Consider the following 65,442-nt stretch of genomic DNA (forward strand, 5'->3'; position numbering starts at 1 on the left):
ATTTCCTTCTTGCTTGGCAGGATTTGTGAGACAAATGGTAGGCACAAGGTTGGTTGCACCAAAAAAGGCTCTAAAACTAGAGTCTGCATACTAGTAAGCTAAGGTCAGGCTCCTGTCATCAGATCTCCTGTCTGATGAGTGTGTACAAGCCTTCTGCTCTTACAGGGTGCAGAGGGCTTGTACACACTCTATGCTCAGCCTCAGTGGCCAACAGGGCAGGAGGGCTGCAAGCTGGGACACCACACCCAGCACCTGTGCAACTCGAGGGGTGTTCCTTCAGGCACCCAGTAGTGGGAATGTCGAGATATTCACCATAACAGAGATGCTGACATTATTCTTTGCATTTTTAACAAGCTACTAGTGAAACATTATGAGTGATACAGTGTGGAGGCCCGTGAGCCTACTGGAGAGAGGGGGATGGTGATGCCCTGGAGAGATGCAAGTTAGGCTCTGGGCATTCCTCACAGCTCAGGGTGAGGAAAGAAGCTTCCCCCATGGTGTTCTGCAACACTGTGTTAGTTTGTCCCAGTTGTGTCCTGCCCATTGGCCCATTGGCCTTCCCTACCCCTTATATGTTTACACTCTAGTGAGTTTTCCTTTCCCTGTCTTGCCATTGGTTTGTATAACCCTGCCCATCCACCCTGGCATTCCCTATTGGTCCCTTCCCTGTATACCGCCCCGTTGCCCTCAGACCATTGGATCCCTGATGCTCTTCTCCACCCCCTCTTTTCCTGTATTTATACCCTGGACCCTCCTTTGTCTTTGTCTTTGGGCCCAGGCCTCCTTCAGCCTCACCTGGAATAAAGCAGGTTGGAATTCCATGCCTGGACCCCCACGTGTCTTCACTGCCGAGCTGCTGTGGGCGTGTGCGTGCTGCTGCTCTCCTGGCTCCTACCTGTTGGTGCAAGACACTCTCGGGGAAGGTTGTGTCTAACACCACCACAGACCACAGCCATGCAGCTGCTTTCATACCAGCGCAGAATTATGGAGAGTTAATGAGGATCACTGTCATGTCAGACATTTCAAGAATCATCCACTTTTTCCCAAATATCAACATGGTGCTGTAGAGGGAACATATTCTGACACCTGCTTATGAAAGCCTATTGCTGTACAAAACAGATTTCCCTGGCTCTAGGTGCAGTTTATCGTGAGCTACTGCACTACAGAATCACAGAGCAAGCCAGATCAAGCTGTAAAAGCCAACATCCACTTAAATCTCGCTAAGTTCTATTTTGAAAAGCAATTTGTTTGAAGTTGACTTCATTTCATTTAAAGCCAACAGACTCTGAAATCACTAAGGTTATTTCAGATATATCACCTGATATATTTTGCATAGGCATTCATTGCCCCAAGTTGAGTCTGAATTTTTTTTCAAATTAAAAAAAACCCCAAACTACCACGTTTTTGAAAATTGTCAGAAGGTTATATAGCACAACTGACGTCACAAGTATATCTGTAATTTTCTCAGAGTTTGGAATATAGTAAATTAAAGAAAACAGTTTTTGAAGAAAAATGGAACAGAGACATTCTTATGGCTGAGAAAATTAATGAAAAATTAGCAGCATCTCTAAGTATAATGTACAAATATTTCTAACATAATAGCTGTACATTATGCCTACTAAACTATGGCTATAAACCTAAATATATTAAAAACAATAGAAAGATATAAATACTGGTGTTCAGCCTCTAAAGTCTCAAAGGAAAAAAGAAAAAGATGGAAATTAGGCAGATAAATCCAGCATTAGTAGGTGCAATACCAAAGTTGTTCTATTTGACTTCTTATGCTTTTTACACCAAATGTAGTACAGCTGTTAGTGTCACACTGTTAAACTATTCCTTCCCCCTCCTCCTGGCACTTAAATATCATATCTATACCCAGAAATTATTTCTATACCTAACAATATGAAATATATATATATATCATATACACTTACATAAATATATATATAACATGATACACTCACTGTGGTGTATTTTATAGCTATGTAGCTCTGTTAAGGCAGTTATTGATGTCACTATATGTCTAGGTGAGAAAAACAACCTGGACTCCCATTAATCATGTGAGATGCTGGAAGCATACTACTGTCATTGCACAGCACTAGTGAGATTCAAAACTGACTGAACCATCACTGACCTTATGAAAAAAATTTAAGAAAGCAAGTAATTTATTGCTCTTTTTACATGTCTCATTGTGATCAACAAAAGCAGATACCACACAGGCAACAATTCTACAATCTCCAGTTCACATCAAGAAGTACTGAAGATATTCTGGTGCAGTTCCATAGCCATTTAAACCACCCAACATCTGCTTTGGTGAACTTTGTGCAGTCATCTCAAACTATGCTTCAGTTGCTCATCGTAGGCTCAAATTATCATGGAACTCACTATTCACACCAGCAGTAGGAAAGAGATGTTAAAAACCAGTGTGCTTGAATTACAAAAATACACGTCTATGTACATATAGATATTGACATAGAATATAGATATATAGATATAAATGAGAATTACCATCATCATAAAGATGATTTTTCTGTTCTTGCATAACTGCATCATATACTGTTTCAGTCAGATGTTAAAAGTGCCCTGCTCAAACAAAAATTATCTAAATTCTTTCCGATTCCTGCTCTCAAAAAAAGAAAAGAGGAAATTTTTTTAAAAAAGAAAGGAGTTATGTATAGCAGTAAGGGTGTGAAAAGCTGGTATGTTTCCAGTGGATTTCAGGTAAACATGCCACAGCAGCAGCTTGAATTAAGCAGTGGTATCTATAGGAAGTATTTGACTTATTCTCTGTTTTTGTGCAAACATTAAGTAGTAAACAAAGACTGAAAATATGGTGACATTTTATAATAAATGTGTTGAATTAATTTCTTCAGGATTGTATCTGGGTAGCATTTAGTTAAAATGATGCTTAAATTGTGCTTTTCAAAACTGTTCAGGGTTGACATGGTTCTATTCCCAAGTAAAAATCAGTAGGAGTTTTACTGCTCACTTCTACAGAATATGAGCCAATGCTGAACATTCTGAAAATAGCTTTCCATCTGTATATCTATGTAAATGAATAGGCACTGTTAGTAGAAATAGGAATAGAAAAGATCAGGCTTTTAATTTTAAAAGTTGGAGTTAAATATAGTTACTCTACTAGAAAACAAAAACCCAAGAAAATCTCAGGCAAACTTTAATACTTTTTGCTGTCATTTGTGGCAGGAATGGATGGAAAACAGCTCCATTGCCTCAGGTGACACAGCTCCAGGTTTTCTAAGGTCATTAGACACCACCAACTCCTTAGTAATGGAATGTCACACTTCTAGTGTGCAGATGAGGACTGAGCCATCTCTGAGTTAGTCCCAGGCAGTCCACCACTGCTAAAAGAAATAAATTTATCAGCCAACACCATAAAAAACATAATGTTCTAAATTTAGTAGAAGTAGAAATCAACTTCCCATTTTCCCTAAGACAACCTTTTCTTCTCCCATTAAATGTGGTCCTTTCTTTGAAGGAACAACCCTTTGTGACAAGCAAACATCTGTTGGCTCTGAACCAACAGAACATTTACAGTAATCGATATTTAACACATGAATAATCCTACTGACTACAGGGAGGCTGCTGGTGTGCCTCAAACAGCCTTACTTTAGTACTTTGTATGCTCACAGCCTGACTACTGCAGAAGTTAGCAAAGTTCATGGCAAGATCTGGGAATACTGCTTTTTGGTATTTTAAGCCTGCTCAGTTTTGGTTCCTTCAGGTGTTTCTGACCTCACTGCACTTCCAGAAGCCTTTAATTACTGAAGGATCATCTTGCATTCTTGCTCCATTGTGCACTCCTGTGGACAAGAGATCTAGTGGGCCAGAAGACAAGCTGATATAAAAGGTCAGGAGCCTTATCAGCTGCAAATTTAGCTCTTGGATTCTTGAAGGCTCAGTTTTGAGAAGCAGTGCAGTGTGGGAAGAAGGACTTATGTGGCACTGCTCTTGGGAAGCAGGTAGAGATTTATTCGAACTTTCAAACTCATTAAAGTCTAGTATGTGTTAAGACTTTTTTTTTTTTAGTTAGAGGTTTGAAATCTTTGATGTATTTTGTTATATTATCCAATTTAGATTTAAGTACATCCTTTATTGACCAAAGTGCCAACCAAAGTGGCACCTCCAGTGTTACTTGATTTTTCTTCTTTTCTTTAAATTGGTTTTTTTTTTCAATCAGGAAGTCAAGAAAAGAAGAACTAGAACTAATGATATGAGAAGCTTATCTTCCTATGGCAGTCAGAACTTGATGACTGCACCTTCTGAGCATCTTGGGCTGTACTTATGTTCTCAGAAAATCAGTAAAGCTTATTCAAAAATCCAGGTCTTCAGAATGGAGCTAGTTTTGTAATGAGGATTTTTTTTTTGCTTTGTTTTTATGTTGTAAAAAAAAAGTAAAAAAAATAGAGAGCCAATAATGCTGTTAGCTTATTGCTAGCAATTCTATCTAATACCAAAGTACAGAAAGCCTCACATCTAGCACTTCATGTGGAATATTTCTCTCCTGTGATCAGTCTAAAGTTGACTTAAGTCAGATTGAAACTATCCTAGTTGAAACTCCAGAACAGACAACTTCTTCCAATGATAAGGAAATATGAGAGTGAGATATGAATATTGGTGCAGTTTTGAGGCTGACTTTCCACAGAATATTTTGTCAAGTTCAAGAACTTGTCCTTTAACCCAGTATATCTTAAAAGTTACCTCAGTGCTCCTCAAGGCTGGAGTAGAACTCTGTGGTCCTGCTTCATTCTCAGAGCATTCTGCTGCATGAGCATCCCTGTGTTTAGGCAGGAGACACAGATCTCAGGGGCTGCTCTGAATTTGTTAATGGAGATTTTTCAGAGAATGGTAAGACTTTATTCCAAGTGCAAGGAGAATTTCTTTTACCCTGACTTCATTACTGTATAGCAACCAGTAGCTCATTCACACACAAAAATCATTCCTAAAATCCCCACAGAGCTTGCACGGTTTGCAGCTTGCAGAAATAATGACATTTTGTATTTGTCATTTATCTAAAGGAAAATAGTATAAAAGAACAGCAGACGAGAAGAAAAAGGCATTTTTTACTAAAGGTTGGTTGTTTCCTCTCAGAAGTGTCACTGGAACAAGAAGTGGATGTGTTTCCTGACCCCTGATGACTAGGAAGTAGTGCTATGTAAAGCCTCTCCATCACAAATCAAATAGTTTATCGATGCCTGACATTTCTGGCCATATCGTCAAGGGCTTTTCTGTCTTTTTCTGGGCATTCTTTCCTAATGTCTCCTATAATGTGCAGTAAGTTATGAGCAGAGATTGGAACTACTGCATAACTAGATCTACAATACAATCTTTTATTGAGTCAGGATGAAATTGAATAGAAGCTCTGTGCTTTCAATCTCTTGCCAAAAACTACAATTTAAGTAAATTGTGTTAGGAATTAAGTCATCATGTCATATAATAATTGAAAGTGGCTGATTATGTTTTGTACTATAAAGAGCTGTGTATCATCATAGCGGGAGATTCAAGATCTTTTTCAGAAATATAAAAAAACCCCAACACAATCCTGTCTGAAATAGTGACTTCTAAACATAGCTTTTCAAGTAAGAAAATATTGGGGTATATCTTTATAGGCTCAAGTCCACATGAATCTCAATATTCAAAAAGAAAAGGAGTTTATGAACCTGATTAAACCTTTCCTTTTCCAGAACACCATATTTGAAGACCATCTTGTACCAAAATTTCCTAAAATAAAATTAAAAAAAAAATAAATCCCCAAACCCCACATAAGACAACATAAATACAACAAGCGAAATATCCACTACCAAAAATTACCCAAGCACATACAGAGAGTTAAAATCAAAGAAAGTTAATGTTGGCATGAACCAGTCAATATCACAGAAAGATATGACAGATTCATGCCAATAAATTGGTTGTGACAAATGAATTTTATGGGCCCTGGCAGCTCTGTTGACCCAGACATTGTCACAGGCATAACAAACTGAAGATATTATCTCTCACTGTTATTGAGATATCATGATTTAGCATGATTATATTTTTTTCTTTAGGACAGACTAAGTTCACAGTGAAGCAAATGCTGTGCTGAGCTAAATAACAGAAGTAAACAGAGAAACAGAATCAAGCTAAGAAGAGTGAATAGATTTCATAACTAATAAATCTTTTGAAATCAGTGCTTTGAACAGCTACTCACCTTCAGTCAGTTGGATCTAACTTTGGAAATAATATTTTGCTGGGACGATAAAAGTTGGACATATAAAAATAAATAAAAAACAAACACTGTTCAAAAAAAGAATGAGGTTTTGTTAATACAAGTGAAAATGGCAACATAAAGCACTGTGGAATAACTTTGTTTTTCCACTTTTGGCATTTGTAGCTGCTTCCAAAGATACGCTGCAACGTTTCTGGTTGTTGAGATACCACAGAGCAAATCATCACCAGTAATTTTGGTGTGGAAGACTGGAGAAAAATAGAAGATTGCCAAGTCAATCAAAAGAATATCATCTCAGGGTTTTGATTCAGGAAAGCATATAAGAAAGTGCATAACTCCATGCACTTGAGTAAACCCACTGAAAAGAACAGCATCTGCTCACAATCTGTGAGGAACCAATTTAATTTTGAAATAATAATGCTCAACATTGTTTAGTTTTATTTCTTGAACTGTCGGTTATGAATCTGGTATTTGATTTTGAATGGAAAAGTACCAGACGGGCTGCACATGCCTTGGCAGCAGCAGCACATGGCAGCACCTGCGTGGAGAAGGGCTCTGTTGCCAGGCAACCCCTGCGGGAAATAGAGAAGGGTTCCATCCCGGGGGGGATTGCACCGGCAGCCTATCAGCAGAGGGAGGATCTCCTCCTCCAATGGACTCTAAGCTATTCACCCTAGAGGCGGGCTAACTCCTGCCGCTGGGGGAAGACCCTCCAGATTATCCAATAATCTTCCTCTCTTCTTCTGGGGGGCAAATTAAACAGAGATAAATGAACCCCAGATATGAAACTGCCGAATAAATGTGCATGCAATGCATTATTACAGGTATATATTGTTGTCTCCAATTCAAACCCAGGGTGAAATTACAGAGAGAAGAAAAAATACTATTGTTGCTCGAAGGGAATTTCCAGTCAAGGACCAAGCTTTCAATGACTCATGACTTCCTTTCACCAGTATTTTGCTATTTCTCTTGGGACTGATTGTGCAAGGTATTGCTTGCTAATAAAATGTAGTTGTTTAATAGTCCCTTTTTGGTTTTGTTTAGCTGAGGCTAACCTTTCTTAGAAGAAAAAGGTACATTTCCACTCAATATTACAATCAAAGGTGAGGTGGTACATGTTTTTATACCTATACAGTAACTATTGTTTGTTAGGCAACAGAAACTTGTATTTTAGAGACTTCAGGCTTATGTTTCAGCTAGAGATAGATGCTTGTCCAAGCTTTCCAAAACAATCCCCAGCAATCTTTCATACCCACAAGCAGTATTTTAAAGAACAGATTGTTTATCTGTATGATGGATGTGTTCTGCCCTTTGATGAGCACAAATCAATACCATTGCTAATCAATGATGATCTCCAGGGTACAGGTACTGATTTCTTTCTGCAGAGGTTTTTGTTGGCTCCGTTGGCTTCTAGGGAACAGAGCAGCTACATGAGTTCTGCAAATCCATTTAGCTGGAAGATTCATTATAAAATAGCAATAGAAACAAAGAAATTTATTTCCTTCTTCTCTCCCAGCTCAATCAAAGAACAGCCAAAATACAGCAAACACTTTTGAGAAAATTAGATTATATCATTTCAGATCACTTTTCTCTATAAATCATCTTGAACCTCAATAGACATGGACATGAAAATCTTTCTGAATTTTCATGGAAAATAAAGCGCTGCAAAGAAATTTTGTGCCCAATTTCAGCAGATCTGTTTCAGTTTTGTACAGATCATTCATCCTTATACACACAACTTTGGCTAAGTGACCATGTATGATTCTATCTTAGAAGTTTAATAGAGTTCCTGTTGCCGGAGCTTGGGAGATGCATCACAGTAATTTGCCAGGATAGATGGACAGTGAGCTGAATCTGCTCAGAAACACTGATTCATTTTTGCACAAGCAAAACTCCAGCCTCTTCTTAACATTGAGATGTCCTGGTGCATCCCAGCTCTCTGCCATGCAGCGTGGACAGGCACAGCACTGGCATCCCTGTAAAATAACTACCAACTAGAGGATGCTTTGGTTTTAAACTTTCCTTGGAGATTTTAAACCTTCCTCTCTGCCTGAGCAAGGACTGGTAGACATGATCTGGCAGATGTCTGCCAGCTCAGGCTCCTCCAGTGTACAGGACAAGCACAACAGTGATACTGCACACAGCTTCCCAGTCTCCTCTTAAACACAGCAATGCCACTGGAATGCTTGCAGAGCTGAATCCAGATGCTTTGGCAAAATCCCTCTGCCAAATGGAGATAACCTCATTAGGCAACCTGCTGGAGGGGTTTCTGCACCGGTTTGAGTCGGAATTGGACTGAAGCCCTTTTAGTTTTCAAAAAGAATAAGGTTCATGTGCTCTGATATGGTAAGGGAGAAATGACCAATTAGTTCATCAGTTTTCCTTACAACGTTCTGGACATTCAGTTTGTAAAATCATAGCCTAAAAGTACACATCAATCAAGTTCAGTTCCTCTATAGACAAAGCTGAAGCAGTAGGACATACAGGACATACTGAATCAGGCGTGTTCTGGGGTTATACCTGAAATCAAACACTTACTAGTCTGTTGTAGTAGGGAGAATTACGAAAGATTATTCACTGTCAACAAAGACTGGAAGCAACCATTGTAAGAACAGTGCAAGTGGTTTGTAAGGGTTTATCAAGTAATGCTGCCTTATGTAAAAGTGTCCTCCAGCATCAACAGGAAACTGTGGGATGTCTTTCTGCCTGGCTTGAAGGACTAGTTTTGTAGTACTATCCTGTGCTGGTGCTTTTAAATTTAAATCACATGCAAAGCTGAGTGCTCTCTGATGATTAAGAGAATTTCCTTTTGAGTTCATAAGTTCATTTCATTCCAGAACAGGAAGCTGTTCTATTTACTTGTTTAATACAACAGCAGCATGATGAGCAGAACAGCTTTCTAGCTAAAAATGGAAAGGTTCAGAGAATAGCCCTTTTCCTGAATGGCTGTTATGGCTCATATACCAAACAGCCCTGCACAGAGATGCTGGAGATGGTTCAGACCTGCAAACTGTAAAACTGTGTTAACTCAGATGAGTCTCAAATTTTATTACTACAGATAAAACATACAATTTAATTAAACATGCACCTATAAAATGTTAGCTTCAGTTAACCCTCAGCTTTGTTTTAATACAACCTACCCAGGTAACTATTTCAAAAAACATCGTGTAAAGAATTAATAGCTTTTAAGTCTTAAAACACCTTGGAGCTATGTAGTTTTCTCAATTTATAAAAGCTCCAATCTGGAGCTTAGTCTCTGCTAATATTGTCACTTAACCCTTCATGTTCTATGCTCTTTGTCACTTGTCTATGCCATGTATGTTTAGACCCTCGATTAGATCTATTACCAGAGATGTTTTCTGTATAATAAATGGAAGTGAATTTCAACCTGTATGCCTCCAAACCCAAAAATCCAAACAAGGCTGGACTTTAAACAAGAGAGATACAATATTTAAAGAACACACATCAAGTGTTACAGTCAGAACATTAAGAGCAACGAAGCCAATGAAAGTAAATATTAGTCTGGTTTTTGCATAGGTTAATATTTGAAAATCAAAGGAATTGAGCCACAGGACATTATTTTCCTGTGTGTAACTAGATGCCTCAAGGATTCATCTTTTACCTTGGAACCCAGTGATTTTTTTTTAATTAATCAACAAAGTTGGAGTAGGGTGTTTTTCATCCTGATGCTGATATGACTTACCAGCTTCGTTGTCAAAATCTAAAGCATTGCTGTTTTGCCAACATATATTTGCATCCATTTAGCAAGGTCAAGAGACTTGATCTTCACCTAGGATAAAAAAAAAAAAGAAGAAAATGAAAATGCTACAGTTGTATTGACTTAAATTAAGTGACTTGTCCAAGATACTATTCCAAGTACCTGTACTATTACCCATCTACCAAACACTGAAAGTACTTTTCCTGAAAACAAGAAGCATAGACTTCCTTTCTCCAAGACATTGCTTTTTTTGGATAAGGTAGTCTGAGACTATCCTCTTTCCAGATCCTCATTCTTCAGCTTTTTCTCCTCAAAAAAACCAATATTTAAATTACAATAAATAATATTGGAAGGTGGGGGGTTTTTTCAAGTAAACAAGTTAGTCCAAATAAGTGGTTTATGGCTTTTTTGCCAATGGAATAATGCTGATTGACTCAAAGGATACCTCATCAAATATTTTTCTCATCAGCAGTCCCTCAGACTTCCAGTTAATGAACATGTTTAATTAAGTTTATCAGAATCAGACAATACAGTTTATATGATAAGAGAGATTACTGCATTAATGAAAACATTTTAATTGGCATTTGACAGATATTAAAGGAAACTCATTCCAAGGCTGTGTTTCTGTCCTGTGGAAGGACAAGTCATTAAATTATCTGACATCAATATGACAGCAAGAAAAATCTATATGTTTCCAACACAGGAACTCATCATTTCTTAACCATTACCTTGAAGGCACATCACAGTTTTTTTCCCAATCAAAATAAATGGCCAATTTTGAAAGTCATGTCCAGAACAATTTAAAAAAAATTAAAACCCTCCATTTTTTTTCACAAGCAAAAAAAAAAAAAAAACCCAAAACAACAAAAAAGAGGGTTTCCACTGAATTTTGGTTGGTGAAAAAATTTTTAGACAAAACCTGATTTCTTTCAGCATTTTATCAGTATTTAATTTCAAACTTGTGAAAACAGCTTTGATTGATTTACCTTCCCTCTGGTGTGCCTTACAAACCAATCATCCACATCCAAGCACAGGGACACAATCATAGTACTGGATAAAATCAGTGCTGCCATTTCACACCAGGCCCTCCTGATCCACCACTTTCCTAGGTGATGTGGGAATTAAAACTGGCTGGGATGAAGGGCAGATAGAGATTTTTCCACCCAAACAGAAAACAAATTGTTAGAATGATCCCAAAGGAGAAAAGAAATCCGTAAGAGAAGCAATTTTTTTCTCCCTCTGTGTTCCACATGGGGAAACAACATTTTCAGCCAGTTCAGTCCTGGCATGTGTATATTTAGAAATAAACTCAGTTCTTAGAGACCACCGTCCCTCAAGAGCTTCAGTTTTAGGCTCGAGAGGTAGTAAGACACATTACCTAGGGACAGGTAGAGCCTGCAATGATCACAACCACTTTAATGAAAGCAAATGTCTTATACTGCATTTAAATGGGCTGAAAGAATTTTTACTCCTAAATTTGGCTTAGGCTTTGGTTTGAATATCAACAATATTCTAAAGTTATTTAATTATAACACAACTTAGCAATTTTGGTTTTTATAACTGCAGTTTGAAAATGAAAGACACACTTATGCTTCATGTGTTTAGAGAAGGACTAACACTGAAGTCTTCTCTAAATCTTGCTTCTAGAAAAGGGCCAAACTTGTTTTGGGTTCATGGTGTACATGGCCTGTGTCCATCCTTATTTATGCAACACCTGACTGACATTTTTTGTTTTGCAAAGAACAGACTAAATCCTATTTCCTTTTGGATGGAACAGAATCAGCAAGAAAGGGACTGTATTTTCTGAAAGCTATAGCATAAAATTCACAAAGTATTCCATAAAAAAAAATTATTGTGATCTCAACAGCTCTGTATTTGCTGTAGAATTGTTTTTGCTTTTTCCTATTTTCATCTCCCTGCTTTCTCTTAGAAGAGTAACTGGGATGCTGCTTGAAGGCTACTATTTTTATCAAGATTTCCTAGAAGTCTGGCATTCACAGAAGCCCTAACAAGGTCATATTCAAAGAACCTTACCTCTCTCTGCTATCCCTTTTATATACATATTTGGCATTTCATAACATGGACAGATCATCAGCAAGGTATTTTAAAACTTATTCTGAGAAAATGTCCAAGAATGTAAGACCTTTCTAGCAACATCTCTCTTTTCTGTTTGGCTGTGCAAAACTAGTTTTATTTTCAGTTGGACAGTGGGAGCAGCAAAAAGTTGCATGCAGACATAAAGAAGATAAAATTTAAGAACTTGAAGTATTTTCTTTTTGGGAATGAAAGTCTTCCACGGTACATTTAATTTCATTCAAAATATGCCACTTGACTCTGTTGGAATCCCTAGACATCCAGGCTTGTTACCACTGACTCTGTATTACTCAGAAGCACAGGGTTAGATAATTCAGAGGGAAATTTGTTGTACTGGAGGGAAAGGCAACACTACTATTCCCTTGAGGTCTGTTGATTTAGATCCTTTTTCTATTTCTACCCTTCCCTCCTCCTACCCACCCTGAGCAAACTATTTTGATTTAGCCATAATGCACAGCTCATTTGGGGTAACAAAAGACCAAGATTTCACCAAATATATTCTTCTCTGGAAAGAATTTCACCAAATATATTCTTCTCAGCATCTCCTGAAGAGAGTGCCCAAGAGGGGCCTCCAAAAAATGTGACGGCTTAACAGCTGGCCTGAAGGCCTCACAGACACAAGCAACCCCAACCTTAACTTGATCAGCCTGTACCCATGAAAGAAAAGAAGTGACTTCTTTGGGGAGAAGGGCACTAAAGGGCGGAGGGACTGAGCTGCAGAGAACAGACCTTGCCAATCTTTGGTGAGCACATATGTAGGCAGCTGTTGGTCAGTGAACTGCTGGTAACAGGTTACTTGCCAACGGGGATCAAGCAGGTGATTTTTGATAACCACATAAATGGGAGTTGTGAAAAATAAGGTTTTGCTGTCGCCACATGAACCTTGGAGTGTTGTGTCGTGATGTTTGGGATTTTGAGCCTTTTTTAAATATTATGGTATTTGGGGGAAAAAAAATCCACTATAAGAAGGGTTAACATAATGATAAAATAATTCTTTTTGGTGTTGTTTTACGGAATTCTTCTTCTCTTCAGCCTTATGAGCACTGCTGGAAAAGCTGAATTATGATTTTGTTATTTTCCAGTTCCTCAGTGTTTTCCCTTTTCCCCAGAGTCCTATTATTTGCAATCAATATCCATGAGAGAAAACCCTCAGTAAAGCTTACACTGAGAACATGCAGGTTTGACACCTGCAAGGCTTTCCACAGATATCACTTCCTCCTGCTGAGCTCGGGACGGAGACATAGTCAGTGGAAAGATTAATGTTCCAAGAGATTTTTTTTTAAAAGGAATAAGGTAAGAGATTGGCACACATTTTGTATCTGTTTTGGTTTAATAGTTAAGGTAAACCAAACAAAGGCTTATGGCACCATATGCTAAAAATAAAGAAATTGGCATTAACAAAACAATACCATTTCTACTGGGAAAGCATATCCATTGCTATCACTGCATTTTATGCATGCAGATACAGACAGATCTCATCAGTGGCTGAAGCCATGCTGTGTCAAAGACTAAAGTATTTCTTTTGTTAGATTCCAGGGATGTAGCAAAGGCAAGTTTTTCTGGGAAGTTATTTTATAACATCTTATAATGAAGGTAAGAGGTTCCCTTTTCTGTGCTCCTACTAATAATGCTTTAGAAGGATTAAATCGTCTGTAACTCAAACACTGAGCTATGCTGTGAGTTTGATGGCAAACCTGGCTCCAAATGTGGTGGTTTTGTATCTCAGTATGACAGGGTCATATTTGTAACTCTAGCTTTAGGATTTCACAGCATTGTCGTTGTTCTGCCATTAAAGAGAAGCTGTGGGTTTCCAGATGTCTGACAGCCATTTGAAAGTCAATTTGCCATTGTTAATGCCTATTTCACTAGAGTTGCTCCTCACAGTATTAGCAAAAGGGACAGCAACAAATGTGAGGCACAGCATTCTCAGTGGCCCATGAAAGGGAAGCGAAGGGGAGCTTCACAGGTTGTTACCAGCATTGTTATGTTATAATGTTATCCTGCATTTCCACTTGGCAGGATGTGGACACAAACAGATGAATTCATTTGTATGCGGGGCAAAAATCACTGAGAGCTGGACTGGCTTAAGACTCCCTGGAAGAACATAAAAATAAATTGGTGCCCTTGATTTATCCCTAAAACTTATTTAGTTGTTTCACTTATTGTATTTCAACACTTCCACATTATTCTCCGTACTGGTGTTCAGCCACTCCCATCTACTACATTTTATCTTTTAGGGATGAATTGAAACAACATCTCTGCCTCTTCCCCTGCTAGTAAAATAAAACCACGAAGTAAGAAAAAATATTTAAAAGCAGTTATAACTGAGCTTTACCTATCATGTGCTTTCTGTTCTGCAAGAAGACACTGCCATTGCCAAGGCTGAGGTAAGACTGTATTCAGTTTCTTTTATGATAAGAATTCATGTTTGTAAAATTTACCACAAGATCCATTTTGCTTCTTGCCAAAGGAATACACTCTGTTATACAAGCTGGCTTTTATTTTAAGCTATATTTCTTGTTTACACAGTATGAAGTAAACTTAAAATGGAAGAGTATAACTGGATGTAATGATTCTGCTCAGCTTGGTAGAGAGGCCAAAAAAGGCCTACGGTAAGAAGCAAGGATTGACCAAGTCACTTCAGAAAGTCAAAGAGATGATTATGAACAACTTATTCTAGTTTTAAATTGTCCTTCAGTCTCTTTCCAGGCCATGTTTGGCTATTCAGTGTTTGATTTTCACACACAACCAAGTGCATTATCTATATTTTGTGCCTTTTAACATCACCCACACAGCCCATGTAGGACACCATGTAACACCAGCGCAGAAGAGAAGACAAGATAATTCTGCATCTCAAGAGAAGAATGTGGGAGACGAGAAATCCGGTTCACTCCTGCTCCCCAGAAAGCCCTCTGGGAAAGGTTCAGCTAACAGAGAGGTAAAAACCAGGTGATGTAAGCAGAGAACAGGTTGTATGGCTGGCACCTGCTCGCCCTGTGGGTGAGCCAGCGATTGGTTGAGGAGACGCACGGACATCGTGTGATCAGAGAGCTGATTGGGTAAAGGCACACACAAACAGCGACACTGCAGCGGCAGGCAGCCAATGAGTGCTTCTTTGGGTCACCTTTAGAACATAAAAAGGCCCAGTTTGTTGCAACAAACGCTCTTTTTCAGAGCAAGGAAAGAGGTCCCTGTGGTTTTGTTCCCCATTCCTACAAAGACTGTCTCAAAGCAGTTCCACATCTGCAACAGGAGCAAGGAAGCTCTTGCAGGAGCATCTGGAAACTGAGCAGTGAGATTTCTCCTGAGGAAATGAGGATCCAGTTGTACAAATGGTAGAGAGCTGTATGCTGGGGAAACAGAAAGTTCTGCACAACCTGTGACTCAGACTGGCACTACCCAAAATCTGCATCACTGTTCCGACATCCACAATGGATGGGAAGCCAGCAAAAAACTACCACAGATGCTGTCTGTAGTCAGAGATGACAAACTGAATCATGATTTTGAAGGGTTAAGATTTTAGCTGAGGGTTAGAACCAATTCATACTGAAGCTAGGTATACCAGATATAGGTTAATGATTATTAGATGCTAAAGCTAATTGTTATATTATTTCATAATATATAGTTACATATATAATATATATAATTATTATATATATAATTATTATATATATTGTTATATTATTTGTGGAAAGAAGTGGAGCAAGTGAACCATTATAGGAACATATTAAAACCAGTAGAACAATGCCCAACACCTGGACTCTGTGTTAATCCATCACGAAGCACAGGACCTTGGATCATGCTAGAGGGTCACAGAGACCTGACGAAGACCTTCCTGACTTCATCCTTGGGACCACTGACCCAATTCAAGACCACCAACCCAACTCAAGAGAAGAATGGCACAAACGTGAAGGACTAATAACTTCATTTTAATACAAAGTGGGGGTGGGAGGTGCTGGGGTTATGCATATGTATTATTTTGGGAAATAAATAGAAGACAAAGAACCTTGTGTGGTGAGGTGACACATTTTGGGGATGACATCCCCCCCCCGTGCCACCGGCTGGTGTAATAAACATAATTATTTTCTAACTTTAACTAGTTAGAGGGTCTTTGTCCACGATCCTCGGCTTTAGCGATTCAAAGTAAGATTAAAAAATTTAAATTTTGAATTAAACCTGTGGCTAGTTTGAAGAAAGATTCACATTTGTCTTCAATATTTTATAGAAGCGCTCATATCTCAAGAGGCCTTTGGGTTGTTTGAAGACTTTTCATTAATCTTTCTATAGCTTCTCCTGTTAAACATTAATAATCCCAGCTCTGGCTACATGTGAGCACAAGAATACCAACCTAGTCAACAAAAGATTTTCATGGGTAGGAGCTGCACTGACTGATTTTTTCTTACTGAAATTGGGATTTGGGGGCAAATGCTGGCTATTAGACTAAAAAAAAATGCTGGATGTGTTTAGGAAATATGGTGTTTCATTTAACCATGAAACAGCTAAGAAAGAGCCAGTGTTATTTTACAGTACTTTATCCCAGAATTCACAAAAATGCAATGTTTAAGACTGATGCCTTCTGCTATAAATGTGAAACCTTTTTCAGAAGAGGCCCAGTTATTTTAAAGAGACTGTACAAAGCAAAGACTGGCCATAAGAGCTCTCGGTTCCTTGGGCTCTCTGTTTAAAACAAGATTTACAGTATAAAGCAAAAATACAAAAATACCTATGTTTGGAGAACAACTTCAGGGAGGACAGGGAACAGCAGGATTACTTCTAATATTGTTCCTTCTTTATATGTCTCTTCAAAAATGTAGTAAATAAAATCTCTAGTAAAGATATCCTATATAATTTCTCTTTCTTAAGCAGCCAAAGGAACCATTTTGTGTCATCACTTCCCAGATTTTCAACATTCCTTGGTAAGTAAGTTGAGACAAGGAGAGATTCTTACCATGATCCTACTCTTTTGGGTTCCAAATAATTTATCACATAATCATTTTTGGCTGAAAAAAAAAAAAAAACAAACCAAAAACTAGATGTTGAAATGAAATAATTTTGAATATAGCATGGTAAATATAAATACACACTTTGATCACTAGCTGACACAATGGATTGTCTCTCTGAGTATAATTTGGATATTAGACTTATATATGCTCACTCACTCTCAGGCCTATAAGAAGTTAAGCTACTTAATATAATTAGCTTCCAAAATGGAATTTCCTGAATCAGACAAGACAGGAAAAAAATGAGGAAACAAAGTTTTCTTTACTACTGAATACTACAAATCCTGTGTGTCATTTTGGCTATGAGAATCTGAGTTTTGTCTTGTTTTAATTTATGGCACAAAACAGAAGTCACATAAACACTGTCTTTCTCTTCAGATGACAGTTCAAGTGACAGAGTTTGAGCAGCTCAGGTTTAGATCTGGTTTATCAGAAAATATTTCATACAGTACATCAGCTCTACCACAGGCATTGTACAGAGACTGAAGGCTGTCAGAGTCAAGGTTCCTGAGCTGCTCTAACCAGGTCCATGTCCTCTGGATCCACAGAGATAAATCTGAGACCTGGCTTTTAGACCTGGTTTAGTGTGAACCAGGATCTTGTTGTCTGCCTGCCTTTCCCCAGAGGGGTCAAGAGCCTGGCTGTCCCTGTGTCCTCAAGAAAGCAATCTTCTCTTCACAAAAAGACTGACAAATTATAGTGTAAGATTCAGCTTGATGAAATTTCAGAGAGTCCAGACACGAAATTTTTTAATGTTAAGAAAGCTAAAAGTCTTTCAGGACTGATAATCAGAAGAAAAAAAACCAAAACAAAACAAGAACATCATTAACTATAGCCACTTCCATTGGCAGCACTGCTATTAATTCATGTTGCCAAAACATGAAACTGCAGTCATTAAAAAGCTGCAAACACAGCTTCAGTGCAGGCAGGCAATGCCCCGTTCAGCTGAGTTTTTAGTGGTTTAACCTTCATGCAGCATAAACATACAACTGAACCATTAAGCGATGCCAGGTTAATAAGGATCTAAAAGAGAAGGAAGAAGTTGGCTTCTTTCCTAGTTTTACAGGGAAGATAGCCTTTGGCATGGAAAGGATGGGGCAGACCTACACTGGGAAGTAATTTAGCTGTGGGGACATCAGCTGAGCCACACAGGTCAGGGACAAGAAAGGACATTTTGTCTTCCTTTGAAGATAACAGATAAAACTAGCAGGAACACAAACTTTTGGAATCCCAGGAAAGAAAGATTTATGCAAATATAAGCCATGTTTTATTTAGAATTAAGCTTCTGTAGTTATTTACTCCTTGCTTAAACTGTATGAAGAATTATGCCAATTAAATAAAATCCACTGTAATGCAAAAGTTTCCTGTCACAGTATTTTCTCTGGGGGCTGCTTGTGGCAGGAGCATTTCAGGTACTTGCACACTTAAAAAAAAAATTATTTATTCTTTATTCCTGTCTCAGCAATCTTCAGTTGAGGGCAAATGGGAGGTCAAGGGTACATGGATGCATAATGATCACAAACTTCCAGGAAGGCATCACCTTTATTGCTTTTTCTGGGGAAGGCAGAAAACAACCCTTCATTTTTACCAAGCCAGATGTAATTATTGCAGTTCTATTTGTACAGTTTTATTGGAAATTCTTTTGAAAATCTCAGTAGGAAGGAGAAGAAAAGATGGCCTTTCACCAAAAGCTAGGAGAACCTGAAAAAAAACTGCATAAAAAGGAATGCACTGTTCAAGAGAAGTCTGCAAGCTGGCCTCCCACCTCTTTGAGCCTAATTTGGTAGTAGAGAAACAGAAAAATAGTGGTCCTTGAAAACTCAAAAGAGTTCAGATGATGACACCAGTTCTGTCTACCTTCTACAATTTCAGACTTCTTGGTAAGAACATCCTCCTTGGAAATGATCTCCCATGGAATTTGTGCCAACCTGCTTGGCCAAGTGACCTGCCTGTGGGTGGGACACATCTCAGCAGCATTACCTCCCTCCAACCTCTCCACCAACCAAAAACCAACCGTGCAAAACCAACACACAATCTTATGGAGAAATGCCATCCCTGCCAGGGAACTGAAGCTTGGCAAAGATTAGTTGTTGGAAATCACAGCTGTAGCAGAGTTATGAGCAAAGGCAAATCACATCCCAGGTGATTGCCCAATTCATTCAACTATCCTATTAACAATCATATATTTGGTGAGGAAAATGAGGGAAAAATATTGAGGGAAGGAGATAGTAATAGAAAGAAAGGGACCGTGGAAAAGAAAGATTTATCATCAATTTTACTGTGTAAAATTTTACTGATTTTACTGTGTAACCAGGCAATTGCTTTCCATTTTACCTGCTTGAAAGTCTCCCCTGATGCATAGCTAAATTGGCATTTGGGGCACATTTTCATAATTTATTACTGCTGCAGTAAATGGGAGTTATTTGGGAATGGGAAGTGCTACTTGATGAGGGAGAAACACCTGATACAGAGGACAGTGAGATAAAAACCTCTGGTTACTGGTTTGAAAACATGTCCTGTAAATAGGTTAAACACTGATCCCTGGGCAGCTGCTTCTGAACAGTGCGAGCATAGGTAGCTCCAGGCACTGCTAAACTCAAACTGAGGCTCTGGGACTCAGATTTCTGTTCTAGGGAAACAGCTCACAGTTTCAGGCACTTAGGTTTCAAAAACTCAGGCCAACTCAAATAGAACACACGCACAAAAAAAAAAAAACCAAAACAGAAAAGAGGAAAAGAACTGGCCATCCTGCAAAGTGAACTAGAGCCACAGTCCCTTGGGTATCTCATAAATGGGGTTATCAACAGACACCTTTGAAACTCAAAAAAAAAAAAAAAAAAAGCTGTGTTTAAATAGCTATATTAATTATACTTTTTATATATTTTTATATATATATATGATAATAACTAATTAGACTGTTCCTGCTCCCATTTTAACCAAGTTTTCTTTTGCAATAAACCCCAAAAATATAGACATTTAACTACCATATTCCAAGACAACACTATTATAATATAGAAAAAGCAGATTTAGAGAGCTAATAATAATGTATAACCTATGCTTTCTTGAGCAAAAAGAATAACTTCATAGTATATTGCTCACAATAAAGAGTAAGTTTCCAATTTTGTGCTGCAGTATTAATTACTGAGGTGAGAGTATTAAAGCAATCATGTGAGATTAAGATTCTTCTGAATCACAGAGAAGATAGAACACATCTCCTGAATAAACAAATTATTTTACAGGCAGTAAAATGAGCAGGAAATCTTCAGTGATGCCTGCCTCTAACAGTTCTCCATATGACTTCTTGTGTGCAGGCCCAGGGGAGAACAACTGATGGCAGAATGATTATTTCAACTTCCCATTTTATTATTCTGCAGCCTTTCCTGGAGCAAGGGGATATTAACTATTCCATCTCTCCTCTGTGCTGCAGAGTAATTAGGCTTTACATCACCATGTAATACAAACGTAATTAATAATTTTTTATTGCAAAAGCATATTTGATCTGAAATGCTGAGAAATGGCATGCTGAAGAGAAAGGAGTTAGTGTATTACTGCTGGGGGAATTATAAATTTCAAATAATTGATGTAAAATAAAATAGCCATCAAGAAAGCAATGCAATAACCATGGGTTCTCATAGATGAAAGACCAAGGTGAGAGCTCTGTCTCTTTCAGTGAGAATATTTACACCAATTTTGGTGGATTGTGCCATTTTCCTGTGCAGATCAGGAGAGAGCCCTCAACAGGGTAGCACAAGCCAGTGTTCCCAGAGCTGGGCCATTCCGCTCTTTGGCTAACACTGCCTGCTAGGAGCCAGTTCTTTAACACAGAAATATTTTGCCCATAATGGAAACAGTTTGTGAAGGCCCTAGGCTCTGGAGGAATTTGCTGCAGGCTGCCTCAAGAAAGTTGTTTTCTCTGGGGTGGAAAAAAAAAATTCACATCCGTAGTGCTGACAGTATTTCTGGTGGCAAAAAAATTCACGTCCATAGTGCTGACAGTCTTTCTGGTGGCAAAAAAATTCACGTCCATAGTGCTGACAGTCTTCATGTGCCTTCCCAAGCCCCTCCTGAAGCCACCAACAGCCCAGTAGTGACTCCCCCTTCATGCCTTTGAATGCCTCAACCTTGACTTAATACTCTAGTCTGCTGAGGAGAGCAAGGAATGGATCAGAAATCCTCAGAGGGGTCATGTTGCTGAGGCATGATCTATGGAGGATGGGTAACCAGGAGGATTACTGGTCTTGGAGCAATGGCCCAGCACCAGGGTAAGAGCAGGTGGGAGAAATGAAGGAGCTCTCTGAGGATGGGATGTGGGAGCAGAGACACCATCAGGAGTAGAAGCAGGCAGGCAGCCCCAGCTCTAATGCCAGAGAGAAGTGTTGATCCCAGAGCTATTGTGGATCAGGGCTAAGGAGATCATCACCACACTACCAGCCAACTCTCACACCAAAAACTTTTGTCCTTGTGGGTATAGTCTAGGAAAGCTTCATTAGCAGTTTGTTTCTAAGAATCCCTGCTATCCTAGAAACATTACAAGTAATCATATTTAAAAAAAAAAATTAAGAAGGTTCTGAAATATTAACTTTCTCTCCAAAATGCAGAGAGGGGATAAAACTTCATGTTTACGCGGCATTTACAGAAATATCTCTCCTTTTCATTGGCTGAAGAACGCTTTGTTTTGCCAGGCTCTGCAGAGATCCTGAAATGCACCATTATTCTTAGGTGACAAGAATAGGGTCAAGCATGAGAGAAACTCTTCATCCTCTGAATTTTAGAAGTGCTTTTTTTTCAAGTCATGGAGCTAACTGTTCCTCCTAGAAAGATTAGTAAAATAAACACACTGGGTTTTTATTCAGACCTGGGAGGTAGACTGTGCTGTACAGCATCTGTTCCTTGCCCTGCAAAAGGCACTCCTTCCATTTCCCTGTGGTGAGCAAGGCCTGCCTGTGTCCTCTAAAAACACAGAGCTTCTGCTAGGAACTTCTGTTTAGCCCTGGTGTTTCTCCAAAGTTTCATACAATAGAGAAAAAGCTGCTGCCTAGAGGTAACGACACAACATTTTGCTCTTTAGAAAATACCAGCTAATAAAAATGTAAGTACTCCTTGAAAAATGTTAAGAGAACATTCTTGTTATTAAGAAAAATAGATATAAACTGTATTATAATTATATTTAAATCCTTATATTATGCTTGCTGTGGTGCCTTAACTTGTGTTTGGGGACAAGATCTCATCTGTCATATCAAATCAAAGCCACTGGAGCCTGAGCTGGCTCTGGAAGAAGAGATCATAGAATCAGAGAATAGCCTGGGTTGGAATGGACCTTAAAGATCATCTAGTTCAAATAACCATGTGAATTTGAACTGCAAACAAGACACATACCTCTCCAGAGGAACGTAGGGATTCTACCTACTCTGGTACTTGCCTTTTGCCCTGGCACCACTGACCCTCACCAACCTCCTCACAGCACTGGGAATGGGGAACTTACACAAAAAAAAAAAAAAAAGCAGCAACAAATTGCTGTGACAGCAAATACAGTCCTTTGTTTCTGAAATTCTGTGAGAGCTCCTAGTTATTTTTTCAGTGTTTTCACTAGAAGAGCTAAACAATGTTTAAGGCAATGAATCATAGAATAACCTGGGTTGGAAGTGACGTTAAAGCTCATCTTGTTTCAATCCCCCTGCCATGGGCAGGGACACTTTCCACCAGACTAGGTTGCTCCTAATATCTGATCTAAACCTACTGTTTGTCAGTTTGAAGCCGTTCCCCCTTGCCTTGTCACCCCGGCCCTTGTAAATAATAATGTCTCTCCATCTTTCTTTTCAGCTCCCTTCAGGTACTGGAAGGCCACAATCAGGTCACCCCAAAGCCTTCTCTTCTCCAGGCTGAACAATCCAAATTCTCCCAGCCATTCTTCATACAAGAAATGTTCCATCCCTCTGATCTACCTGGTGGCCTCCTCTAGACTGGCTCCAACAGATTCACGTCCTTCCTATGCTAGGACCTCAAAGCTCTCCTTTGATTTATAACTGCTAGTGAATTAACACCCTATGATATGAAGCAATATGCTCCATATACTCCAGTGAAATATATATGAATATATGCTCCATAGTCCAGTGCAATATATGATGTTTGAATCAGCCTGGAGGTCTTACGCAGAAAACCAGGGACTGCAAAATTCAAGAGTTTTGCAGCAGGACCCATGTTTTGAGGCATGGATATGCATATGTTTCAACAGACACTGGAATGCATGAGGTACCTGCCAGATGTGTGTTATAGACAACTTAGGCAAATTAATTACACTGTCTCAAAAGTTTACCATCTAGAGATTGTAGAGCTGACCATTTTGATGTCCTAACAGTTCCCAAAGCTGGATGCAGATGCTCAGAGCCGTGTTCATTCCTTTCAGGCTCCACCTATGCTGTCACCTTACTCTGCAGGAGAGCAAGGACAGGCAGAGCTGCCGCTAAAGGTCGGCCTGCACTCCCCTTTCTTACCTGTGGGGCATTGAAGAAGCAAATGGCAGAGACTTAATTGCCTTTTTAAATTGCAAAGGTTGAAAACACCAGCTCATCAAATTGATATAAAATGAGTAGGTATATTTCTGAAGATTTTTTTTTATTCAGTAGATCCCACTTTGTTTAACCCAACTTCATCATGCTTGATTCTAGGCCAGAATTATTGTTTGGTTGCAGACATAACCAATCACAGTTGTCCTATTTCATTTATGAAAACTCTCACCAAGTATCATAACATATCTCTCACCATAACTCTTGTCTGAACTATCAAGATCAAAAAGACTCTTTATTACTCCTGGATAGACTCTTTATTATCCCTGGATAGAGAATTATAAATTTCAAATAATTGATGTAAAATAAAATATCAGTGAATCTTGAGCTCCAACTAGTGGGATGCTTTGTTTTCTCTCATTTCCCATAAAGCCAAGATCTAACCTCTCAATCAGCCTCTTTTATTTTCCTTATTTGTGTCAGAAGGAACCCCATCCCAGCTTCCACTTCTGAAGATCAGGCTTCAAAAGGAACTGTCTGCAGCAGCTAGAGAGAGAACAAACATAGGTTGGGCTCCTGATCTTTTTTAAATATTCATGACAGGTGTGGAAGGTATGGGAACATCAGGATGCACTCTTCTGGCTTCAAAGATAAGCATCAATAAACTTTCACGTGTATGTTGTGACTTTTCCCAGGATTCCCGATCAACGGGTCAATATTGCCTTTCTGAAAGATTCCAATCCTTGGGACTCTCAGCATTCCCCTCTCTGCACCACATCACCAGTCAGTTTGTCTGCAAGTTCACTCACAGAAGCTAACCAGAAATTAGGCTCAACTATGAACACCAGCAACCAAAGGGGAATGTGGATTTTAACTTTAGATTCTTCAGTGGCAGTCAGTATTGACTCTTGCCAACCTGTCTCACTGCCATGTCCCCCATTCATTTTGCCATCCTATGGATGCCACACACCAACCTAGCAGAACGGGAGCAACCACTGGTACAGTGGGGAAGACTCATGGCTGGGGAGAGGGAAACCATTCCAGTAGGGAAGGCTTCCTCAACTGCCCTAGTTTGATTGTATCACATAGCAAGACCTGCTGAAAACTTCGTTTCATTCTCACAGTCTCCCAGATACATCAGGAACCATTTATAACTCACTACAGCCTCTTGAAGATGAAGATGAATATACTGCAATAGCATAGCTGTGGCAGGTATCTTACACAAAGGTCCAGAGTCTGCATTTTCATCGAGCATCCCCTCTGATCCTGACCATAACAATGCTCCAAAATATCCTGAAATAGTGTTGTCCTCTTACCTCAAAAGCTCCATACCTTCTCGGTGATTTCTCATGTGCAGCTCCTCACAGCACTGACTCCTTCTTCTTCTTCACACCACAGCCAACAAACTCTAGCTCTCTCCTTACCCAGCTAACCCACTCTTTTGTAGCACTCTTCTTATTGGACACGGCTGTGGCCTATTAAGGGCAGGACTGTTCCTAATCTTTGGTGATTAGTACAGCTGCAACTCCTCAGGTGTGAGACTACCTTCTGCACCATCTTTATTTTCTCACATTCTATCCCTCCACAAAATAGCCTTTAAAAACCCCTTACAATACACTGAAAGGCCAAAAATGTCCTAAGAAACCTTCAAGAATCCCCTATATATCCTTAAAAGTTGTGGAAAAATCCTGAAAAAAAAATTTGCTAAGTCTCCAAGCCCTACCTGTTGCTCTCTAACCCTCAGATGTCTTCCCTACCTTTTTGCAGTGGATCTTGTCCTCTGAGAGTTCTGTCGTTGTCCTGGTGTGAGGATTGCTGTCTTGTCCCACCAGGAGGGTTCCTGTCTGGTCTCACTGTTAGGGTTGCTGTGTTGTGCTGCTCTTGGGGGAAAAGGCTGTTGTTAGGGTGGCTGGTTAGGGCTGGGCTAAGGGGTGGTGCAGCTGTACCATAACTTCCCTCCTAAGCTGTACCCTGTAGCCCTGATTTCCACTGGACTCTCCAGCCCTCAAGCCCTCTCCCTTTACCCCTCAGGCTCTGTCTGTCATCCCCAAGCCCCCACTATGCCCCTCAAGCCCCCTGTCAGCTGCCCCTCAGCTCCTGTGTGTCACCCTTAATCCCTCTCCTTTGCCCCTCAGCCCCCAGCTTCTCTGTCACCCTCCAGCTGCCCCTCCACCCTCAGCCTCTCTGTGTGTCACCCACTGTCCCCTTTCCCTGTTCCTCCCTCAGTTCCCAGCCTCTGCCACCCTCAAGCCCCCACAGTGCCCCTCAGCCTCTGTCATGCCCTGAAAGGACCCTAAAAAAACCCCTATCAGTTCCTCCCAAAAGCTCTAGCTTTCAAAGTGTCCTAAACCCCCCACAAAAACCTAAAAATAGCCTCAGAATACACTAAAAATATCCTACTTTTAAAAAGCCCCTAAAACACCCCTAAAAATCCCCAATGAACCTTTTAAAAAATCTCTAAATAGTCCTAAAAGAGCTCTAAGAATACCCCAAAAATCTTTAAAATGCCCTGATAAGACCCTAAAAGAAACCCTAAAAAATTCCCTCAAAAACCTTAGAAATACCCTTGTCCTAAAAAAGTCTTCCACATACCCTCAATTCTCCTCAAAAATCCCTAAAAACTTTTAAGTAGTCCTAAAAAAGCCCCAAGAATACCCAAAAGCACCCCTAACAATTCTAATTAGTAGTAAGACAGCCCTTAAAACACCCTAAAAAAATGTTTTAAAGCCCTGAAAAAACCCTATAGATATCTTAAACATTCCCAGAGACTTCCTAAAAAACTCCTGCCAAAAAAAAACCCTAAAATACCTTTTTAAAGCCCTGAAATAAACCCTAAAAAACTCCTAAAAACCTGCTCAGCCCCCAGACCCTACCTGTAACTCCCTAGCTGACAAAAATCATCCCTACCTTTTAATTGGAGTAACTGCCTGCAGCTGCTGGGAGGGTTCTGGGGCTGTCCCACATTAGGGTAAGTGTTTGCTCCTGCTGGGAGGGTTCTGGGGCTATCCCACCATTAGGGTTGCACCTGTACTCTAACCCCGCCTGGTATCCTGTGTCCTTTGTACCCCTAACCATCAGTGTCAGCTTTCCACCTGTCAAGCCACCCCGTCTTTGCCCCTCAGCCCACAATGTCTGTGTGTCACCCAAAGCCTGTGTTTGAGATCCCACGTGCTGCTGCAGGGAGTCACAGGTGGGTGGTGGGGGCAGTAATAGACGGGGCAGGGGCGGGATGGAGAGGGGTGAAGGGCGGAGTGATGAATGGGGCAGGGGCAGCCTGGTTTTCAGAACCCTAGCAGAGGGCCAGCCACTTAGCACCACAGGACCCTGAACACCAACGCTGGCCCTTTTCCCTGGGAAACAAAACTCACCATCCCAGGTTCCTGATGGCAGATTGCAGGAGGCACTTGGCACTTTCAAACCAGCCCGAGTTAGCACTGGTGCCAGCTTGGCTCTGGGAGGCATCCTGCGCAATGCAGAATTTCAGGAGGCAGCTGGCCACTCCGGGCCACAGGGGGCTGCCCCAACCCTCCACACAGCCTGGATCCAGAGGACCAGCCAGTGCCATGAGAAAATCCTGGAGAGTCTTTTACTGCGTCCAGGGGGGCTAGGAGGAATGTGGAGTTCTGCTCTCCCGCCCTTCTTGGCAGGGCTCCTGGGATAGCTGGTTGCTGTGACAGCACTCCTTTTTCCTCTGTGTCAGATTCAGCAGTGGTGAGAGAGAAAAGCAAAACACAATCTAAAGCAGAGGTAAATCCTCCATTTCCACTAACTAATTGGTCTAATATTGATCAAAATTTAGAAAAAAATTTGGATTCAAATGAACAATTCCTTGCCTTATCTGTATGATATGGTCGTAATGATGTAAATGCACGATATTAAACTCTTTCTCACCATGATACACTCAAGCAAAACAACTTTCCAGCTAATTCAGTTATGTCTGTGCCATTTGGAACCTCAGGTCCTGAGGTCTTTTGGGTGCAATTTTTAGACCCCAACCAACCAGAACTGATTTGCAGCCTGACTCACTGTGGTAAAATGATTTACATTACAGGCATGCCGGACACTGGTGTAGATGTCACAGTAATTTCTCACATGTTTTGGCCCAGTGATTGGGATTTGGTAGCTCCTGCAGGTTCCCTCACAGGGATTGGAGGTGCTACTGTGTGTTTGCAAAGTGCATCCATAATTAACATTACAGGTCCTGAAGAAGGACAGCAATGGTACGTCCCTTTGCTGTTCAGAAGCCTCTCATCGTCTGGGGGAGAGACATCCTGTCCAAATGGGGAGCAAAACTGGAAGTGGGCCTGTGATGGAAACCACATCAAAAACCTACCACTTTAAAGCTGAACTGCAAAACTGATCATCCTGTATGGATTGATCAATGGCCTTTAACAGAGAAAAAATTAAATATTCTAAAAAGATTGGCAAAGGAGGAATTACAGCAAGGTCACATCACATCCACGAACAGTCCCTGGAATTCATCATCAGTGTTCATCATCCACAGCCATAGCTGTCCAAAACCAGCTGCCTTTGCTGGCAGCAGGCCAACTCACCTCTGTGAAGGAACCAGCTCCATATGCAAGTTTGACCAAAAAGAAGACACTTTCTTCAGAACTGCTTGTCTTTGGCTTTCCTTTTGTTTCTGTTGGCTTTAGTCCCCTCTGAGTCATCATTGTGGTAGCAATGGCATCCAAAGCCTGCTCTCTTCTACTCTTCACTAATGACGTAAACACTAATGGTGCGTAGTATGGCAAGAAAAATAATTAATGTTTTCCATTTCCAGAGCTGTGTAAATATTGACTGCCTAATCTTCACAGACCAGACAGATGTTTCTGCTCTAGTTATTGCCTCTAGAACCTTAAGTGACATGGTCCTGGAGCTGGAGCTCCCCAGATCCTTCTCTCAGCTATTTTCCTTAATGCATGGCAGCTCTTTAACACACTTCCAGCTCATTGCTCCCTTCATACAGTGACAGTGAGCTGTCCTATGAAATTCATACAGAACAAGAAAAATCTTCACCATTATATTTTTCTGCGTTTCTTTTTCTCTTTTTGAAGTGATGGACCATCACATCTCTTTTTTTCAGTCCTCTGCTTGCTGTACACCAATGTCTCAACAGGGTGGGAACAGGATTTAGAATGGGTGTACCACAAGTCAGGCTTGGGCAAGGGCTCTGCTTTTTGGATTTCATACATTGCTGCAATGTAAAAGCTACAACCACTTTTCTGGGTGTAATCATAGAAGCCACTTGATATGAAGTCCTGGTCATTATTTTGTCAAGGTTTTTTGTCCAAACATTGATATCTTAGGGAAGCACAAGAAATAAATTAAACTTCCATTAATTCTTTGGTGCAATTTTTGCCTCAGGGTGTTATATGCTATTACCGTGTGCTGTTTAGTACCAGTTGTGTTTTATTCCATGGTGTCTAAAAAAAATTATATTTAGAGTTACTACAGCATTTGGAGAATTCCCATATGTCAGAGACTGAAATGTTTTAATTTATGGCTTAAACATCTTCATGAAGGACTTTTGTGTATTATAGCAAAACTTCCCCATTTTCCCCTACATGCTCTTGTAAATACAAGTGCCACTCCAGCCTTGTTGCAGTACCTTACAGGCACTGGAACACTTCAATTTTTTCAACTAGACTCAAATAATAGAACTTTACTATTGTCAAATGATTCCATTTGTTACACAGCAACTTTTTTGTTGTATTTTTTCAGTTTTATAAATCGCTTAGGCTCCATCCTGCTCTCTATTTCTATCAGTTTTACTTCTTTTCAATGCAATCATCACCTCTTTTAGGCCACTCTATGCTAATTTTGTCTGGTTTGCTGAAAGGGCAATACCTTTATGTTTTATGCCATTATAGCAAGGAAAAGAGATGTGTTGTCCTTTGAGATTAAAATCACTGTCTGGTATGTGGATCTGCACAGCATTAACTAACATACAAAAATGAACATTCCCACTGCTGTTTTAATTATAAACAAATAGCTCTCAATCACTACTACATTCTCAACTTCTCATTTCCATAATACTCCCTGGAATAAGTCACCTAAACCTTGCAGGTACTTTGGTCACTATGTCCTTTATGTAACTTCATCAGAGGAACCATGCAATCACAAAGCTGAAAAACAGAAAACTGTGATCAAAGACTTTTAGTCTTGGAAATTCCTTCTTATGCAAGAAATCTGTTCCCTAACTTGTTCTGACAAATGTCACGGGTGGAAAAATTCTTTCTCTAAGGGAAGATTTATGATCTATAGGATAGTTTGCTTTCTCTATATTTTCCAGAAGACTGAATTACTCAAATACAAACCACTCTTTGATTTGTGTGTCTTCATGTTCAGCACAAAGAAATGAAATACAGGAATGGGAAAGCGACAATACTCATTATCTATAGGTAACTTTTTGGCACCAAAATATTATTCAAAACTAGAAAGTGTTGATTTACTAGCATAGAATGATGCAGCAGAAACAGTGTTCTCTGCAGGAAAAGCTATGTTTGATCTGTTCTTCATGCTGGTCACCATGTTGGCAGGCACATCAACACCCCAGCATATGGTTTTGAGTAGGGACTGCCAAAACACCACACACAGGGGGTTGCTCTTCATGGGAGGATTTCAACTGGGATCTCTTGACAGGTCAGGGTAACAGCTGAAATGCCACAGGACATAACCAGAGCAGAAGTAATTGTAACGATAAACCAGCTCAGGACTTGTCACCTCTGAGCAGCAAAACAGAAATGAGAATGCAACTCTCCTTTCTCAGAGAAGACTCCAAGGAGTAACCAAACAGCAACCAAACACCTGAGACACAGCTCAGTTTTCCTCTGACTAGGTCACAAGTACCTTGGGGACTCAGTGTGGGCAATGGCCACAACACAGATCCTCTGAACATACACTGGCAGAGACTGAGGCCATTTGCACTTTTAAGAGGAGTTTCAAGGGGGTAAGTTTAGTCAGCCTGGAAAGGATAAATACAACTGCAAAATCTGAGCAAGAACAGTCAGTAATGTCATGTTTCAAGAATGCCTCTGAATAAATTTTATGCTCAGTTAAATGTTGCTTCAGTTCTTCCCTGAATCAGGACTAAATACCAAAACCACCAGACTTCAGGGATTGTGAGAGGCTGATTTCACTGGGATACCGTAACTCCTTTTTTGCAAGTTGCTTTTTTATTTGTTACTACATCAGTACACTTGAAAAGAAGAGAAAGGCTACACTGGAAAACATTTAAATGCTTTCTGATCTCTGTGAACCAGCAGTAACCTGCAGTTGATGCCACAGCTGTAGCATTCTCAAACTGCTCAGACACCCAACTCAAACCAAGAGCATTCAGCACTTTTAAATGTTTGAAGAGACCCACTCTTTGTGGTTTGCATATAAACCTGAGAAAAACAATAGGCTCAACACTGAAAGATGATGCTTTAGATAATTGAATACGCTATTTTGAAGTCAAATAGCTGCTGCAGAATTACAGTTACTTGCATAAGTACATGGAATATTTTAAATCATGAAGATCTGGACTGCATATAGTGGAGAATAATTAAGTTTGAACAGCATGCATGGCAAATGTAAAAATATTACTTGATGACCTACAGTTTTAAATTGCCCAAGACACATTCAAAAGTAATCAGATGCTCACAGTCTCCACCCTCATCTCTTTGCTAAGGCTGGATATCCTCATAAATGGTAAAAAAATTTTTAAACCCTGGCTTTATCCAATTGAACTGATGTCAAATCTAGGACATTTTAATATTTGTTCTGCATTTTTTCTACCATTTGTGATTTCTACTGGTTCATTATTTTTATACGAAAATCAAAACATCATTTGCTGGTATAAAAGGCATTTTAGCATATTTTCAATGTATAGAGGTTTTAAGTCCATGTAAAAATAGATCAGCTATAAATTAGTGTATTTCACATACAAAAATTCTCCTTATGTTAACAATTCAGTTCATAAACTAGACACAAACTGCTTAAAAAGAGGCACTTTAAAAAATCTGCACTTGGCCAAAAATACTACCCATAATTTTTTAATTACTAGAAAACTCTACCAGCACTTCTCCTTGTAACATGGTTATCAGACCAATATGCACAGTGATCATTGGGTATTATCAGCTGGAAGTAGAAACAGAAAACAGCTTCAATCTTTCTTGTTGCTTATTCCCCTCGTTTCAAGGAAGGGCACAGTGGTTACCTCAAGACAACAGTTGATGCTTTCCTCCAGAATAAGCCCCAGCACCCTCTTGTGCTTTTGAAACACTTTGTTGAACTGTTTGCATCACTTGCACATTCCTGTGTGGGAAAACCCCCACTCCCATGTGCTGCAGGTGAAGCTAAGAACTGGTGTTAAGCACTACTCATCAGACACTAACTTTTAGGAACTGTTTCTTTGGTCACATGTTGCTTAATCATGAAACATGATGGTCCAGAGTGGACAGTATTTTTATTCATCCTGAGCCTTGACAACCTTTCCAGTTTATTTCAACACCTGGCCACATGTGTTGATGCAAAACCCAATCCTATTTGTCCCTGAGCCAATAGCATTGTCCCAGCAGTGCTGGCTATTTCAAGAGGCAGTCAATATCCATGTGAAGCCATGTTAATTATTTCCCTGAGTATCCAGGGTATGGAGGGGGTGGGGGATATTGTATCACAGTCTGTGGGGCTGGAGTATAACGTGGAGGTAGGTCAGCTGGGTGCTCCATTTCATGTTCATAACTGTATGGTGGTGGAGCCACTGAAATGGGAGAAAAAAGAACACAGAGTTAAAAAAACTGTTTTTCCGATGCAGCCTTCAATTATTTTCTTGCTGATATCCAGACTTGCATGCAACTGATATAAAATCTTCTGGCAATTCATTCATTTTTTTCCAGGCTGCCATTATACAGTCAATTTATATCAATGTGAGTCATTGTTTATTGCCCTTTACTTCCCTCCTTAGCTGTGTGCCTACCAATAGGCTGTGCCAGTAACAGTGTTTGAGTGCCTGTATGGCAGATGATACCAGGCAAAGGTGGTAGAGCTGAACATTTTCAGGAGAGAAAGGCTGAGTTCATCAGATCCATTCCCTTCCACTTCCTTCAGCAGCAACAGGGATTTATGTCATGTCAAAATGAAGCAGTCAGGGCTCTTGATCTCCACAGACACCTCAAACACCCTCTGGATCTCCAGGTGCCACACCACGGCAAACACAGCAGCATCACACTTCCCAGGGCAAGACATCTTAGCATAGCTTGGGCCGAGGAAGAGCAAAGCTTTCACCTTGTTCACGCCAATGGGGACATCTAAGGAGAGCCAAGCATTCATAAACTGGATTAGGCATTTAGGAGGCAACAAAAATATTCAGAAGTACCTGAAAACTTTTCCTCAATTACTTCTAATAACGTTAAAGAAAAAGGATTCATTCACTGACAAAAAAAGACAGTGAATGCTGCAGAATGATAGGCAGAACTAAGGGCTCTGTGTCAGCATCCAAATAGAGTATTCTCTACAAATTTTAAGGTCCAGAGTCTGCTCATGTGTCCATTTATGTCACCACAGATGCTCTCTTATCCCTTCTGTAGATGTCTCAGGCAGACTGGCAACAAAACAGTACTAGCAAAGAGTGGAAACAGAAACCAAGGATGTTTGTGATGGGGGGAAGAGACTCAAATCCCACTGTGCCATGAAAAGCATGCTCTGCTCTCTTGAGCACTACACCGCTGCTGTGGCTGAGGCAGAAGCAAGAGCATCCTCACACTTGCTGTTCCTGTCCAAAGCAGGTAATGGCAGGGCAGTGTTGGCCACAAGCCACACAGCCAAACCAGGTCAGTCATTATTCCAGAAGTGTTCACGACAGCAGGGAACACAGAAAACATTTCCAAGCTTCCCCATCCTCCAAAACCTGCTGCTGAGAGGAAGAGCTGCTCAAACTGATGCTTGAACTAGAGGCCTTGAGGTGTAGAGTCAAACTGCCTGGAGATTGAGAGATAAGGGTGTGTCATTGCAGGAACAGACTTGGGGAGGAAAAGGTTACAGCCCTGGAGTTTTTTCATTTTGCTGCTGTTCTTACAGCTTTGCAGCAACTATTTATTTTTGAAGTAACTCTTCAGCAATTCATGGTTAATAATGCCATTTTCTTTCATACCCATCTCTGTACACAAAATAACATTGAAATTATAAGGGTGATTACAGATGCTTTCAGTCTAAATGGAACCTAATGCTGTGAGGGAGAAAACAGACATTAGAGCTGGTACAATAAAGGAATACATAAAAAGTATTGCATAGCTTATTGATAAGTATATATAATGCAACTCAGGTTCTCTGCAACCTTTGCAACAGGAGGGAATATAAAAGTAGGGATCTCTAGGAGTGGGATGACAAGACTTCATGCATGGAACACCTCTGCGTTTTATTACAATGAACTCCCAAAGTTATCCCAAGGCAATTGCTCCTGAATTTGTAATTAACAATGTCACTGAATTGCATAAAGACCACTATGCTACATCCAGGGTCTGCTTTTCTCTTCAACAATATGGCCATTTTCATATGGTAGATGTGGAATTGAGGCAAATGTGTCTTGCAGACCCCAGCTGGCTTGGTGCCACCTCCTTTGGTGCTCCTAGAGTGGTGCAAGTTGACAAGTGCGGTGCAGTGGGTGACTCTACACCAAGCTGGCTCATACACAGCCATAGGTACCAGCTCACACTTACTCTGGACACAACTGCACTGCCCCAGAGGCACAAGGGGTCCCTACTGTCCCCTGGGATGCTGCAGACCCTGTGCCTTCCTGCTGCTGCCTGCACCTCAAAAAAATTACATCAAAACAATTTTAACTCACAGAGAAGCTTGCACTGAGCAGGTCCAACACTCAGCTAACTTTGACTAAGGCACAAACAGGTACCTCAGCACCATGTCCCCACCTGGGACTGGGGGGGTGGAACTAGGTGATCTCTAAGGTCCACCCTAACCCAGTGCATTCTATGATTTTATAACCATTGTCCAAATTTGTATTCCAAATTCCAGTTCAGGCATGATGCCAGATGGATGCAGAGATCGAGCACTGCATCCTGGCCAGCAGTCCCTCCTGCTGGGACATGCAGTACAGAACATCCCGCAGAGATGCCCACGTGCTTTTGTAGAATTCACCTGGGATCCTGCAGCACCCAGCAATGCTTGTGAGCTCTGGGCAAAAAACAGCTCAGGGTGCATTAGACTCCACACCACCACTCAAAGCCTTTGCACTACGGTCCACAGACCTTATTGCCCAGGTTCTCCCCCTTCTGTGATATACCTGGCCTCCATTATATTGGCCAATGCAAGGAGCCAGCTGCACATGAACAAGAACAAATACAAACACCAGAACACTAAAGAAGAACAACTGATCTATAGCCAGAGAGCCTCCAGCACAGGGAAATGGTTTGTCCTGTAAAATGCAGCACTGCCCTGAGCAAGGGTTTGACACACTCCTGCAGGCACCATGAGCCACCCATCTGTGAAGTGTGTCACCTTGGCCAGATCTCCTTAGCCCTCTCAGCAGCTGAATAAACCTTCCCAGACAGAGCTGTGCTGCCAGACGCTGCATGCTGAGCTGTCCTGCCTTTCTCAGCAGGAGCTGTGCTGTTCCCCTCCAGACTGAGACGAGCCTCTTGCTGTAGTCACATTCCCCATTTACTTTGTGTCAGAGACTGAAATAGTTCATGCCTCAAACACTGATATCAAAGAGTTTTGCCCATTATAACAAAAACTGTATAAAGAAGCTATAACCAAAGAAGCCTCCCTGAAGAAACCTGACTGAAACTTTAGACTGGAAGCTAAACCACCTAGATAAGATGCTATTGTTCAATCATCTCAGGCCTAGGGAAAAACAAACAAGGCTAAGAGAGTGTATGCACAAGAAAGCCAAACCCAGCAGAGATTCTTCCCTGGCTGAGTTTGAGGTGGGGGAGACCACAACCCACAGAAGCCAGGTTACCCCCCCCCCCCCCCCCCCCCCAAAATGAGGAGGGGCAGGAGGTTTTGGGTGTAACCTCTGGTCAGAGGCAGTGAGCACCCATCCTCCCTTACACAAACCGGCTCAGCTGTGTGTGTAGTAAATCCCATGGACCTGGCTAAGGCCCCATGGAGAATCAAACAATAGGAACTGCTGAGACAGCAACATAAGTTCCCTGACCCCTACCCCAAAGCTTATCTCTGTAACCCTATAGGCTATGTTACTTAACCCTTACTATTGGTCAAGTTTGGATTCCCCTTAACCCTATAAAAGGGGCCTACTTTAGCCCATTCGACAGAAGAGCTGCCACTGGGACCCTTCACAGACTCCCCCAATAAAACCATCGCTGTGGAACGCCAGGACCTCTCCCTTCTCCTCTCTCGCCTCTGCTGCAGCCTCAGCCAAGGGCTCCCTACCTAGCAAGCAAGAGCTGAGATCCTAAGAGAGCTTGCAATCACTAAAGAGCTGATAATCACCAAGCTTGCTAGAGGGCAGCCCACAGCAATCGGCCTCGAGCTAGCCCAGCTTTCGGGCACCCACTTTATTCTTTAGTGTTCTGGTGTTTGTATTTGTTCTTGTTCATGTGCAGCTGGCTCCTTGCATTGGCCAGTCTCCCTGAGGACTGGGCTCCCGGGCTATCTTGCACTGCTCGATAATAAGGCCAGATTAGAGGCTTTATTATAGCTGTGGAACCCCCAGCCCCACAGGTGACATCCCTGGGACATGTGAGAGGTAGCTGAGGGAGTGCCATAATCCATCAAAGACCCCCTCCCCACCAAAGTGCCCCCCAGAGTCATTCCTGAAGCCTTGTACCACAGGACTGCATGTGATGCAATGAACCCAGAGTCTGTTGTAAGGGACAATGGAAAACTCCCCCTGCCCCAGGAAAGTGCCTGGTTTTTCCTTCCTGGCCTGAGCCATATTATCCCATTGGATTCTATACTTTTAGGGGGGACCATCATCACCAAGAAGACCAGCTGGAGAGGATCAATGGAACATCGTTGGGATCCATGGGAGTGATGATATTTTCCTTATTCTGTCTCTGTCACCTACCTTTCTGTCCCCCCACCTATTTTCTATTTCTTTCTCTCTTGTGTCAGACCAAATCCATGCTATTGTCACTGGCATATGGTCTCGTTTGCATCTTAATTTGGGCAGAGGCATTTCTAAGAATTTTAATAACCAGATCATGAGTGTGGAGCTGGATAACACTCCAAGGATAACACTCCTGCCATGACCACAGGCACTCTTGCAGGGCTGTCCCTTTGCCTCCTTACCTGGGTACGTGTTGATGGTGTTGATGTGCGTTGCTCTGATGACCCCTACTCGAGTCTCACGGGTGCTTTTCACGCACATGCAGATACAGATGGCAATCCCAGCAAGCACTCCCATCATAAATACTATGCCAAAAACTATTCCAGCTATCGCTGTGCCTCTGCAAGGGGAATGGAGACATGCAGTCAGACTCAGACAAATAACGTTTACAAAGCAAAATTATTTTCTCAAGAGCAGCCTCTATGTGGGAAAAAATGCATATTAATTATTGAAAATGGCTCAAATTTTGATCCATCAAGGCACGTGAATATGAAAAATGAAAGACATCTGAAAAGAAAATGAGAAATTCTTTCAAAGTCACCTTTGCAATTGTGCCAGATCACTCTGCTGATTTATCATATATTAAATCCTCCCGTTTTAGGACCATCTAAATTTATCTACTTTTACTTACATTATGAGGAATAATTCTTTCCTTTTCCCCTCATCATGTAAGCTCTCTTTTTTTTCTGAAAAGCATTGGTGTGGTGTTGTGAGGTCCCCAACACAAGGTGAGAGACGAGAATTTGACTCCATGTTCTCAGAAGGCTGATTTATTATTTTATGATATTATATTAAAAGAAATTACATACTAAAACTATGCTAAAGAAAGAGAAAGGCTACATCAGAAGGCTAGAAAAGAATGATAATGAAAGCTCGTGACTGACTCCTCAGAGTCTGACACAACTGATGGTGATTGGTCATTAAGTAAAAACAATCCACATGGAACCAAAGATGCACCTGTGGGTAAACAACCTCCAGACCACATTCCAAAGCAATCAGATAATTATTGTTTACATTTCTTTTCTGAGGCTTCTCAGCTTCTCAGGAGAAAAATCCTGGCAAAGGGATTTTTCAGAAAATATCACAGTGACATATTGGTATGATTTTCTTTTGGAAAGAAAGCCTAAGTTATCCCCAGCAATATATTTCAGAAGCATCCACGTGCATGATATACTTTCACAGAACATTGTCATTGTTTTGTTCTAGGTCAAGAAGTCCTTCTGCTGTGCGTCTGAGCCCACAGAGTAAGGACAGCATCCTCTTCTCAAGGATTAGCAGCATAAAGCAAAGCAACACCACCATTTCACACATTTGCTGCTCTAGCCAGCACACATATTTGAGGCTTAAACAATTTCTTTTAAAATGATCCAGAGGAAAGAATTTAACTCAGCTCCTGAAATAATGAATCAGAATTTCCTTGAAATTTTAATACAGAGAAAGGAAAGAAAGCTTTATTGTACTCACACGTTGGAGAAAAACCTTGGAAAACCTCAAAAAAAGAACCTCACTAAGACATACTGAAGAGCTTCCAGTAATACTGAGAGCAAAATCAGCCTTTTTGATGAACCCTACTTCACTCAGGTTAGTTGCCAGCTACAGGCAGTTAAGCATGTTATATGAAAGATGGTATTTATAGCCTACCCTTTCATGAAAAAAGCCCAGTGACTTGACAGAAATATTCTTACTTTGTGCCTCTCCTCATCTTTCAGCAAAGACTCCAAATTGGAACCTTGCTGGCAACCTTTCTACTGAATATTTTAATCAATCTAAATTGATAGTTTGTCAGCATGAACAAGCCTCACTAGGAATTATTGCAATGTAGAGAATACAACAGGCCCTGCATTACCATAGATATTAAGAGGAGTCTAAACCATAGTTTAGATTCCCCTCAGAAGCATGTGAAAACATAGCAGGCCTGTTTTTCAAAATGCTGATCGTCTGCTCGCCTCAAAAAACTCAGCAAGAATCGGGATGGACTCAATACTTGAAAATAAGATCTTCTATTTGGGAATCCAAATATGAATTTAAGAGCTCGTTTTTAGGCCCCAGCTATTCAGGAACTTGGCCATGATTTGCAGTACAATCACTTAATTGTACAGCATAAGTAAACACAGAACATATGGTGTTGTAATAAATACACTGCCAGAGAGCTAAATTGTTTTCTGCTGTTCTGTAGCAATGAATGAAGAGTGTGCAGGGAGAACAAATCTGTTAATGTTTTGCAGAATGTATGAAGCCCTAATTAACAGAAGCCTAACTCATGACAGCAAACACCTGGCTGTAAAACCAGCAGCTGAAAATGCCAATGAGATCAAGTGCTTTGTATTAACCACCACGAGTAACTGAGAAACACAACTAGCATAACTGGCATCTAAGAAAAAAAGAAGTCTTTTCCTTTCAGAGATGCTCTTGAAAGATGTGACCAACATCATCGCTGCCTTGACAGAAAGTGTCATAGGAGACAATAGTTTGATTCAGAAGATGCTTTAAAACTTTACTCTCTTTATTCCAGAAGACTCTCTAATAATATCACAATTAGAAAACTATGGTACCCCTTTTACGAACAAGCGATTCCCTACTGCTTTTGCTACATTCACTTGGTGAGAGCACTGCATCAGAGTTGCAGGGAACTCCCTTAGGCAGAAATAATCCCCCTCCCAGTTGGATTCCCAGCAGCAGAACCAGTCACTGCTGACCACTGCCCTCCAGTCCTGCATTGCTTTGTTCATGGCCCACTGCTGCCCAGCTCCCACATCCCTGGTACACTCTGCCTGGCTGATCTGCTCAAACCCCAGAAACCACAACAGCTCCTTGTGCTTCCAACCAGCTGCACCCTGAGGAAAACTCAACCTCCATCCTAGAAGCATGTAACACACAGTACACATTAACTTCCCAGTGCTAAATTAAAATTCCTGTATTAATAAAGCCCATTGTATAACACAGTTTAAATAGTTCACCTTCAATGTTTTCAAAGGCATCCCATTTACTCCAGAAATGTTCTGCCAGATTCCATACTCCATTTGTGCTGAGAAGTGGGCTGCACTCTTCATTGGCATGACACAGCTGTAGAAAACCTCTCTGCATCTGCCTCCACCTGAAACTCAAAAAGGGCTGAAATCCACTATTGGAAAAGGCCTCTGATCCTCAGCACAACTATACTGATTGAGAGGACTTCAGGAGATTTACTCTTCCAAATGTATTTAACAGAATACATGTAACTCCATATCAGTAGCTAATGGTGAGTCAAAGAATGTAAACTCACTGACTCAGAGATCTGCCCTTAAAGCCCCTCACAATGGCCCCAGTGAAACCAGGAGCTCATTGCCTCCACTTACCAGGCTGCATCTTCTCAGCATCAAATCCTGGCAAGAGAGTGGTCATGTAGCAGCTTTTCTGGGCACACAGCACAAAAAGAAATGTTTGTTCTTTTTGTGGAAAGCCTATGACTAGAATACATGTGTTGGAAAATCCCAGTTTTACAGGGACAGGGCAACAGAGAGGCATTTTAAAAGATTTTATTCCAGTATCAGTCTTGTTGAAGGGTGAGACATAAGAGATGTAAAACTCAATGCCATTCTATCAGAAACCAAATTATTTCCTGGTTACAATACCTTATAAATAATTTTCAGCCTATTAGCCTTTGCCACACAATGCTGCTAATACTTCTAAGACCAATCACCTATTATTTACATCATGTGGTCTTGATACAATGCATCTTTCACAGTTCTAATTCTCCAAAATATCTAGTCTTTTTGCAAGGCCATTATTTGAAACTTGTTTCTAGTTCAATCTCTCTCTCAACAGTGTCATCTCTATTCCATGGCCTTTCTAAGTCAGCACACCTTATCTCAGAGTTTGCATGCAAATGTACAGAATGTACAACAGCTTTGTGACCTTTCAGTGAGGTTCTGAGAATCCTTTACAACTCCATTTCTCACATATATGAAGAAAAATAAGCATGTATTTTTTCTGAAATGTTCAGGTTTCTCTTTGTCCTGTTACAGAATTTTTGAAAACAAATATACTATAAGCAAATATACCTTTTTATTAAAACCTGCTTGCTTTCTCCCTCTTTCTCTCATTGATATTTTAGACTTCTGTATAGAGACACAGAGGGATATGGTGGGGTTTAGAGCTGTTCAAGGGAAAGTGCCCAAGAGAAAAATGACACTTTCTGCAAAAGAAGACTAAAGCAAAAGAAGACATGGAAACTACACAACAGAATCACAGAGCAACTAGGAAACTTTAAAAAAAGGGAACATTTTTAAGGAAAACATTACGCAAAGTCCTGACAGAGGAGGCATAACTTACACTGAAGAAGGCTTCAAGCATCAGCTCTTTATGGGTCTTCAGTACAACCTGTTATACCCTTCATCCTACATGTATTACACCTGTGTGCCCCCTGTACCCTTTGGTGGTTGGTCAGGGCACCTTGGCACTCCATGGCTCATTACCTGCAATGCTGCTCACCTGTCCTGCACAGCTGTGGCCCATTAGGGATGAGGCTCAGCAGCAGCCCCACTCCCAATTTCCACAAACTGTGTGCCTACAAAGTCCTTCACAGAAACAAAGCCAATGAAGAGGAGAGGATTGCCACAGAAAAATAACACATGGGAAAGTAAAGACTGAGAGGGGAAAAGTAATTTTAAAGCTGTAGAAATGTCAAGAGACACTGTCAAGATAAAAATCAGCTATTTAAAGAAGAAGATTTTCTCCTGTTTTTAGCAACATCCCACTGGAAAGAATATAAATCTCATTCCTAGCTTAATATTTCTGTCCCAGACAGGTGGTTAGTTTCTTACTGTATCACTTGATGGATTTCTTTTCTGCAAACCTGTCCAGCCTTGACCTCAGCTCAGGTAAATTTTAGGACCCACAGCCTCAGGTGGCAAAGAATTTCCTGGCTTAACTATAAAAGAGTCATGTAGTCACAAAATGGTTTATGTTGGAAGGGACCTCAAAGACCATCTAGTTCCAACCTCCCTGCCATTGGTAGGGATGTCTCTTACTAGACCAGATAGCTCCAAGCCCATCCAAGCTGGCCTTGAACACCTCCAGGGATGGGATTTCTCTGGACAACTTATTCTATTACTTTGGCATCCTCTCAGTAAAGAATTTTTCCCTAACATCTAATCTAAACCTGCCTTCTGTCAGTTTAAAGCCATTATGTGTCTGGCAAACTGTCCCCTCTGTGACTATTCTTAATTAAACACCCAATAGTTTTCTCTGGGGATCCTAGCCCTCAGCTCATCACCTACCAGCTACCCCTTCCTTCTGCACTGCATGTGGTTTTACAGACATTTAGAATCGTGCCTGCCAGCCAACTCTTCCCCTGCAGAAATCTGGTCCCTCTTGGCTGTTCTGCCTACAGGGACTGCTTCATGCCTTGAAGCCCTGGCCACTCCTCACTGCATTTTTTCTCAACCTCCTTTGTTGTTTCCTGAGAACATGGTATTAGATTTGTTTTTTCTTGACTGTCAAACAGTCAGGAAATAAGGGGTTTTTGGCACTATTTACCATATTGCCAAGTTCCATTTCTGAGAGTAAGGTCAGTTCAGAGCCCACCAAGCCCTCTGGGAGTTTGGGCTGTTTCTCCCTGGATGCACCATGGAGTGTTTATGGATTTTCTGCCTCAGTGCCTGGGCTCCTGTCCTCTGCTGCAGGACACAGGCTCAAGCACAGGTGAGTTTGAGCTACCAGTCTTGCCAAAGCCCAGCTCACTTTATAATACTGTATCAATTTAGAAATTCTCATTGCAGAAGGGACAGTGCTCTGCACCAGAGATGCATTTATACTGGCATAAAGGTCTTTTCATCCCATAATTGCTAACGTTAGCAATTTTACAACAATTTGAGCAAGTATGGAATGTTGTTAAAAACATGCAGGGATCAGTATTCTCACTCTGTCTTCGCAATACTCATCACCATGTTACTGCAAGAAAGATGTGCCACTCTCAGACTTCGCTCAGCAGATCTCTTTCATCTCATCATCTTTCCTAATTCCAATACTTTATTAGTTCTCCAATTATTTTACTGCCAACTCTCTGTATTTATGATTTGTTGGCACTGCATCTCTAGAACAATATTAGTAACAATGCATGCAATACACTTTGAAAAACTACTGCTAATATTAATAAATGCCCTTTCTCACTCTTCAAGGCATTTGAAAAGAAGCACTGTGTCAGTGTCTAACTGTGACAAAGCTGATAAGTGATTTTTTAAAACTCTCAGAGATAAAATAAAACAAAAAAATAATCAATGATCTTTGGTACTTGGATCCAGATATTCTTGTTTGGAAAAAATACTCTTTGGACTCTTAATCAGACTCAATGTGATTCAGAGGGAGGCAGTGTTGGACTATTTATCCAATTTGGTTGGCAAACCCCTTGGTTACTTGGACTAATAAGAACTGCAGCAGCAGCACTGCTCAACTATCACCCTATAAGAATTAAAGCACAAGAGAAGTCAGGATGACAAAGTGGGTTTCCAAAAAGTTATTAAACCCCAGTTACAGATCACTTTTGGCAGCTGGGTTACTGAGTGTAGTCCCCTAGGAGAATCACAGGGTAATGGTATTTCTAGTAATTCTTAACATATTCTTTCTAACACTGATTGTAATTATAGTAGCTTCTACAAACTCCATGAGCTCAATGCAGGTGAATCCTGCTCTTGCTGGAGCAGCCTAAGTAACTATTCTGACTTCTGGACATATTACCAGTTAGATCCTGAATCTCTGACCTATTGGCAGTCAAACCTGCATTGTTTTACCTAGGAGAGTATCTTAGATGTTATTTTTGCCCAGCCTGAAGGCAAACCTGTAGAGTCACAGTTGCCAGAAAGAATGATAGTTCAGCACCTTCTGGCTTATCTGCTGCCTGCCTTATGCCTGTAACAAATCCCCAAAACAGCCACACATGACATGATTTTGGTGTGCCAGGGGACATTCTGCACCAAGACACAGTGAGACAGTGGTCAGTGAGACAACTGTGCAGACACAAAGAAAGGGTCAAGAGATGGAGCTTTTAATACTTTCACCAAGGCAGGATGCAAATGACACACAGATTAACTGATTTTTTAAAAAGGAAGAATTCCAATTGCTGTAATAAAAAGTAGCAATTCCTCAAGATTTCCAAGTCAATGGGCTATACAAGAGAAGTCAACACTAGATATGGAAACCAACAGAGAACTCTGCCAAGCTTCAAGGCATCTTCAGAGATGCCCTTCATTATCTTGCTGTTTCAACAAGCAAGCTATCTTGTCTTCATTGTTTCACAGCTCTCTATCCATTCCAATCAACTTCAGCTGCAAAGTTTTGCATAACAAAGACTGGTCCTTCTTGTATTTCATTTTCGCCACATAAAACCAATTCCTTCACAGCCTTTTGCCATCCAGCCACTACTGCAAGCATTGTGGCATGAGCTGTTGCTGCAGGTGATGCCACATAATTTTTGTCTTTTCCTTGTATATATTCTCTGTATTCTTTACACATGTATTTGTAGCTCTGTAACCTATGTTGTATCCGTGGCTAGTTTTCCCAGTACTTTTCCCTAGGCAGAAAGACAAAACATATTTCAGAGCTCCAAGCCCCAGGGGGTACAAGGCCCATATCCTATCTTGGTTCTTTCTGGGAACTAAGGCTGAAAACCAGCTCTTCAGGACACATTTTCATGAACAAAATTTAGTTTCCATTTGATGGGGGAGGATTCAGAGAAGGTTGAACTGCGGGAAATTGCATCAGCACTTATGTCTCTAAGTGGTGATTTTTGTCAATTATCCTAATTTGCTAAACTTACAAAACTGTGTTCACCCCATGTGGGGCTGGGCATTTTGTGGAAACTTCCATATCTGCCTCTGGAGGCCTCTAATAAAGACCAACCTTTGTATCACCTCCTATACTGATATTATCTTGAAAGTGTGTTGTTTTACTTCTAGGTTTGTTAAGTCATCACTGGCAGGGCTGAGAGTTAACCATCCTCTGCTGCCATATTTCCTTCACCTGGAACATCTTTGTTTCACTGGTTCCTTAGCCAATGAAAGGGAATTAAATGGCAGTTTGCAGAAAACCCTACAGCTCCTAACATGATAATCATACCTATTTATTGCAGTTTCTGAAAAATAACATTAAAAAAAAAAAAAAAAAGCAGCAGCACCTTCTCTCAGTTTCATTTAAGGGGCAGAGTGAAAAAATCTAGACTTTACTCAGCTGTTTAGAGCCGGGACCTAATCCCCAGACAGGGCATCCCCCAGGCATTTCACAGAAGGGTCTGTGTTAGCACAGCAGAAGCCAGGGGGCTCAAAAGCGCAGTGACGCCTTAAGTTTTTAGCTTTTATATTTTTCAGATGCTGTATTGCATTAGTGTCTAACTCTGAACTTCATACAGAGTGTTAGTTGTCACAGTTTTGGAGACAGGCATGCAATAAGAACACAGTGAGTTAAGGAAACAGCAGCTGAGGTTTATTGTTGGGCGCCCCCTTTTATAGGGGCTTCAAATTTCCTGCGCTTAAACATCTGATTGGTTGGAGTCTTAGCACCGCCCAGCTCACTGACCAATGATACGTCTGCGTTCAGGATTCAATGGGATTGGCTGAGGTCCCCTGTTTGAGTTTATTAACATTAATTATCATATCCAAGGACTTGTTTACTTCCATTCTTTAATGAGCTAGGCTGGTTGAGTTGGTGTCTGTTATGGCCAATTTATCTGTGCAGCTACAGACCGGCTGTAGCTGTCACAGTTAGCAAGCTCTCATCATAGTTTCGTCAGATAAAACAACCCTTCCAGGCCTGAGAACCAAGGTTATCATCACAGCCTCAGGCTTGAAAAGTATCAACAAAAGTAAATTGGGGAGAGCAAACTGGAGGAATGTGACTTAACGACCTGAAGCTGTAATTGGAAAATTAACCCCTGATATGAAAACAGACCAAACTTATATCTGCCTGAAAAATCTCGTGACTGTCGTCCATCTTGGGTGTACGCTGTGGGAATCCTTAAAATCAGAGGTAAAATGTATTTTAAGGCTTACAAGCAGGTATTGTATTCAAAATAAGCAAGCACTGTTTTAACCGAAAGTGTGCATACTTAGAGTGGTTGGATAAAACTACTGTCAGTATGCTTTTGCTTTGTGTGATTGGTTAAAAAACTTCTAAAGTGAGTTGTAACATTGAGTTCTTCAGCTGCTGCCGAGGATGAGAGCTGCTGGCATCTTCCCACTGTCCTAACCATGTAATGAGACTGATGCTGGAAAATAAAACAGCTGGAGATGCGTTCCACAGCAGCCCTGTCCCGTTCGTGATTTTGTATATACTGTCACAGACGTATTTTATGAAAAATCCTTTTGTTAGGATCTTTTCTCCTGAGAAGCTTCAGCTGCTTTGAAATGTGATTTGGAGAATTGTTTACCCAGCATGTGAAATTGTTTTTACTTGATGACCAATGACAGTCCCCTGTGTCGAGGCTGTGAGCAGTCAGAAGATTTTATTATTCATTCCTTTCCATTCCTTTTCTTTGCTAGCTTTCTGATGAAAACTTTTCTTCTATTCTTTTAGTGTAGTTTTAGTATATAATTTTCTTTTAATATAATATATATCAAAAAATAATAAATCAAACTTCTGAAAGATGGAGTCAAGATTCTCATCTCTTCCCTCATCCTGGGACCCCTGCAAACACCACCACATTATACACCTGTATCATCGCCTCTGAGAGGCTCCTGCACTGCCCACATCACTGGAAAAGCAGTCCAGGAGTATAACCAAACTGGAGGCTTTAGCTCATCTTGCACCTTCTGGAAAGACCAGCAATGCTCCTGTTCATTTTAATGGAATGTTGTGTGGAGACCAGCATGGTGAGGGAGGGAGCACAGGGACCCACTTGCTGAAGGAGTGTCAGGGCTGTTTCCAGTTCCCTGGTGGCAACACCTGCACGTGTAGAAAACAGCTTTGATTGCAAGGAGCCAAGCCATTTCCAATTCTACAAAGCAAAACACACATTGAGCTTTGCAGGAACTGGAATTCATGGTCCTTTCCTAACTCTTAGCATTGCTTCAGTTGGACTCTTTCATTGACATTTTAATGAGTGATAAATCACTCCTGAAAGATAAGCTTATTGACTTTTCTTCCATTTTTTTTTTAAAGTTATTGGAGAATGAGGGAAGATAGAGAAGAGAATTTTGCCATTTAATGCAACAAAGGAGAGGAAAATTTTAACCAAAAATCCTTTTCACAACAACAAAGTGAAAAGAACATTGAATAAATTAAAGTAATATCTGAATACGAACAAGTAACGCTACCTTAAGAACCAGAAAAAAATGCCTTTTGACCTTTCCATAAATCTGATTCTGAGAATATCTACTTTTACTCAAAAATGCATTAATTAAATGCATTTATTAAATTTCAACTCAGAAGATTATACTGCTTTTAGAATTCTATGTGTTAGACAAATGAAAAATATTTAGTGCTTTTTAAAAAATAATTGAATAATGATTGAATAATCTGGAGTGGTTCTTGGACGATCTGGCAGAAAAAGTGTGAATTAGGACACTAAAAACCTAACATCATAAATTATTTTATTCCATTTTAAAATAATAAAATATGTGCATTGCTTGAGCAACCATGCAATAGCTTTTTAAAACTGCAGTGCTAGCTAGAAACGTATATTTTGAGACTAAATAAATCTATCTGAGCTTTGAATTACCCAGGAAAAGGATTTTTCCCTCATATCTTCATATGAAAATAATAAGACACTGAGAGTTTAATTTTAGAAATTCTAAAGCAGATTAAATGAAAAAAAAGATTTTCATCTTGTCTTTTTCTAATGTACTTTAATACTCAAATCTTACCCTGTGAAAGCAATAAAAGAGCCTCTGCTGCATTTTTTTCTTTCTGTCAGATTTACAGCACCAATTCCATTTTTCTTCCCCATGCTCTCTTCCCAGTTGCTGTGTCACAGCTTATAAGGGGCACAAAGACCCACTGAGACTAAGCTAGAGGACATTCTGATTCTAAATCACCATTTGCAAAAACCTACAATGAACTTGAAAGTATTAACATAAGTCTTTTCAGGATTCAAACCTTATTACGAAGCATAAGCAAATTATGGTTTTAGTGGTTTGCAATATCCTCATTAAGCTTGCATGAAATGCCATTTACAAATGGAAAAGGTGCTAAGTGCTTGGGTATATGAATCATTTTATGCTTCTGGAGGACTATGAGTCAGAAAACTAAAAAAAACCTGAAAATTAAACTATAGTTAGAGAAACATGCTGTGGCTCCTACAGGTTCCATAAAACGATGAAAGTTGCTTTATCTGAGTGCAGCTATGCCGAGGATGCAGAAGTCACCACACGGTACAGACATGCACACACACATTAAGTAATGTTGAGCTAGGCTTGACCTCCTCCACCTGAGCTGATCACTGGGGCCCGGAGAAGAGCCAGGTACTGATGAGTCAGCAATAACTTCCCTTGCAAATGCATGGAATCCTGGCTCAGCTACCTGCATGGAGGATACAGAAACCCCACGCAGTGGGGTAATGCAAACAGAGGATCCAAGCCCTTCCTCCCCTATCCCAGGAGATGGGACATTCCTTACTCCTGTAGAGCTGTGCAGAAGAGACACCCCCTGCACCCTGGCTCCTTCCTCACAGTTTTGGTGACATGTTACCTTGCTTTTTATGCTAATGAGACAAAGCCAAAAAGAAATGCTTTGCTCTCTCCTCGTTGAAGCACAAGGAAGCCTGGCAGAAGGCTCTTATCACATCTGACAGTAGTTAAACACAACCAGGAACACCAAAGTGCAACCAGCCTTCAGCTGCCCTTTGCCATCCTGTGTGCCCTAGTAAATCCATGCACTTCACCAGAGCTGGTGTTTCTCATGGGAAGAAACAATAGGATCCACAAGCCAGAAGACCTATCCATGAAAATATCTCTGGTAGCAGAACCAGATGGGGTGACAATCTGAGCTCTTTTGACAGAAAGATCTATAAATACAACATTTTGTGAAGTTTCCCTTGAGGTAAATCCTGCTGTTATGTCACAACCTGTTACTAATCTAAACTTGACACCATTTTGCAACAGCATGAAGGAGGTGACTGAATGCCATTACATGGCTTGCAAAATATTCAAAACATCAAAAGCATCCACAACCACTAAACAACATATTAATACCGTTTTCATTAAGATATATGCTCAAGATGTCAAATTTTTTCCCCCAAGGATCACAGTCCATTATAGTCACTTCAGAAAAATGTGCAACTGTTGGAAAGAGCAGACAGGCTTGTCAACAGCACAGTCAAGTAACACAAAGCAATGTTTACCTGGGAAAGCAGACAATTCTTTTCCTTCTATGTATGTGCAAACCACATACCCCACTGACTAAACAAGAGTTATACTTTTGAATCAAAAAATATACTTAAATGTACACAGTTAACTAATACAGTGGATGGGAATCACGGAATCACAGAATGTGATGAGTTGGAAGGGATCCATCAGGGATCCATCTCATCAAGCCCAATTCCTGGCCCTGCACAGGACACCCCAAGAATCACATGTGATACATACAATGGATGTATACTCTGCCATGTAACAGCTCCTCAAAACAAACCCAGTCCACAATCCATCACTTAGAAAAGGGATGAAAAATGTTATTTCACAATTTCATATCAAAATGAAGGGTCAATTTAAAAAATATTACAAGAATTAGAAGACTTGTAGAAAAAGCTTGTGAAAGAAAATATTCTCAATGACCAGAAAAATATGGCTCTGGAAGAGGTTTCCAGTAGATGCAGCAGTTGTGAGCTACTGAGAACTGTGAACATTGAGCTTGGCACATTTATGGGCTGCCTGTGATAGTGGGAGCCTGGCTGCACTGACCTACCAGTGCAATACAAGCAAAAGTTCTGAATTCAGAGCTAAGCTGCAGTAGGTATGAAAAAAAAATACACAGACATCGAAAGGACTCACGTCTCTCTGAGTCAGTGCTAAGTCACCAAAGCTCGGGGTGTGGGGAAAGGAAACAAAGAGCTTCTAGTAAAAAAGAAAGGACTATGCAGTCAAGGCAGGAGAGATGTAACAAGGTGTGTAACAAGTAGCAGAAGCATAGTAGTTTTGCAGAAGAAATTGTTATACAAGTGCTTGTCTTAGAGAAACAAAGCTGATGTTGCTCTTTAGGGAATCAACCATGTATATTATTGCTTACAGTCATCAGAATATTTATACTATTGGCTATCCAGACTCATGCTATTCTAGCCTGACAGTAAAAATATTATAAAAGCTATGTACACTTTTAATAAATGTTTCCAGACACACCACATCTGGGGACTGTGACTCATATGTTGCATCTGGGCTCACAGATTGAGAGAGGGATTAATAGCCTCCATTCCAAACTTCTCTAAATTTAAATTTTTTTTCTTTTTTTTTTTCAAAGCAACTGCATTAATTAACTAGTCCCACAGAAAACACAGGAACACTCTTAAGCAAATATTTACTCCAGTACAGATATTTTTGTCCCATCAGGACCAAGGGAGATGAAATAGTACCCTTAGACCTGTCTCATGGCATAGGAATGGCATCCTTGGTGGTACCAGAAGCATGCCACAGATCAGGCAGTCTGAACTGCCAACTCAACAAAATTAATTGGACTGTACTGCAAATTTTCTGAGGTACAAAGTAGAATTATGCTTTCCCACTTTGGGTAAGGCAAGTGGTAAATGAAAGAATAGAGTGATGTGAAGCAAAAAGGCAAATGGTACAATAAGTACAAAGTAAAAAAGGGGAATCTAGGAGCAAGTACATTGAAGAACCAAAGAGGCTAATATAAGAAAGAATTAATTGAGCCTCTCTGTGCTGCTGAAGATTTCTCCTTGTGCTTCTCAAACTTCAAAGCTAGTCACAGTCAAAAGCCAAGCTGAATCCAAACGTCCTGATTCAACAAAACACATCATCACTAGGAGTGGAACTTGTTTAAATGTGGCATGGGGTCTCCAGCACTGTCTTGGGGTGCTTTTCTGTTCCCTTACCATCTGCTCTATGGTTGCTGTAGCTTTAAGGTTGGTCCAGGGGAAGAAGGGAGCCTTGGGGGCTCTTGCACAGGCTTTTTCAAAGCCTCACTCCCCAAGTGGCCATGGTGCAGTGAGGATGGTGGTTACTTTGCTGCTTAGCTAGCTTGGGTTTTTGTTAACTTAGGCAAGAAGTTGGGTTTTTTCCCTTTCCCTGGCCTTGGAGACTATAGCAGCAATCCTTCCGTGGCCTTTGTTTTTGTTTTTTTTTCCTGGACTGTTCAATCTGGGTTGGTCCAAGGCCAGAGGGAACTATCAACTATAACTTTGTTTTGATTTTCTTCTTATATATGTTATCACAGAGGCATTACCAGCCTCTCTAACTGGCCAACTTTTGGCCAGCAGCATGTCCATCTTCAAAGCCATCAGGGATTGCCTCTGCTGGGCATGGTTCAACACCTTCTCATAGAAATCACCTCTGTGGCCATTCCACTACCAAAAACTAGGCTGTGCAAAACCAGTATAAGAGGAAATACTCATTCTAGAGTGATTTTCTCCTAAACTTGTCTCTAAACTGAGACAAGCACTTAAGGGGAACAAGGAAAGCAAGAAAAGAAAAATTAGCGATAGTATGTTGGACCTGGCAGAAGCAGCAGAACACCCCGAGTCTGGTATGTGACATCAGCTGAAACAGAAGGAGCTGGGGAGAGAGGCAAGAATTAACAGGATTTTAGGAACCAACAGTCTAGATGACACAATCAGGTCTAATCCTGATGTCAAGCTAATGAGGCTCACTGACATCTCTACAGCAATCAGAGTTTTATGAGCAGTGGTGCTCCACCTCTTGATTGTGCCTCAATTTTCAAGCAACAGACTCACTGTTTCTCATCCTTTATATGAATATTTGTCCTGGTTTCGGGCCAATGTGGAGGAAAACCTCTAAAGGGGTTTCCTCTAGAAAGCAAATTCAAGTGATCCCTCTCCCTACTGGTTCAGGAAAAAGATTTCCTTGGAGAAAAGTGGAAAAAACTGTTTATTTAACAGGCAAAGCATTCACCTGCTCAAAAAAATGAACAATATTAAACAATAAAACCTCTTGCCGCTCCAAAAGAGATGACAGACTCAAAGTCCTCTTTGTGGGCTGTAGCTCAGCTCACTCAGTCTCTTATCAGTCCCTCTGGTGCTGGAAATGCCACAGCCCAGGCCCGTGAGCTGCCAGCGCTCTGCTGGGTTGTAATGTCACCATCTGCTCGTACAAGCGGGGGTCGTGATGGTTTATTAACTGATCTCAGAGTGCAAAAACAACACAGAGGGGATTTCAGTATTAATCAAAACAAATGCACCTTTTATTGAGTGCCCACAGCAAATGTGATAGAAGGATTAAAAAGGAGATAAAGGATAGAGAGAGAGAGAAAGAGCGGGGGATGTAGCTACCAATGGAGAGACAAATCCTCATGGTCCAGCCAACAGATCTGTCTTGTCATCCTGGGGAGAATCTGAAAGTCTTTGGTTAACTCAGGGGTCTGTTATAGTCCTCCAGGGGAGGGGAACAGGTACAGGACAGTGGAGAATAAGTCCATTGAGAACAAGTACAGACAGTCCAGTTCTGAAACAGGACAAACCAGTCCCAGCAGTGAGCAGGACCCATTGTTTCAGGACTGGTTTCTATGGGAAACCAGTCTTGGGCCACCGAACACATCTGCAGGTAACACTTGGCAAACATCCTGCTTCAGCCAGCCCAGCACTGCTGTGTTAGAATTTTAAGGCTCTCAGTCTCAGTCCTTGGGGAGGCTTCAATCTCCAACCTTGATGACAGTCGTGAGGCAAATGAGAGAAACTTCGGACCATCTCTTACATGGGTGTTCAGCGCAGAGCAAGTTTAAACAGTTCCAAGAAAAAGAAAAACCACAGTGCACGGAACTTCTCTGCCTCAGCTAGCTAAAACTAACTAAAAGCAAAGGAGAGCTCTCTCTCGCTGTCTGTGCTGCAGACATCACAGTCCAGGAGAAGGATGCAGGGGAGCAAGTGCAGTTTCTGATAACAAACTGCACTTCTCTCCCCCCTTGGCTCTCAGAACCATGCAAAACTTATTGAGGGGCTAAACAGACAAAAGTGCAAAATTTATTTCTGGGGCAGACAAATGGAGATGTAAGCATCATAAAGTCACCCTAGGACAACAGTTAACATTCCAAACAGGAAATTTGGGACAGGCACACTTTAGGAATAGGACAGCAATGTGGGGGTGATAGGAGTCAGTTCCGCCTGACACAAGAACATGCAGAATGTCATGGTTTGATCACCTGGCATACACATATTCCCACCACAGAATGATATCCCATTATGGGAAGCCACTATATTTTGGCCACATGACAAAGACACATCCAGGCAAAGACTGAAAAAGGACTGATGGAGAGTAGGAACACCAGCTGAGTAAGGTGTCAGCTGTATTAATTAGCAAATAAATCACTTGCATATATGAGGAATTATAATCATTGCACAAGAGCAAAGTACCACCAGTAACACTCAAAAAAATTTAAGACTTCAAAAGAATGGAGGAAAGCAAAACATTACCGTGTATAATGAAGAAACTAGAGAAAACAGGGAAAACTATGAAAGTGTTTCATCATACAGTTCAATTTTTAAACTTCTTGTACAATTGGATCCAATGGACAGCCTACACTGTGAGTGGCTTTTTCTGCAGTTTTGTTACTACATATTTCAGCTACATTTGTCTGTCTGAACAAAAAACCCCATGATTTATCAGTCATGGAAAGGCATTTTTACCTGTTTCCAATGGCACCTTCTTGTTTACAGCACTGAATAGAAGGTAAAGTCGATACAAAACCCATAGAGAAAGAGAATAAAATGACTGGTGTAGATGGATTAATGGAGTAATTTAATGGATGTATTTCCTGTCATAAAAAGGCTCTTGCACGTTTCTTATGACTTGCCAGCTTGTGAGTAATGAAGTATGTGATCTTCTAGCTACTTAATTATTGTAATGTTTCTATAGTTGGGTTTTGCTTAGGAGTTATTTAATAATCCTTTTTGTCACATTCTATTTCTACCCTCCTTTATCACATAGATAATTAAAAAGAAAGCGATTTACCACTTCTCTTGTTCTGATCAGAGAACTCATTTGGATAAAGTAACATACATGCCTTCATGTTTTCTAAGCCCTTATTTTCAAACAACAAACATCAGTTTAGAAACTGAAGGTTATGCTAGACTCATTACCAGATTACGTGTGGTATGAAGAAAGACCCTGTTGTAAACAACAGCTTCTGAGATGCAGAGAAACAGATAAATGAAATCCTTCCATTTTAAAAGAGCAATTTAATTAAGTTCTTTTTCCTATTTTTATCCCTTCAAAAACAAGGTTCAGGAGATTTCAGAGGAAAAGGTTTTCATTAGTAATGAGCATCTTAGCAGAAAGCTCATAGATTTAAAGCACAGAGGCCCTTTATTCCTATTTAATTGTCAAAGGAAACAACCACGTTTTATTTTTGCCATTTCCTCATTTGTTAATTGCACAGAGAGCTGTTTCATTTAGCATATTTAGTTCCTTACAGAATCAAACTCAACCAAATAAAAATGTAAATCCTGCTCGAGCTGTGACAGCTCAGACTACTGGCAAACAGTTAAGTCTGAGTTTAAATTCATATCCAACACAGAAGTCATGATCACATAATCTGCTTTTCCTAGCCTTATAGCTGTGCTGGATTTCTACAGAGGAACACCAAGGCTGCATTTTGGATTGCCTTTGGATTGCCACACTGGCATTCTGCACCGTGCTTCTGCTCAGCCTCAGTGGACACGGGCAGAGAAAGAGATGATCTCTTTCCCAGATTTCTAAAGAGCTTCACATCTTTTTAATTGATCAACACCACACATGTGTGACAACATTCACAATACAGAAAACAGCTTCTTCTTTCTTCCCAGAGAACAAAAAGTTGTTTTGGATCCTCAGCTGGCTTGAGAGAATGTAAGTCTATGAAAGCTGACAATTATCAACCCAGATATTTGCCAGACAAGGATCTCCCTTGGAGAGTTTCAAAATAATTTCTCCTCTCCATAGCATTCAAATGACCCTTACTATACTTGGTCCATGTAAAACTATGGTAAGTCAGAGAAGACATAATTTCTCCAACTCCTACAGCACTGTACCAAGGAGATGATCACACTGCAACCCAGCACAGACTGAACCAAGGAAAAGTGTGAGGAGCAGTGCAGATGGGCTGTGATGGACTGACCATACCCACATTCCCCACTCCCTCTGCCACTCAGAGTGGGGAAGAAGAGGAGCTGGGGATGGAGGAGTGAAATTGAGCCTGGGATAAAGCCTGAGGAAGGAGGGGAGGGAAGGGGAAAGTTTTCAAAATGAGATGACATATTTAAAGAAGACATGTCCTCATCTGCTTTTAGGAAAAAAAAAATCTGTGACTTAATCATGCAAAATTTCGGGTCAAAGGAATATAACAACTGCTGACTGATCTTCAAGTCTATGCATTGGAGTATTTAGCCATAAAAAATCAGATTTATCAAATGTCTTCAAGCTGTGTTGTGGCAAACAGCACTTGCAAGAGCCTCCTCTAGGATTCAAATCCACCCAGATACACACAAACCCTTCCAAATGTGTCAGAGCCACTCACACTCAGCTCTAATTCAATATCAATTTATGTTTGTTAAACAAACATACCGAAGACAAGGTGCCAGCTTGGTGCTGAAGGCATGGTTACAGCATTTCAGCAGTCACTCTAAAGAACCCCCTGGTCAAGGCCTTCACAAGGCCCTCTACATCAGGCTAGACAAATGCTAGTGGGCTATGCACTCACAGGAGTGAGAGATTAAATCCACTTGTTCCACCGGAAGCCTCCTTCTTACAATGTGATGTCCTATGCTCTTGTGTCCATCATTCCTAACCACACGTGGTCTGGAACAAGGTACTCAGAATGAGAAACTCCTTTGATGCTTGTAAATGAAAAAACAATTTTGAAATGAAAAAATAGAAAAACAAGTCAAAGCAAACATTCACTCGGTGATCAGGAAAAAAAGATCACTTGTCATTTCACAACATCCATCTTAAATACACGCTTTGTCATTTCCAGATGAATTAAGGATTCTGGTGTTCTACCATAATTTTATTTACTTAAGCCCAGGAAGCATGTGATATGTTTAAAAAACTGTGGATCAATTCTGTATTAAAATACCATCACTCTGCCTACTCCTTCAAAGTGCTATAAAATATACTGATGGGAACACTGGAATATTCCCCAGGTACCATGGCTGAAACAAAACTTGCATCAGAGGAGTCATTCTAAAAAAAAATAAACTATCACCTTCCCACTCAGTCTTCCCCAAGTACCAGGCAGTCCATATGCCATGTCATTTTTATCCTCTCTGGTTTTAGTCAAGAATATAAACCTGTGATAGATGAGTAATGCAATGATTGACTCTCACAATTAACAGACAAATATCATGTATATAGGTTAAGAAAAGTTTTATAGATTTATAGTTATGTTTTACCCCCTAGCATGGTTATCAAGAGGCAGGCGGGTTGGGACATCCGGGAGGGCTGGCTTGTCACTATGGTGACATCTGACCTCCAGTCAGGGTCTGAGGAAGAGATCTCCACCACTGGACAGCGAAGAAGAGGTCAATGGACAGAACCTTGGGAGGGGTTAAAGGCAAAACCTCCATTGTGTGGGCGAGCACATGGTGGGAAAAATCCTTTGCTCCTGGCGCTGAAACATTTTCTCTATTCAGTCATCTGTTGTATTTTTTGATAAGGTTTAATAAACCCTTCTAAAATTATTAAAAGTAAGTAGCCATTTCTCACAAACCAAAAATAAGTCACAGACTGTATGCTAAAGGCTAAGGAAATTACTAGTGTAATTGATTCAACAGAAAATAAGATGCTCTATCATGAAGAACCACATTTTATCTTTCATTTAGGTTTGCCCTTGCACATGAATGTACGAATTGTGAGATGTGATGTGAAAAATGCGTATTTTATGATTGGCTTTTCACAAATATTAAAACAAATATGTCTTGTGTTAGAAAGTAACGCTGTATTAATTCTCTTAAGTAGTGGGATAATATAGTTTTAGGTTATAAAAAAAATGTTAAAATAGAACTGTGCTATGTAGGGTATTTTTTTTCTAAAGAAAGGACTCGCAGCGAGATGGCAGCCACAGGACATCTAAATCTTTCAGAGAAAGAGAATTTATTGCCCCATTATCAGGAGAAACGAACTTCTTCCCGCCTCGCTCGGGGTTAGGCTTATGAGGAAGAAGTTGACACTGACCAGACAGAATCCTGTGTTTGAATGGAATTTATGCATCATGTATGAGGTGTATGGATATGCAACAGGTTATTGTTTTTAAGGGTTAATCCTCTGTTAATGTGTGTCCTTTTTCGGGCTCCTGCTGCCCAGAAAAAGGTACCCGGACTGTCCATAACTCTTTGTTTCTATTGTCTCATATTGTCCTAATCCAAATTCTCCAAATTATTATTACTCTAATTGTATTACCATTTTATTACTATTAAACTTTGAAAATTTTAAAAACAACTGATTTGTGTTTTTCACACGTGATTCAGACTATTCTCACCTAGAATCCGCTCAATAAATTCCACCAACAGCCAAAACATTATTTAACAAAAACAAACAAGTGAATAAAAGTGAAAATGAAAAAAAAGTACTCAAAGCAATATGAATTCCAAATCCAAGTAATTTGAATTACTACTCAATCACTATCAACTCAGTGTGAGAAACCATTTCAACAAAACATACAAGATTTCTATTCACAGATCTTTTCAGCTCAAGCTTGAAACAAGGTTCTCACTATCTCTAAAGCTTAGCTTCAGAAATTATATTATTGTACACAAACTAAGGACAGAACCCACAATTTTAACAAGCTTTCTGGTATGTTTCAAAAATTCATGTAACATGAGACCTCAAAGGAATACCAAAGATTGTTACCAGCAAGGAAAAAAAAAACCAAACAAAACTGAAAACAACAAACCCAAACACTGCCTCAGTTTATTGCCAAAACATAGTTTTGCCACAGCAAATTTACACTGACTTCATGAACACAGCACACCTTTTTTTTTAAAGTGCAAATATACTCACGAAAAGACATTCCCAATGTAGGCATAATATGAACAGCAGTAGGGAGCAGTCCCATCACAGCAGTAAGCCTTGCAGTCATTATCACACTGAGCCAAACAATCTTCTGCTGAATAAAAACAACACTCATGATGTCAAACATCAAAATCTCATACAGCACAGCTTTGAAGAAAATGCAGTCTAACAGTTTCATACAATCACAGCGCTGTCCTTGATGTGTGATCTGACTCTGTAATCCTAATGGCAGCCCATTCCCATTCATTCTGCATTTCAGATTTAGGTGCTTTCCATGTGAGTATTCTATAGCTGGCCATATCAGTTCCCCCTTATACTTAATCCTTTAAAGTGAAAAAGAACATTTTGAAATGCCAAGACACCACAGACCAACTTTTTCCATCCCAGCAAGGAGTCCAGAAGAAACCTGAGTCTGGACTGCTTTTCTTGTTGATCTGGAGGGTGGCAGGAGAGAATGAAGCTGTCTGAGAACAGGCTATTTCTCCCAGTCCCTGCCCAGTCCCAGCCTGGGCATCCCTTATCCCTTGCCATGTGGCAGCAGCTCCCCTCACTGTGCTCCAACACAGGGCCATGGCCAGTGTGGCAGGGCAGTGCCTGGCACAGGGGCCAGCAGCGCCCTCCCTGCCCCACTGAGGGCACTTGAGGCCACAAGTGCTCCCAGCCGCAATGCTCTGCTGGACAAAGCAATCTGTGAAACAACAATAAGAGAGCTCTTTACAGCTAAGAAACACAGAAGAGCAGCTATCTTTTTATTCCTATGAGAAGCTATTTTAACAGTATCTACCTCTTGTGCCGTCATGACATTTAGTGGTTTCAAAGCCCTAAGTCAGGTTCCCCCAAGAAGATGGCACTGTAAAAACATTCTTGGGGATCACGGACCCCACAGTCGAGGCTTCAGCTGCACCCTGGATAAATTCAGAGAGACTCTGTGCCCCATACACCATCACCCTTGGTGACCTATTTGCTCACATACTGCAGTGGCAGAGACTTGAAATCAAAGATGGCAAACCATGCTTCTGCATTCCCAGTGCACTGTAGCTCCCCTTTCCCAGGCTGCAACTCATCTGAGAAGTTCTAATTCTCCCACTGCCATTACTGCCTTTCATCTGTGCTGACCCTTTCGGTTGGTGTGCTGGGATCCGGGCAACCCTTCCTCATCTCAGCTTCTGCCATGCTCCCATTCCTGCCCCAAGCAGGTGAAAGTTCCCACCTTGCCCTGAGACTCCTTTGCTCACTGACTCATGCTGCTGACCAATCTCACAGCCTGATTGCTCACAGGATTTTAGCAGGTCAGCTCTCTGAACCTGCTCACACTCGGTCTTCACTTGAAAATGAGCACCAAGCATGGGCTGAAGAGGGCTGTGCAACACAGCACATGGGGCAACCCAGGCAGACGCACCCTAACCCTGTGAGATGACCTCTGGATTAAAAAAACACATGAAAAAACCCAGAACAATCAACCCATCATCCTACTAACCAGCCCTGACAACAAGTGAATCAGGGCAGCCAGCAGGACACCCATCTCCAGAGGGAGAACAGCAGGCCATGCTGTTCATGCACGGGCACTTCTATAGGAAGCAGCAATGCAGGATGACTGCCACACAGGACACCCCATCCCACGGCTCTGGCAGGGCTGCCATCTCAGGACACCCCATACCAAGGCTTTGGCACAGCCCTGTGCCACCAGCTCCAGGCTTTTGCAATGTCACCTCTTTCTGGCATGGGTACTCATGGCTCCAGCTATGCCATGCCAGGACACTCCCAGGCTCTGCCCTGGCAGGAGAGCACCAAGGTGCCTTCACCCTGCACATCATGGGTCTATCCTACACGGGTGGGTTTACAGAATCACAGAACCATAGAATGGGTCAGGTGGGAAGGGACCACAGTAGATCATCTGGTCCAACCTGACTGCTCAAGCCGAATCCTCCTAGAGCACACGTGGCACGGGATTGCATCCAGACGGTTCCTGACTATCTCTTTTTCAGGGAAACTCCACAACCAATCTGTTCCATTGCGTGGACATCCTCACAGTCGAGTTCTTCCTCGTGATCAGGTGTTACTTCCGTGCATCAACTTCTGCACGTTGCCCCCCCTCCCCGCTCCACTGCTCCGTACCACCGAGCCTCTGCTCCATCTTCTTGGCACACCCCCTTTGATATTTACAGATATTTATACACGTTAATGAGGTCCTCCCTCAGCCCTGTCTCCTCGAGGTTCACTCTCCCTGCAGCCAGAGAGGGGCTCCCGCTCTGCTGGGACAGCCCGGGGACCCCCTTGCAACTCCCTATGCCAATTCAATCGGAAAAGCTTCCACATCGGACCTAAACTTCGCCGGCCCCGCTCACACCCGCTGCCCACAGCTCCGCGCCCGTCCCCCGCCCCACGCCCGTCCCGCTGACCTGCCAGGAGGAGGAGGAGGAGGAGGAATGGGGGAAAGAACACCCCCAAGGCCGGGTACCTCTCCGTCCGGCCGCGCCGCCCCAGCCGCTCCATGCCGGCTGCAGCCCGGAGCCGCCGTCCGCCTCATGGCGGGGGCGGGTCAGCCCCACGGCGGGGGAAGAGGGCAGGCGGAGCCGGGCGGGGCCCCTCGTCCCCTGCGACCGCCCCCGAGCGGGGCTTGTGTCTCGCTCCGGTGTTCTCTTTTCTGCCTTCCCGCTGCCTTTGTCCTGCTCGGCAGCCGTGGCGTGACCCGGTACCGGTGTCACACCGGAGGGCTGAAAGGCGGCGCCGGTGTTGTTTGCGCCGCTTTGATCATGCGGTGTTCGAGGGGGGCTCCTGCCGTGATTTAAATCGAGATTGTCTTTAAAGTGGGATTGAAACTGTGGTTGTGGGAAAAACGCCAGTCACTTGTTTTTAAGATTTTAAAAGTTTAATAATAATAAAATGGTTATAAAAATAATAATACAATTGGAGTAATAATAATTTGGACAATTTGGATTAGGACAATATGAGACAATAGAAACAAAGAGTTACGGACGGTCCGGGTACCTTTTTCTGGGCAGCAGGAGCCCGAAAAAGGACACACATTAACAAAGGATTAACCCTTAAAAGTAATAGCCTGTTGTGTATTCATACACCTCATACATGATGCATAAATTGCATTCAAACAAAGGATTCTGTCTGGTCAGTGTCAGCTTCTTCCTCTGAATCCTAACGGCGCCTTCGATCCTGAGCGAGGCAGGAAGAAGTCAGCTTCTTCTGATAATGGAGCAATAAATTCTCTTTCTCTGAAAGATTTAGGTGTCCTGTGGCTGCTATCTGGTGCGAGTACCTCATTCCTTTCTTTAGAAAAAAAATATCCCACTTACATAGTTCCTATTTTAAATACAAAAGTTACCTTTTAACTACAAAACTACATTTATCATACTATTAAAATGTTAATACGGCTCTACTAATCAATACAACAAAATACATATAGTAAATATCTGTGTAGTGCCATATAATATGTACTTTTCACAGGTTGTTTGTGACCTGAGATCAGAGGCATGGCCTGTTTGTGCCTCAGTGTGTTCCCAAACCTCAGACAGCCTCGTCCGTGCTGCCCAGCAATGAATATGTTCTGTGACCAGGCCAGAACAATGCTCCTAAGTGCTCTTCAGGAGTGATTTTTGATAACTATTTAAATGCTGCCAAAACTCACCCCCGTGTAAAAATTTCCACAGATGGGGCCCAGAGGCCAAAAATATTTGCTTTGTGGTCTCACAAATCAGAAGAGTTAACTCTGACTTCGCATGAACAGCTGCAGGTTGAAGAATGTGCTTTGGAAGGCTTAAATATGCAGACAAAAAATGAAAAACATCCACAGGTTTTTTTGCTCATAAAAGGTTTCCTGCTGTTGGCTGCTCTGAGGGGAAGGCTGACACAGAAACATACAATGAATCTTCTTTCCCAGATAGACCTGCCAGCACTTCTTTCACTCTCATGTCTTTGCTGCAAGCATCCACTAGCTGCTCTAATAGAAAAAGGCTCTAGAAGTAAAAGCCAGGTGCAGGGCTGCACCTTCCACATGCCCCATGCAAACCACACCAAACTCACCTGTCCTTGCCTTCTCCACTGCATTTACCATTGATCCTGGAGCCTAAAGGTAGGCACAATTGTTTCCACAGAGGGGTCGGAAGAGGCATGGGTTGCAGCACAAGTAGCTCTTGCTGAATTTTAATCCTTATGACTGCCACGGTGAATTAGGTTGGTAGGCCTACGCCTTGGGTTTTAGCTTTTATATTTTTCAATTCTGTACTGCTTTAGTGTGTAGTTCTGAGCTTCATAGTAGGAGTTAGTAAGCTCTCTTCATAGTGTAGGTAGACAAAACAATTCCTTCTCTAGCTGGGGACCAAGGACAAACAATCCAAATCTCAGGCCAAAGAGCAGTTACAAAAGTAGAAATATTCAGCAGCTGGTCCCATAGAAAAAAGTCCTAGAAGAAAATGAGCTGAGTTAGAATTCCCTTTTTTTTTGCAGCCTACCAGCTGCACAGCCAACAATAAAATGATTTGTTTTCCTTCCCAGCACTATACCCAGTCATGTTCTTTCGGTCTCAAAGAGCCAGGATCCACAACAGAGATCTTACCCTAACTGCTCCCACACTAAGGGGACAGAAAAACACTTGGCTTTTTCCTGGGCGCCATGAGCACTCATAAAAACAACCACATGATGACGCTGTCCACTTGAAACGAAAACAAATTTTTAAAAGGACATTCACCTCGCCTAGCTCTAATCCACACCCAGTGCAGATCCAAGTTGAAAATGTCACTGTTCTCCAATCAACTTTGTCAGGACAAAAAGAGTTCGCTGATCTTCTCCTTCCAAGTGCAGACTCGTATTTGCACCACACTCAAAAGGCAACACGAACTCCTTTGTGCTAATAACTCTTTTCGCTCTCACCGAGTCAGTTACAAACTTGAACATATCAGGCAAAAAACAGCTCACAAAAATGTCAGCTGAAAAAGCTCTTGCCGCCTACAACTTCAACCAAACCCATCCAACTGCATCCATGGAAGAGAAGAACTTCCCAAAGCCCTTCTCAAAAGGAGTGGCATACTCTCCTCCTACACAGTCAGCCTCCAGGGACTGATCCCATACAAAGGTGCCAGACCACTTGTTACCAAGCATTCCCTGCCCCCAGGCCTATATCAGCTGCATACCAAGACCGAGCATGCAGAGTGCTTACCTTGGCCAAAGTAAGGGCAGCGCCAGAATTTCAGAAGACCACCTCTGAGGAATGGAAAGCACATCCCTATTTTGTACTAGAGAATGACCATCTATCCCCATTGGGCAGTGTGAGGACCATTGTTCCTGCCTAGGTCTTTTAAATATTCCGCTGATCAAAATAAAATACAATAAAATACAATAAAATGAAATAAAATGAACTGAAATGAAATAAAATAAAATAAAGTAAAATAAAAATCACTACAAAACCACCATGAACATCTCTGAAGATGGAAGAGATAGGCAGTTCCAGACCAGCCACAGGCTGAAATTACACCTGCATTCACTTAAAAAAAAATATTTTGATGTTCCAGTTAAATCTGGTATCTTTTAAGGACAGTTTGCACACTTAAGGTTATTCCTGGCCTGGTGGCCAGAACACCTTAGCTGCAGTCTTGCTTCACACCATTGGGTGTCATCTTAAAACCACCAGTCCTGGACTCTGTAGCTTTATCTAGGCTGTGTTTCAGTCTATTCTTGCGGTGCTCTCCAATAGGAATTTCTTGATAAAGTGCTGTCCTCTTTTCCCTACTGCTATGAGTATCCTTGAAATTGCAAATGCAGGCAGAGGTCCAGCAGTCTGGGTTTGTACAGTATGGAGCATGGGAATAAGGAGGCTTGTAAGAAATGGAGGCAGAGATTTTATTGGACCTGCAGTAATAGAACAAGTGTGAATGGTTTTCAACTGCAAAAGGATATATTCAGACTAGATATGAGGAAGAAATTTTTTCATTCTGAAGGTGGTGAGGCACTGGCACAGTTTACCCAGAGAGCTGTCCCATCCCTGGAAACATTTCAGGTCAAGTTGGCTGGGGCTCTGAGCACTCTGAACTAGTTAGAGGTGTCCCTGCTCATTGCAGGGGGGTTGGAACCGGGGGATCTTTAAAAGTCCCTTCCAACCCAAACCATTCTGTGATTCAGTGAAACTCACGGTAATGGCAGCAAAAGTCTGGAAATGGCTGCTGGGGAAAAGAGTGTGTTTGGGGCTCTTTTTTTTTTTTTTTTTTTTTTTTTTTTTTTTTTTTTTTTTTTTTTTTTTTATCCCAGATGAAGTTTGTTTTAAATAAACTTAGGTCAGAGTGGCCAAGACAAGTCTGTTTTAATCCAGATTACTAGATGGTGGAAAACGGTCTACATGTGAATGTAAAAACCCTTCATGGGTGCCCTGTGCTGTCTGTACAGAATTCTCTGTACAGAATTCTTTCTGTAGCATTTTAGCACCTTGAGCAGAAATTTGAAGCAGACTTATGGCCTTGCTTTGTAGCAGATGGACGCAATGAGAGCATGATGTACTGTGGGAAAAAAGAGGGGTCACAAAGCTGGTGTTTGATTACAGCCCAATATTGAACATGGGTCGAGATTCCTTCCCAAAACCAAATCAAGTTCGCCTCTGGTTACATCTGTCTAAAGATACATAGAGGTGAACACGAGGGGTACATGGAGAGGAGGAAGGGTGGCTTTTGGGCCCCTAGGAGAAGCACTGAAGCTCATCACCCAGCTCCACTACAAATCTCACCTTGGTCAAAACTCTCAGCCTCATTACAGATGGGTCCTCACATGCAAAAAAGAGACTGTTACAGCAGCATGTAGGCATCTCGCAGAGAAGAGGATCTACAGCTCAACAGAGCCTCTTTCCTTGAAAAAAGCCTCAAGTTTATTTATGTTTATGATAGAGGTTTCATGATAATAAATCCCCTAACAGCTGAGGTGGGACAGGTCACAGGACAGAGAGAGAGGCAGGGAGGTATCTCAGAACATGGCATCTGCATTTGTTTTCATCAGCATCCCACTGACTTGGGAAGGAAGAGCCTCCAATTACATCTCACTGCTTCTTGTCATGGAAACAGCTGAAGCAGGACCCTGAGCAGGCAGGTGAGGCAGTGCATGCTGGGCAGATGGGTATGTGTTGGACTGCTGTCCCTGGAAGGAGCAGATGGTTGGAAATACTCAAATACATATACAATTTCTCTTTTTCTCCCTCTCCTGGGGGAAAAACAGAGAAAAAAAAAATTGGACACTTCTCTACTTCTTTGACCCTTTGGCATTCAAGGAAAGCTCAGAAGTGCTCCATAGCAAAATGTGGATCTTCCAGTGCCATCCCTCAAACAGAGAGGATGCCCTGAGCACATCTACCTAGCAACAGTGATCAGAAAAAGGAAAAATAAAACAGGAAGATGAAACAGGAAGATCAGGGCATGTATTACCTCAAACTCCCCAAGTATTACTAGAAAAGCACTAGGCCAGCCCAAGGATGTTTGGAAGCCTTGGAGCAAGGATCCTCCTTGACTTTCTGCTTTCCCTCCCCTTCCTTCTCTTATTCTGTCACATTCAATGGTCCTCGTGACTGCCTGGATTTTGTAATGATGATTAATGAGGATATTTGCACTGTGGAAAGGCTGCACACCTTGTCCTTGTGCCTGTTGTCTGAGTCACCAGCCTCCTCCACAACAGGACATTTTTTGCCTGGTCCTCTCTTAAAGCTAATGACAGAGC

General features: G+C 41.2%; 1 protein-coding gene across 1 annotated transcript; it reads right to left on the reverse strand.

Moving 5' to 3' along the window:
• Positions 1–31,976: 31,976 nt before the first annotated feature.
• On the reverse strand, positions 31,977–60,237 carry LOC118700045 (cysteine and tyrosine-rich protein 1-like). Its single transcript, XM_054518201.1, has 4 exons — positions 60,144–60,237; positions 57,733–57,838; positions 36,796–36,953; positions 31,977–32,284 (listed from the first exon to the last, which is right to left on the reverse strand). The coding sequence occupies exons 1-4, from the start codon at positions 60,235–60,237 to the stop codon at positions 32,151–32,153; spliced, it is 492 nt and encodes a 163-aa protein (XP_054374176.1). The 3' UTR covers positions 31,977–32,150.
• Positions 60,238–65,442: the final 5,205 nt, after the last annotated feature.

This window comes from Molothrus ater, unplaced genomic scaffold, assembly GCF_012460135.2.
Source record: "Molothrus ater isolate BHLD 08-10-18 breed brown headed cowbird unplaced genomic scaffold, BPBGC_Mater_1.1 matUn_MA557, whole genome shotgun sequence".
Lineage (NCBI taxonomy): Eukaryota > Metazoa > Chordata > Aves > Passeriformes > Icteridae > Molothrus > Molothrus ater.

What these genes read in the sequence shown, in the direction of transcription:
- LOC118700045 (XM_054518201.1), bottom strand. Translation starts at nt 60,237, where the DNA reads ATGGAGCGGCTGGGGCGGCGCGGCCGGACGGAGAGGTACCCGGCCTTG. An exon ending in CCTCCTCCTCCTCCTGGCAG is followed by an intron (nt 57,839 to 60,143) that starts GTCAGCGGGACG and finishes GTTTTTATTCAG; the next exon opens with CAGAAGATTGTTTGGCTCAG. An exon ending in CACCATCAACACGTACCCAG is followed by an intron (nt 32,285 to 36,795) that starts GTAAGGAGGCAA and finishes CTCCCATTTCAG; the next exon opens with TGGCTCCACCACCATACAGT.